Source organism: Notolepis coatsorum (assembly GCF_963971535.1).
Source record: "Notolepis coatsorum genome assembly, chromosome: 2".
Lineage (NCBI taxonomy): Eukaryota > Metazoa > Chordata > Actinopteri > Aulopiformes > Paralepididae > Notolepis > Notolepis coatsorum.
The window spans coordinates 223697767-223769855 of record NC_140166.1 but is presented as its reverse complement, the minus strand read 5'-3'; the positions used below and the strand labels follow the sequence as shown (position 1 = coordinate 223769855).

The 72089-nt window shown below is 42.5% G+C and overlaps 1 protein-coding gene and 1 pseudogene across 2 annotated transcripts; both read right to left on the bottom strand.

Moving 5' to 3' along the window:
• Positions 1–15283: 15283 nt before the first annotated feature.
• LOC311223805 (uncharacterized protein) lies at positions 15284–66590 on the bottom strand (the record flags this gene model as incomplete). The annotated part of the gene is given in 3 exon segments (XM_084308571.1): positions 15284–16899; positions 16901–17570; positions 64922–66590. Coding segments are annotated over 3 exon segments (3369 nt in total). The 3' UTR covers positions 15284–15869.
• On the bottom strand, positions 25217–27526 carry LOC311224069 (tripartite motif-containing protein 16-like; annotated as a pseudogene). The gene has a single exon. The product of its transcript is annotated as a tripartite motif-containing protein 16-like (transcript).
• Positions 66591–72089: the final 5499 nt, after the last annotated feature.

Below are 72089 nucleotides of genomic sequence, written 5' to 3'. Positions count from 1 at the left end.
CATCGATTGTGTCTGGGAGTCGGGGCAGTTCTATGAGCCTCGCCACAGGACGGGTGTAAATGCGCCCCTGGACGAGTACTTCAGCTGCTCGGACCTTGCCATCGGCACCGGTGATCACTTTGCTTACGCGGCCAGCCGGCCACATAGCTCTGGGTAGTGACTGGTCAATAATCATGACGACTGTTCCTTCCGTCAAATTGTCTCTCTCTTTTACCCACTTCTGGCGGGTCTGTAGAGACGGTAGGTAGTGCAGTAGGAAACTGCTCCAAAACTTGTCGGCTAATACTTGGCTGTACCTCCACATTCGTCGGCTGTTCGCTTCTTCAGGCCGGTACATTGTCTGGGGTAACGCGGGATCTAGCCGCCCCATCAGGAGGGTGTTGGGGGTGACTGGGTCGACATCTGCTACATCACTGGAGACGTAACCGAGGGGCTTTGAGTTCAATACTCCCTCAATCTCCGTGAGGACTGTCATTAGGACTTCTTCCGCCACAGTCTGGGCCCCAAGTACTGCGTACAGGGCTGTCTTTATAGAACGTACTTCTCGTTCCCAAGTTCCACCGCAGTGGGGTGCGTTTGGGGGGTTGAATTGGAAGTCAATCTGGGCTGGAGCGAGGTGGGTCTTAAGTTCTGGGCCTATAGCTTGGAAGCTCTCCCTCAGCTCTCTTTCTCCGCCTTTGAAGTTTGTCCCGTGATCGGACAATAATGTAGACGGTTTTCCTTTCCGTGATGTGAATCTTCGGAAGGCCATAAGGAATGAGTCTGCGCTCATGGTCGGAAGGAGCTCGATATGTATCGCTCTGGTGGTCATGCATTTGAATACAATACCCCACCGCTTCTCGGTGCCTCTTCCTTTCTTTATGTGCAGCGGGCCAAAACAGTCCATGCCTGTTGAGTGGAATGGCTTGTCGCCGAGTCGGAGGCGACATGGAGGTAGGTCAGCCATCCGTGGTATGCTGGGCTGCGCGCGCCACTTTCGGCAGTCTAGACAGGTTCGCTGGAAGCGTCGCACCGCCTCTCTTCCTTGAAGTATCCAGTAACGACGTCTGATTTCCGCGAAGACTCTCTCTGCTCCTGCGTGGTGTACATCCTCGTCGTATTTCTTTATAATCAGCTCTGTGACCTTGTGTCGGCTGTTCAATACGATCGGGTACTTAATGTCATCCGGTAAATTGGGGGCTCTCCGCAGGCGACCACCCACTCTGATGAGGGTATGTGTGTCGCTCTCGGGGGCCAGATGAATCAATCTGCTGTCTGATGGGACGGGCTTTCCTCCCTGTAGACAGTCTAGTTCATCGGGGAACGAGTCTCTCTGGGCTCGTTGCAGTAGAAGCAGTTCTGCTTCCTCGTAGTCAGCTGCTGACATATCAGCGGGGGACTTAATCTCTGGGTGGTGCCGCAGGAATGTCCGTTGCTGCGCACTCTCTATGGTAATGCAATCGTCTATGTTGGGGTCTGCGGAGACAACAGTGCTCAATCCACAGAACATGGGTTTCTTATTCTCAGCCTCCTCGTCACTTGCTTCCCTCGGGGTGGGCGTGGGCCAATCTCCTTCCGGGAGCTTGAGGAATGCTGGTCCGTCACTGTAGATGTTATGACGGGTTAAGTCATCTAGGGACATTCCCCGGGTGATGACGTCAGCTGGGTTGTCTTTTGTATCAACATAGCGCCAGTTTGCTTCTCCGGTTAACTCTCCGGTTAACTCTTGAATCTCAGTGACTCTGACTCCCACGAAGACTTTGTATTTGCATGAATCCGATTTGATCCAGGCGAGTACTGTCGTGGAATCTGACCACAGGATTGTTCTATGCACCGGAATGGTGAGCTCACGTTGGATGAGCGTGGCTAGATGCGCTCCTGCGAGGGCTGCGCAGAGCTCTAGACGTGGGATAGACTGTTGCTTGCGTGGGGCTATTCTCGAGCGGGCGAGGATGAATGCTGTGTAGATCTCTCCCCCCTCTTCTTGGGCCCGCAAGTAGGCTACTGATCCGTAGGCCACCTCGGAGGCGTCACTGAAGACGTGTAAATCCATTTTACATGTCTCTGGCCTCACCGTGGGTGGGAAGTAGCTTCGGCGTATATTAACGCCTGGGAGTGAGTGGAGTTCCATCTCCCACTCTCTCCAGGTGGATGCAAGGTGTGCGGGAATGGGGTCGTCCCAGCCCTGGTCCTTGTCCCACAATGCTCGTACAATCATCTTTGCCCTGGTGGTGTACGGTAGTATACATCCTAACGGGTCATATTGTCGGGCGAGTGTTCTGTACACACTCCGTCTGGTGGTCGGTATTGCCGTCGACCTTCCCTGCTCCGTGGTCAGGGGTTTGTGTCTATAGTGGAGCGAATCTGTTTTGAAGCGCCACACTAGTCCTAGTGTCATCTCTTGGGCTTCTCCTGGGATTGTGGCCATCCAGGTCTCGCTGCTCGCTGCCTTGTCCGCGGAGGAGAGGCTGCGCAGTACGTGCGGATCGCTGCTGGCCCACTGCCTGAGATCAAAGCCGCCTTTGATCAGAGAGGCGCGGAGTTTAAGTAGGAGAGCCTCGGCTTCTTCCTGGGTCGAAACGCTTTGTAGACAGTTATCTACGTAGAAGCTGTTCTTCACACTGTGTCGGACCTCTTCGTCCGCTGCTGGGTCCTCTGCGACATGTCTCTGTAGTGCAAATGTAGCACAGCATGGGCTGCATGTAGTTCCGAAAGGGAGGACTTCCCATTGGTAGATGGCTGGGTGCTCATCTCCTGGCCTCTCTCTCCATAGGAACCGCAACAGGGGCTTGTCCTCCTCTACTAATCTCACCTGCAGGAACATCCCTTTGATATCCCCGCTGATAGCCACCTTGTCCTGGCGGAAGCGGAGTAGTACGCCTAGTAGGGAGGGGCCGAGTGTAGGACCGGGCAATAGCTCTTTATTCAGATTTTGGGATCCGATCTGGTAGCTGCAGTTAAACACGATGCGGTCTTTGCCGTTGTGATGAACCTTGTGGTGGGGCACGTACCACGATTCAGCCGTCTGGTCGGCCTCTTTAATGTCAATCTTTGTGACGTGTCCCGCTGTGATGAGCTTCTCAATCTCAGCGCGGTATACACTTTCTTGGGCGGGGTCCTTGGATAAGCGCCGCTCTGTGTTTAGTAGGTACCGCTCTGTGGCGTCTTTCTTTGCGTGAAAGGTAGGCATCCCTTCCCGCCGCAGGAGTGGCGTGGCGTATCTCAACACGCCGCTGACTGGGACTCTCTTTGTTCCCGTCTCGAGGAGGTTAATGGCGTAGATGTCGTCTTTAGAGCGAATGTCTTTCTTTTCGTTCTTAAAGGGCATTTGTTCTAAGGTCCATAGCCTCTCTACATGCTGCAGGAGTGCGGTGTCTCCCTCTGTGACTCGGGAGTGGAGACAGCTAGTGGCTGTGGTTCGGTTGAGTGATTTGGCGAGTGGGCCTTGGAGAGTCCATCCTAGGCGGGTCTCGACTGCTGCAGGACAGCCTCTGGGTCCGGTATGAACCCGGTCTATCGGGACAATGAGGTCTGCATGGTCGGAGCCTATCAACAGTGTCGGGGTAGCACCGTCTATGAGTGGGATCGGTAGCTTGCGTAGATGTACATATTTCTCCATCAGCTTGGCTACGGGGTATGTGTACCGCGAGAGTCCTATTTCTTGGCTGGTGAAAGCGTCTGTAATCCTGTACCGTCGCTCGGGCTGGCCGCTTGCTGCGATAGAGAATGAGACATTCTCGCCCTTTATCGTTTTCAAATCTCTTCTTATTGTCCGAATTGTCATTTGGTTTTCGCTCCCCCGCAGCCCTAGCTGGGCCGCAGCGGACGCGAGCAGAAGGGTCTTCTCTGACCCGTCATCAAGGACGGCGTAAGTGTCCATGACTTTATTCTGGTAGCTCAATGTCACACGGACTACCTTTAAGAGCACTCTGGCTCCGCTGCTGCTGGCGGGGTCGATGTACATGACGCTTGCTTTGCTGCTGGATGGTGCGGTGGAGGCCGCCGTCTGTTACTGTCGTGGAGTATGTCCAGATGGGCTCCATCGCACCGACTGCACTTTTTCTTTAAGCGGCATTCGGCTGCCATGTGTGATCGCGCACAGCGAAAACAGCGTCTGTTGGACTTTATCCATTGACTCGCTTCCTCCGCATTCATCTTGGGGAATGAGTCACATTGTGACAGCCAGTGTTCTTTCTCACAGTAGGGGCACACTATCTTCCACTTCTCCTTTCTTGAGGGGGTACTGTGGCTCCTACTGCTTGGCACTGACTCCGATTGGTGCATGACAGTCACCGATCTTCTTCCATCATTTAGTCTCCTGGTTCCTTCTCTGGAGCCAGGGGTGCTCCGTCCGAATGTATCTAGCCGTAAGCTGCTGACTTCTCTCGCCAGGAAGTCGGCTAGATCGAGGAGGTTCGGTTCGGGGCCATTAGGGTCTCGGTGGTCTCTCTGCCGCCTAAAGCGCTCCTGTCGGGCGGGCGGTAGCTTCTCCAAGATCCTCTCTACATTTGAGTTGGCGTATAGTTCATGCCTACCCTTTTCCCTCTGCGCTCCCAGCATCCCTACCAGGGACTGCACTCTGATGGACAGGTCGTCCAGTGCTCGATTGTCTATTGCTGGGGGTAGGCGGTCGATGTGCCTGATCTCCTGGATCACGTAATCCCATATACGTCCATATCTCTGGTCCAACGCTACCAGCGCTGCGGTGTATGGGGTCGTGGAAGTGGCGTAGGCGAGCGCTATGTTGTGCGCGCGGGGTACCTTTAAATGCTTCAGTAGTATTGCGTATTTATGGCGTTCATCAATGACATCCACCAACATTGTCTCCAGACACATGCGGAGCTCCGTATACTGGGCCCGGTTCTCCTGGGTGAAGTCTGGTACCATAGGTGTGCCAATGTATGACGCGGATTGTTGATACATCGGCGAGCGTTGGGGGAGAGGCCTCCTAGGCGAGTCTCCTCCTGCTCCTTGGCGTGGGCTGGTACCGGCTGTGTACCATGGCCCGCTGGTCCAGGTGCTGTTCCTCGGTGCGGGTCGTGCGTCGTGCTCACCCGTGAATAGCGTCGGGGGTCTGTAGCGCAGCTCCGCGGGGGTATAGCCTGGGCTGTACTGGACCTCCTGGTCCGGTAGAGTACTGTGCTGTCGTCGGGCGTGGTTCTCCTCCTCTTCCTCTTCGTCTTCCGTTAGGTCATCCAGGGCTTGTAGTCTCTGATTTAGCCTCTCCGCAGTGTATGCTGCTCCTTCCCGGTGGCTGGGTCTCGCTTGGACCGGTTGGGGAAGGGGGTCTGCGGGGGGTATAAACCTCGTCTGTTGGTCAAGTTCAGGGTCGCTTACTCGGCTAGGGGATGCCGCCCTGGAGTGATGTCTAGACGAGTTCCTGGAGCCTCTGGTGGAGGGAGGGGGTGTTGTCCTTCTGATCAGCTGTTCTATTAGTTGCGCTTGTGCTCTGTCGCGCTCGGCTTCGCGCTTGGTGAGATCCGATTCTCTCTGGGCACCGGTGGCGGCGCGCTGGGCGTCGGCCCGGTCTCTTGCCATATTCTCTTCCATCTGAATGCGTCTTATTTCCAGGCGTATGTGCTCTTCTTCGCTCCGTTGCTGTATCTGCAATCGATCGCGTTCACCCTGGAGTCTATCGCGTTCAGTAGAGGCTTTCAGGCTGACGAGGAATGCCTGCTGTAGTGTCCTCTCTGCCTCGCTGGGAGAAGACGGTTGTATAGGGGAGCCGTCCCTTGGGGTACTCCGTGCGGAGTCTTGGAGCTCTATCTCCACGGTGCTCTCCTCATCTTCTTCCGTGCCGAGTTCTCTCTCGGTAGTGTTGTCTTCCTCCCGGGACTCGTCGGGGACTACTTCTTCGGTATTGGCGGGGTGTAAAGTCATGTCTGGTTCCCCCTGGTCCCCACCGTGAGCTGGGTCAGTTACGTTAGAACCCATAGGGGCCTCTATGGTCGGGGTAGCCTGGTCGTTAGGGTTAGACATAATTTTACTTTCTAGTTTTACCGCGTTTACTGTTGGTAGAAGACTAGGTTGTTGACTGACAGCGTAAGCCTCTAGGTACTGAGGGAGCTGTCGTTTGCGCCGCGGGCGTTGTTGGTTAGGAGGATCGTTTCGTGGAGTGTTCATCATAGGCCATTTTAATATTAATAACACTATATTAATATTACACTGATTACCCTCCGGCTCGAAGGACCAATTGTAACTGAGGGGTACAATTCCCTGACTGTATGGTTAGATATGATACTTACTACCACTACCTCTTGTACTTTAGACTCTGGCCACCCAGTACTAGGTATGAATATGTTGAACACTCCCACCTGATAAACAGATCCAACACAAATGTACCAAATCGAAAGTTTGAGTTTTAATACATAGCAAAAGGTATGTACAACGATCACTTAATTACATTTATGATTTGAAATAGTATGCACTTTTATGGCAAATGAGTATTCGTAGGTAGATCAATATCGAATGTCCAATCTCTGATTGCGCAGGAAGCAAATATACAACCTGGAATATTTAGGGAACAATAGCAATGATACTTGAATGATTATATAGCTGGATACACTAGGGGAAGGTTCCGACTGCTTGTAGGACAGCTGGAGGGGGGGGGGTAGAGTCTGGCTGTATCCCGTCTGGCCGAGGGTATCCTGGGAGAGCCCACAGTCGTGCGACCCGGTGCCCAGCGATCCTCGATCCACAGATGAAAGCAGTTGGACTCTCTGTGGCCGGCGTCCTCCGGTCCACGATGGAGAGACGTGAGGCGACCTCGTCGTGTAGAGCGTCTTCTCACCTGTCGTCCTCTCCGGGGGGGGTATTTCCAACACACCGCAGTGTTGGCCTTTATCCATAGAATAATCAAAGTACTCAAAGCATAATCCAAGCCGGGGAAGGCTAGCCGTCGTCGGTAGAATAATCCAATATACAGGTCCACTCGCTCTTTGGCCTGGAGCTCCTCGGGTGCAGCTTCACGTGGGGTCAACCACCCTGAATAAGCGTCCAGCTGATGCCCGAAACGATGGGGGTGCTGATTACTATAGAACTCTTACCGCACGAGGCACTACATATGAATAGACTATTATTAGCTTAATAGAATACGTCCAACTCGACGATATAGTGCCAAATATGACTATTCAAATATTAATATACACGATGTCTCAATGCCGATACTGGGCCGAATTGGCCTTACTGCCCACACGTGGTTCGCGGGGAGGCTTTTGCGTCTGTCACTCTGTTGGAGGGTAAGGAACTGGACTAAAAAAAGCTCTACTTTAATAGCGCAGTATATATACGCACTATGAACAAATAGTACCATTAGTGGTGCGGTAGACATATTCCTACGCGGAACTAGGACTTGTCCATACATGTTGAGCGGTACGATTGAACCTGGTCTGAGGGGTATGGCGACCTGGCACCAAGGTCTCGTCCAATGGTAGAATGGAGACTATTATGGGATGTTCAGTAGACTAGAAGGGATATTCAATGCATATTGTACAAGGAATATACAAGGGATATCAGGGGATATACAAATACAATTAAATATATATATATAAATAAATATATATATTCGGTTTAATCTGATCCTTCAGAACAGGTACAGTACAGTACAGCTCAATACATACAATTGTTAAGAGGATGCAGACCTGAGAAAGACTTTCGTCTTGTTTCCATTTCATCATATGACACACACGACATACAGATAGACAGTACTGCTACATCTATACATTTATGACATACCAGATTTTCAAATACAGTACTGTTTGTGATACTAAAAAAATCCAGAAAAAGAGTGTATATACATTTGACATAGAAACTGTGCATTGGGGGAGGTTGGGTAGGGTGGGGTGGGGCTGTACATTGGAGGCGGGGGGGGGGGGGGGGTTGGGTAGGGGACACACACACTGTACATTGGAATACTGACCTACATTCCTAGATGTTTTACATAGTTCAGACTTTCTCTCGCCATCAACTACCTCTAATGTGTTTACTTTGTCAAGGAAACCCCACTAAAACTCATAAGCACAAAGAGAGAAAGAGGTATACATACTCAATACAAAATCTCTTTTCATTTCTCTCTCTCTCTCGCTCTATCTCTCATACACACTCTCACACATCATTTACTGTCACTCTCTCCTCTCTTGCTTTCTTTTTCTCTCACACTTTCTCCTCTCTCTCTCACACACACACACACACACACTTTCTCCCTCTCTCTCTCGCATTTACTCTCATTCTCTCCTCTCTTGCTTTCTCTTTCTCACACACTCACTATTCTCTCTTGCTCTCTCTCTCTGTCTCTCGCTCTATCACTGATTTGATTTACTGATTTGTTTGGAGGCTGGTTTCTTACCAGTTTCCTTTATGTCTCAGAAAGAACCCGACTTCATTGCTGGGCATTGGTGTCAAAGTAAATCTGCAGTAGTTCTCATTTCATGAGCAAAGTTATGTATATATATAATTATGAGACCCATGATTATAGTTGTTAAAAGGATATCTAGAGAATAACTTGATGTTACCAAATATGCATTAGTAAATAGGTACAGTAACTGTATGTAGCACACTCTCAGGGGCTCATACAGAAACAAGCATTTCATTATAAAGTATTCTGTATTTTGTTGTGACAAATAATAAACAAACTTGAACTTGAAAGAAAGTAGAGAACCCAGGGGAGGAAAGAAAGTACTTTTACTCTTGTATTTAAATACAGTTTGTAGGATACTTTACTTGAGTATTTCCAGTTTAGGGATCTCATATCAGATTACTTTATTCGCCATTTATGTAAACACAATGGAACGTGCTACGACAGTACAGTGCATAATCTTTTTTAACAAATAAGAATAATAATCACAACAATACATTTTACTATGTACACTTCAAAGGAAGTTTCCTAATTTATTTTCCTCAACCACATTTATACAAACCCTGCCAGTTACTGTACTTTCTTTTAATCCAAAATATGTGATCAGATGGAAAACATAACATTTAATGTTTAAGTCTGTCGATGTCAAAAGGAAGGAATCACAACCAGCATAACTGGATGTACAACCAGTTTGACGTCACACAGAGGTTGATGCATTGAGAATTTAGGAGCTCCCAAGCATTATAATCCTGTAGTACACCATACAGAATGTGTATTTACTTTAGTCACTTACATTCAATATTTACTTTTATGCTATTACTTTAATAGAATTTTTAATAGAGTCCTTTTACGTTTATCAGAGTACTATTCTATCAAATGGGGTAAAGTTGGTTTTGATATTGGATATTCACATAAATCCATTTCTCTCTTCAGCACCTCTGTCCCTTTGCCTGTGGGGAAGTCCACATCTTTATTTTCATACTCAACAATCAACAACCTTTTTTCATATGTATTCACCTTTTTAATTACTATTGAAATTCAACAGCGTTAGAATCAAACAAGTTAGAGTTCCAAAATAATGCTGCTTTTAGTCTAGATATATATTACCATTTAAATGAAATAGCGTTACATTTAAATTACTTAGTGTTTGAAATCCAATGCTGGTTTAAGTCTAGATATCCTCCCTCAAATAATTACTTTCTAAATTGATACCATTGAAATTCAATACCATTGAATGGTATGCTGTTTACTTACTGTTTACTACTTACTGTTTACTATTCCAATATCAATGCTGGTTTAAGTCTAGATATCATCCCTCCAATTAGCAGCAATTAGCTTGTCAAATATCTGTTCCAAATCTTTAAGGAAGAATATGAAACGGTCATGAATTACCATTGAAATTCAATAGCGTTAAATGAAAATGACGAGTTCCAAGAACAATGCTGAAGTCTGCAGGTGGGAGGAGCTCCGAGAGTCTGCAGGTGGGAGGAGCTCTGAGAGTCTGCAGGTGGGAGGAGCTCCGATAGTCTGCAGGTGGGAGGAGCTCCGAGAGTCTGCAGGTTGGAGGAGCTCCGAGACTCTCAGTTCTGAGTCCATTTATGAACCACATGAGAGGTGGGAAATCTGCGTATGGCTCGCTGATAACAAACTATCATTACACATGGGCAAAACAGAGTCCATTCTCTTCGGTTCAAATAACAAACTCAGCAAGACCGACGGCTTCTCAGTTACAGTGGGTGACAATATTGTCACAAGGAAAGAAGATATTACCTACCTGGGCTCCATCCTAGAGGCAAATCTTTCCTGTGACAAAATGGCATCCAATGTAATAAAAAAAAGTCAACCAACGAACTCGATTCTTGTACCGGATCTCCTCACTGGTAAACAAGAATACCCTGAAGACTCTGGCAGGAGCACTCATTCAAGGGTACTACGACTATGCTTGCACCTCATGGTACCAAAGCACCTCAAAGGCGCTAAAAACAAAATTACAAACATCTCAAAACAAACTGGTCAGACTACTGCTTGACCTTACTCCTAGAACCCACCTCACCCCTGCCCACTTTGACAACATAGGATGGCTTAGAGTAGACGACAGAGTACAGCAACTTGCAATGGGCCTGGTCTACAAGATACACTACACGACTAAGGTACCCATGTACATGTCAAAATACTTCCCAAAGGTCAGTGAATACCACGATCACAACACAAGAGGGAGCTCCACAAATCATGTTAAACCCAGATTCGGCTCAAACAAGGGACTAAACACGTTTCGCAATTATGCCACATCAATGTGGAACGCCCTACCCAAAGCTGTAAAGGAATGTGAATCACTACCCACTTTCAAAAACACTCTCAAAAAACACCTAAGGGAGACTGCAATTCGAAACTGGCCCCTGTAAATGTCCGAACAACCCCCTCCAATGTACAGTAAATTACCAAGTATGGTCTTGTCAATATTCCAATGTACAGTTTTGTTTGTACAGTTGTACAGTGTCCCCCACCCACCCCTCCTACCCAACCCCCCCCCCCCCCCCCCACTCCTACCCACCCCCCCCCCCCCCCAACCACCTCCAATGTACAGTCCCCCCCCACCTACCCAATCCAATGTACAGTTTCTACGTCAAATGTATATACTCTTTTTTCTGGACTCTTTTTGTATCACAAACAGTACTGTATTTGCAAATCTGGTATGTCATAAATGTATAGATGTAGCAGTACTGTCTATCTGTATGTCATGTATGTCATATATGTTACGATGAATTGAAAATGGGGGACCTTGATGTAAACAAGACGAAAGTCTTTCTCTGGTCTGCATCCCCTTAACAATTGTATGTATTGAGCTGTACTGTACTGTACCCATTCTGCAATCTGTTAATAAAGTTTTCAATCAATCAATCAATCAATCAATCAATCAGAGAAAAGCTAGAGGTCACACAGGCTTTTAGACCGCTGCCTGGTGTTTATTCTTTTGCTGGTTTCTTTCTTTTCTTCTTGATGTTTTTATTAAAAGAAGACTTGCAGAATCTATAATAAATGGTTTATAAAAAAAACATTTGAAACAATAACTTCTATGAGCAAGGCTCAATTATCATTTAATTGAGCTGTGATTAACACAACACAATTATTCAGTGTCCCCGACGACATTACTGGTTGCCATATTCAAACTAATTTACTCTCAATAGCTGTCAAACTAAATTAATATTTGCAAAACTTTGCACACGTTTTTGGATGTGTGTGAGGTTATTTGTAAAAATAAATTGCCCCTGTTTTTTGGTGAAGTGCCCCTTCAGGAGACTCAGGTCCTTCAACGTGTGCAATAGACTGCTGCAGTCATTCTATCAGTCTGTAGTGTCCAGCGTCCTCTTCTATGCTGTGGCATGCTGGGGAGGCTACATCAACTCAAGGGACACCAACAAGCTCAAGAAGGCTAGCTCCGTGGTGGGAGTCGAGCTACCTAGACTAGAGGTGATGGCAGAGAGGGGGATGAGAAGGAAGCTGGCTGCCATCCTGGAGAACCCCTCCCACCCTCTCTACGACGAGCTAGTCAAGATGAGAAGCACGTTCAGCCACAGACTCATACCCCCCCGACACTCAACTAACCGCCTCGGACAGTGCTTGTATACCAGCGGCCATCAGGCTCCACAACAGTGGGCAGCGACTGCTGCCAGACATTGACCTAGAACTAATAGGAACCCAAGGAGGACAATAACACTACTTTAGGCATACTGCACCTTATGTGGATACTGTGATACTGTGAATAATGTATATTTCAGTTAGTTAGATAGTCAATTATAACACTACCTTATGCATACTGCACCTTATGTGACACTGTGAATACTGTGAATATATATTTCAGTTAGTTAGATAGTAAATTATATTGACCTATTTGTTTACACTGCTTGTGTTGTTTTTACTACCTGTACCCCCCCCCCCCCCCCCCTCCCCCATGCTGCTATGATGCCTGAATTTCCCCAAGGGGATCAATAAAGGAATATCTTATCTTAACCTAATCAGATGGCAGCATTCCAGCTAATTTTGCAATGTAAAATATCTGCATCATGTCATTGTGCCTTTACCAGCACAGCACCAGGTGTACTGGGACCACATTGGAAATGGAAAGGTGCCTGCTAATGAAGGCAAGCTATGTCGAATGATTGTATGGTGAATAGCGCCATCTTGTGTCCATGATAATCTGCCACCAGTTTATACTGTAAATCAGTGAGAGTTGCCAAGTGTTACAAAGGCCCGTCCAGATATCTTGTCATTGTATTGACTAGAGCTAAAACCACTACACCTTGTATTCAAGATCCTTATATTTAATAGTTATCGTGTGCAGTATCACAATTAACACGACACAACAATAACACACCATTTGCCAGGCCAATATACAGATTACAGAACATACATTAAAAACTAAAAATCTATAGAAAATCTATTACATTTACAAACCAATGAGCTTCTATAGACAGTAGAACAGATATGCAGCCAGTATGAGCTTCTAGATACAGTAGAAAAGATATGCAGCCAGTATGAGCTTCTAGATACAGTAGAAAAGATATGCAGCCAGTATGAGCTTCTATAGACAGTAGAAAAGATATGCAGCCAGTATGAGCTTCTAGATAAGACGGTAGAAAATATATGCAGCCAGTATGAGATTGTTGCATACTCATGTTAGCATTAGTGCAGAATTTTACTAGAACTGTCTCATAGGGACGAATGCTGGAATGGCATTTTGAATGGCGGCCTAGTTAGACATAAGAAAGCTCTCATCGACAGACAGATTGCTAGTTATTCATAATGGCATTGAAAGACTGTCCAAATTACCTGAGCTCTGACAACAGTTTACCCCATTATGCGTCTGTCTTCTTTCCATTGACTCCATAGGTAATTCTACCCTTGCTCAGCAGACACACGATAGAGTAGAGCAGTCGTCTGGTAATCCAGAGGTTCACGGTTCGATTCCCGCTCCTCCCGGGCAACGTGTCGAAGTGTCCTTGAGCAAGACACTTAACCCCTAATTGCTCCCGATGAGCAGGTTGGCACCTTGCATGGTCGCCTCCACCGTCGGTGTGTGAATGTGTGAGTGAATGGGTAAATGTGAGGAACAAATTGTAAAGCGCTTTGGATAAAAGTGCTAGTATATAAATGCAGCCATTTACCATTTATTATTTACATGCAGCTCTATGATGGGATCCCGAGGTTGAAGAGGTGGGTTAAAATGTTAACCCTGGTGACGGCCTTTCCAAATCTGCAGTGAACCATAATGTAACATGTTTCTGTAAATGTTACTACAGGGAGTGATTAAGCAATAGAACACAAGAGTAAATAACATCACATCTAAAGTATTTCCATCATCTCAGCCGCGACTCTATTTACTAGATTTACTACAACGCACAGCCTTTAGTGTTCTGTTGCTTTTATACAACAGATTTTATGCAGTATCTGATTTCACATTGTGAATAAAACACTTAGCTATAACGTTTTGATGAAGAGTTAATTCAGCTCAGTATACAATATACACTAAACTACTCCTAGCAGTGTTGTTATATCATTTCAATTTCAAAGTGCAGCCATAATCAGCCTTTGTGTCCGTTTGAAGATTAGTTCTATAGATAATATACAAAATATTGTTTTGTTGTCCAACTGTAACAGTCCTATTTATTATGGATTATTAATTTTATATGTGGAACAAGATATGGTCCAAGGACAAAGCTGGAAGATTTTGCACAACCTTTGACCTTCACAACATGTTGTTATTTTGTCAGCAAAGATACAATATCTTCAGTGAACTGAAATAGAGTGCGGGTGTGTTGCATAACTCGTCTCTCATCACCACTGTACAAATGTTTATGTAAAGTCCTGTTGGACACTTAAATCAATATACATTTTGAATAAACTATGAACTTGTGAAAGTGTTGTTACTTTTATATATGTTTTTACACACTATACATTGCCCTTCATATTTTATGGGTAATTATTTTATACTAAATGTTTATATGAAGACATGTACAGTCACCTTATACAGTTATTATACAAAGGGGAAAGTGATCATATCCAAATGTGTGCATTTTTAATTGGCTAGATTGAATATGTTAAAGGTAATTGATCCAAACATACATGAATGTGTAGCTCCACCCAGCGTTTCCGTTAGCCGGTAATTACCGGTATTTGACTGGCAAAATCTGTTGAAGTCCGACAAATTTAATCTCTCCGCCTCCACCACCAGACATAAGAATGGAGCCCTGTTTTCATAGCCTGCTGACTGACACCAGACAACGCTGCTTGTATTTGTTCTGTGGCTGAAACTCTTTGGGTATGTTGGCAATGTTTGCAAACATTGTAGTAAAACTGATCTATATTACATTTTACAATAGGTTCAGAAAGTTCCAAATATCTTATATTCCATGTACAGATCAAGGTAGACTTAGTATGGAGTACTATATATACACAGGATATACTTATATTTATAATTATAGTTACAGCATATATATTGTACCGGGAGTAGACATAACATAGTTAGGTATATTTGTACCGGGGGTAGACTTAGCATAGTTATTTGTATATTTATAACAGGTTGGGCTGTACATGTACACACATATTTGTATTATTGATACTGTAGAGTATAGACTTATGTTTCTATGAACTCTAACTCGTTTCATTTGAACAGTATTGAATTCCAATGGTAATGTTAGATTTAGACTGAAGTTCTATATTGAGGTTCAGTCGGTGAAACGGCAAGTTTCAAGCAAATATCCACACGGGTCCTTCTGGGTTTAGATGTCCACGTTTATTTAGTAAGAATACAAGAACAAAAGACAAAATGCACAATATTCAATAAATGGTAATTCTTCCTAAACCAGCTCCTATCTAGGTCTGTCTCCCTCAAAGTCGGCCACCAGAAGAACATCTCTCTCAGCTCTTTTGATAATGCAGATGGGTCTGTTCTAAAACAAAATAGTTGCATTTACGACTGACCCATGCCCCACACATCCTGGCTGTGGGTTCAACAGAAGGCCTTGAAGATAGAGTGTCCCGTATGAAGTGTCCCGGCTGCCCAGAGACAAGAGGTGAGGGAGAAGGTTATAGGCTGAATCAACCTCCTCCATAGAGGTCCGGCCACCACATTGTTACCAACCCCCCCTGGAACAGAGAGAGAAGAGACAGACCCAAATCCCACAGTAATTCAAAATGACCAAAGGTGATCAAACACAAATACAACGGTTGCATATTGTTGTCCAGCCTACCCTGAGTATGAAAATAAAGATTTTGACTCCCCTGCATGCAAAGGGGCAGAGGTATTGAAGATGGGAATCAAATATGTGAATATGTAAATAATCCAATCAAACAAACTTTACCCCGGTAGGCTAGAAACTAGAAACAAAGCTAAACATAGTGTGTATGTCCCTCAGAACAGTGATAAGAGTGACTGTCAGTGAATGTAACGCCTAATTACCTCATCTTTCACAACTCAGCTTCTTCAAGATCAATTTAAATCCAAAACCCTGGGTAGAGGAGCTGTGAATGTCACTGATCTCTACTTCAGCTCACAGAACTCAGCCTCCCCAGATGAGTAAAACCTAAGTCCAGGATAGAGAGGCTGAGTGAATGTGGTGTTGACTCTGTGCAGGAGGGTCATGGTGTCAGAGACGCTGTAGAAGCACAGAGTACCTGCCCTGTGATCCAGGTACACTCCTATTCTGGAGGACCGGGGGCCCGGTACTGTTATGTTCTTGTTATTGTGGCTGAAGAAGTAATTACTTGGTGTGCACTCTAAAGTCCAGGATTTGGAATTGTATCCAAACACACAGTTCTCCCCGGTGACTGTTCTACTAATGTCTTTGTAGGAGGCTGCTAAAGAAACCCCTACACTCCACTCCACCTCCCAGTAACAGCGTCCAGTCAGACCTTCTCTACCCAGAACCTGCCACCTTTCAATAAATCGTTCTGGGTGATTAGGATATGACTGCTCTTGCTGCATCCATGTTGCTTTTCTGTTCCCCTCAGACAAAGACAGACGTGTGTGTGTTGTGTTTGGGTCCAGTGTGATCTGAGAGGAATGTTGTAAGAAGTCAGCTCTGGTCTTGGGCTCTGGTGGTGGCAGTAAAACATTAACTGCATTCACTGTTGTTGAGATTCTGGGCCACTGCTCTTCCAGAACGTCCTCTAGTTTGTCTCTCAGCTTAGACACGACCTCAGTCACATCTGCAAAGTACAGGAGAGGAAGGACACTGATGCTGGGTAAGTCTGTAGACTCACTGGGACCGGAGAGGGGGGGGTAACTCTGTAGAAAGTGGATGTGGTCCTCTGTGTGTGAGAGCTGCTCCAGCTCAGTGTCTCTCCTCCTCAGGTCCGCTATCTCCTGCTCCAGTCTCTTCTGCACTTCTTCAGCCTGAGTCACTGTGGTCCTCTGTCGGGCTCTGATGACCTTCTTCAGCTCAGAGCGCCTCGTCTTCAAGGAGCGTATCAGCTCAGTAAAGATTCTCTCACCGTCCTCCACTGCTTTATCAGCAGAGCGATTGAGAGAATCAACAGCCTGTTGGGCCTCTTTGAGTCGCTTCTCTCTCCTGGACTCTCTGGTGGACTTTCTGCTGACTCATGCCAAGCTCTTTCAGTCTCTCTGTCCTTTCTGCTGCAGCTGAGACTGTATCATGGCCTTTATGTTCATCCATGGAACACAAATAACAGATACACTGCTGATCAGTACGACAGAAAACATCCAGAATCCTGTCATGACGAGTGCAGGTGTTCTCCTGAAGCCGTGTGGAGGCTATGACCAGCTTATGCTTCTTAAAGGTATCAGATTGATAGTGAGGCTGGAGGTGAGTTTGACAGTAAGAAGCCAGACATACCAGGCAGGACTTGAGGGCTTTCTGCTTTCTCCCAGTGCAGACATCACAGGCCACGTCTCCAGGTCCAGCATAACAGTGATCAGGAGGAGCAGCTTGCAGTCCTGTCTTCATTAGTTCTTCTATCACTTCAGCCAGCATGTTGTTTTTCTTCAGAGCAGGCCTGGGAGTAATAGTCTCCCTGCACTGGGGACATGATGTGTAGATCCCCCTCTGATCATCTCGATCCCAGCAGTCTTTAATACAGCCCATACAGTAGCTGTGTCCACAGGGAATAGTGACCGGATCCTTCAGTAGATCCAGACAGATAGAACAGCAGAACTGGTCCCGGTATAGATCAACTCCTTGCTGCGCCATTTCAAGTTTTGTTTTCTCAGGAAGAGTGAAATCTGATCACGCGGGTGGAAGGTGCTTCCTGGTTGTAGAGTAAACTCTGATTGTGTGTGACGCGTGTTTGGTGGGAGGTGCTTCCTGGTTATAGTTGTACAGGGGAGGAGTCACTTTAAAGAGACAGTGTCTATTTTACTGTGATTCATAGATTGATATTTTTACATAGTTCAGACTTTCTCTCGCCATCAACTACCTCTAATGTGTTTACTTTGTCAAGGAAAACCCACTAAAACCCATAAGCACAAAGAGAGAAAGAGCTATACATACTCAATACAAAATCTCTTTCCATTTCTCCCTCTATCTCTCATACACACTCTCACACATCATTTACTGTCACTCTCTCCTCTCTTGCTTTCTTTTTCTCACACACTCACACTTTCTCCCTCTCTCTCTCGCATTTACTCTCATTCTCTCCTCTCTTGCTTTCTCTTTCTCTCACACTCACTATTCTCTCTTGCTCTCTCTCTCTGTCTCTCGCTCTTTCACTGATTGATTTACTGATTTGTTTGGAGGCTGGTTTCTTACCAGTTTCCTTTATGTCTCAGAAAGAACCCGACTTCATTGCTGGGCATTTGGTGTCAAAGTAAATCTGCAGTAGTTCTCATTTCATGAGCAAAGTTATGTATATATAATTGAGACCCATGATTACAGTTGTTAAAAAGATATCTAGAGAATAACTTGATGTTACCAAATATGCATTAGTAGGTACAGTAACTGTATGTAGCCCACTCTCAGGGGCTCATACAGAAACAAGCATTTCATTATAAAGTATTCTGTATTTTGTTGTGACAAATAATAAACAAACTTGAACTTGAAAGAAAGTAGAGAACCCAGGGGAGGAAAGAAAGTACTTTTACTCTTGTATTTAAATACAGTTTTTAGGATACTTTACTTGAGTATTTCCAGTTTAGGGATCTCAGATTCAGATTACTTTATTCGCCATTTATGTAAACACAATGGAACGTGCTACGACAGTACAGTGCATAATCTTTTTTAACAAATAAGAATAATAATCACAACAATACATTTTACTATGTACACTTCAAAGGAAGTTTCCTAATTTATTTTCCTCAACCACATTTATGCAAACCCTGACAGTTACTGTACTTTATTTTAATCCAAAATATGTGATCAGATGGAAAACATAACATTTAATGTTTAAGTCTGTCGATGTCAAAAGGAAGGAATCACAACCAGCATAACTGGATGAACAACCAGTTTGACGTCACACAGAGGCTGATGCATTGAGAATTTAGGAGCTCCCAAGCATTATAATCCTGTAGTACACCATACAGAATGTGTATTTACTTTAGTCACTTACATTCAATATTTACTTTTATGCTATTACTTTAGTAGAATTTTTAATAGAGTCCTTTTACGTTTATCAGAGTACTATTCTATCAAATGGGGTAAAGCTGGTTTTGATATTGGATATTCACATAATCCATTTCGCTCTTCAGCACCTCTGTCCCTTTGCCTGTGGGGAAGTCCACATCTTTATTTTCATACTCAACAATCAACAACCTTTTTTCATATGTATTCACCGTTTTAATTACTATTGAAATTCAATAGCGTTAGAATCAAACAAGTTAGAGTTCCAAAAGAATGCTGCTTTTAGTCTAGATATATATTACCATTGAAATGAAATAGTGTTACATTTAAATGACTTAGTGTTTGAAATCCAATGCTGGTTTAAATCTAGATATCATCCCTCAAATAATTACTTTCTAAATTGATACCATTGAAATTCAATACCGTTACCTATGCTGTTTACTTACTGTTTACTACTTACTGTTTACTATTCCAATATCAATGCTGGTTTAAGTATAGATATCATCCCTCCAATTAGCAGCAATTAGCTTGTCAAATATCTGTTCCAAATCTTTAAGGAAGAATATGAAACGGTCATGAATTACCATTGAAATTCAATAGCGTTAAATGAAAATGACGAGTTCCAAAAACAATGCTGAAGTCTGCAGGTGGGAGGAGCTCCGAGAGTCTCAGTTCTGAGTCCTGAACCACATGAGAGAAAAGCTAGAGGTCACACAGGCTTTTAGACAGCTGCCTGGTGTTTATTCTTTTGCTGGTTTCTTTCTTTTCTTCTTGATGTTTTTATTAAAAGAAGACTTGCAGAATCTATAATAAATTGTTTATAAAAAAAACATTTGAAACAATAACTTCTATGAGCAAGGCTCAATTATCATTTAATTGAGCTGTGATTAACACAACACAATTATTCAGTGTCCCCGACGACATTACTGGTTGCCATATTCAAACTAATTTACTCTCAATAGCTGCCAAACTAAATTAATATTTGCAAAACTTTGCACACGTTTTTGGATGTGTGTGAGGTTATTTGTAAAAATAAATTGCCCCTGTTTTTTGGTGAAGTGCCCCTTCAGGAGACTCAGGTCCTTCAACGTGTGCAATAGACTGCTGCAGTCATTCTATCAGTCTGTAGTGTCCAGCGTCCTCTTCTATGCTGTGGCATGCTGGGGAGGCTACATCAACTCAAGGGACACTAACAAGCTCAAGAAGGCTAGCTCCGTGGTGGGAGTCGAGCTACCTAGACTAGAGGTGATGGCAGAGAGGGGGATGAGAAGGAAGCTGGCTGCCATCCTGGAGAACCCCTCCCACCCTCTCTACGACGAGCTAGTCAAGATGAGAAGCACGTTCAGCCACAGACTCATACCCCCCCGACACTCAACTAACCGCCTCGGACAGTGCTTGTATACCAGCGGCCATCAGGCTCCACAACAGTGGGCAGCGACTGCTGCCAGACATTGACCTAGAACTAATAGGAACCCAAGGAGGACAATAACACTACCTTATGCATACTGCACCTTATGTGGATACTGTGATACTGTGAATAATGTATATTTCAGTTAGTTAGATAGTCAATTATAACACTACCTTATGCATACTGCACCTTATGTGACACTGTGAATACTGTGAATATATATTTCAGTTAGTTAGATAGTAAATTATATTGACCTATTTGTTTACACTGCTTGTGTTGTTCTTACTACGCTGTACCCCCCCCCCCCTCCCCCATGCTGCTATGATGCCTGAATTTCCCCAAGGGGATCAATAAAGGAATATCTTATCTTAACCTAATCAGATGGCAGCATTCCAGCTAATTTTGCAATGTAAAATACCTGCATCATGTCATTATGTCTTTACCAGCACAGCACCAGGTGTACTGGGACCACATTGGAAAGGTGCAAATGAAGGCAAGCTAGAGTCTAATGATTGTATGGTGAATAGCGCCATCTTGTGTCCATGATAATCTGCCACCAGTTTATACTGTAAATCAGTGAGAGTTGCCAAGTGTTACAAAGGCCCGTCCAGATATCTTGTCATTGTATTGACTATAGAGCTAAAACCACTACACCTTGTATTCAAGATCCTTATATTTAATAGTTATCGTGTGCAGTATCACAATTAACACGACACAACAATAACACACCATTTGCCAGGCCAATATACAGATTACAGAACATACATTAAAAACTAAAAATCTATAGAAAATCTATTACATTTACAAACCAATGAGCTTCTATAGACAGTAGAACAGATATGCAGCCAGTATGAGCTTCTAGATACAGTAGAAAAGATATGCAGCCAGTATGAGCTTCTAGATACAGTAGAAAACATATGCAGCCAGTATGAGCTTCTATAGACAGTAGAAAAGATATGCAGCCAGTATGAGCTTCTAGATACAGTAGAAAAGATATGCAGCCAGTATGAGCTTCTAGATACAGTAGAAAACATATGCAGCCAGTATGAGCTTCTAGATACAGTAGAAAAGATATGCAGCCAGTATGAGCTTCTAGATAGACAGTAGAAGAGATATGCAGCCAGTATGAGCTTCTAGATAAGACGGTAGAAAATATATGCAGCCAGTATGAGATTGTTGCATACTCATGTTAGCATTAGTGCAGAATTTGACTAGAACTGTCTCATAGGGACGAATGCTGGAATGGCATTTTGAATGGCGGGCTATAGTTAGACATAAATGAAAGCTCTCATCGACAGACAGATTGCTAGTTATTCATAATGGCATTGAAAGACTGTCCAAATTAGCTGAGTTCTGACAACGGTTTACCCCATTATGCGTCTGTCTTCTTTCCATTGACTCCATAGGTAATTCTACCCTTGCTCAGCAGACACACGACAGAGTAGAACAAATTGTAAAGCGCTTTGGATAAAAGTGCTAGTATATAAATGCAGCCATTTACCATTTACCATTTACATGCAGCTCTATGATGGGATCCCGAGGTTGAAGAGGTGGGTTGAATGAATGAATGAATGAAAACTTTATTTAACAGATTGCAGAATGGGTACAATACAGTACGGCTCAAATACATACAATTGTTAAGGGGATGCAGACCTGAGAAAGACGTTTGTCTTGTTTCCATCAGGGTCCCCCATTTTCAATTCATATAGACATTTATGACATACACAACATACATGACATTTATTGCATAGGGACATATAGGTATTTAGTACTGATACATTTGTGACATAACGGTATTCAAATATACAGTACTGTTAGTGTTACCCCTAGATCCTGACAGAGTATATATATATGATGGGGAGGGGACTGTACATTAGGAGGGGGTGGGTGGGTGGGAGGGAGGGAAATATACATACGGCGGGGAGGGAATATATACATGCGGTGGTGAGGAGACTGGTGTAGTGGTTGTGGTATTCACTGACCTTTGGGAAGTATTTTGACATGTACATGGGCACCCCGGTCGTATAGTGTATCTTGTAGACCAGGCCCATTGCAAGTTGCTGTACTCTGTCGTCTACTCTAAGCCATCCTAGGTTGGCAAAGTGGGCAGGGGTGAGGTGGGTTCTGGGGTTCAGGTCAAGTAGTAGTCTGACCAGTTTGTTTTGTGATGTTTGTAATTTTGTTTTAAGCGCCTTTGAGGTGCTTTGGTACCATGAGGTGCACGCATAGTCATAGTACCCTTGAATGAGTGCTCCTGCCAGAGTCTTCAGGGTATTCTTGTTTACCAGAGAGGAGATCCGGTACAAGAATCTAGTTCGTTGGTTGACTTTTTTTATTACATTGGATGCCATTTTGTCACAGGAAAGATTTGCCTCTAGGATGGAACCCAGGTAGGTAATTTCGTCTTTCCTTGTGACAATATTGTCACCCACTGTAACTGAGAATCCGTCGGTCTTGCTGAGTTTGTTATTTGAACCGAAGAGAATGGACTCTGTTTTGCCCATGTGTAATGATAGTTTGTTATCAGCGAGCCATATGCAGATTTTGCCTAGTTCCGTGCTGAGGGTTTTTTCAACCTGCAATTTGTTCTTGTCAGAGATCAGCAGGGCTGAGTCGTCCGCAAACAGGAACAAGTTGCAGTCACAGGCTGACGACATGTCATTTAGACAGGTTAGAATGTTAACCCTGGTGACGGCCTTTCCAAATCTGCAGTGAACCATAATGTAACATGTTTCTGTAAATGTTACTACAGGAAGTGATTAAGCAATAGAACACAAGAGTAAATAACATCACATCTAAAGTATTTCCATCATCTCAGCCGCGACTCTATTTACTAGATTTACTACAACGCACAGCCTTTAGTGTTCTGTTGCTTTTATACAACAGATTTTATGCAGTATCTGATTTCACATTGTGAATAAAACACTTAGCTATAACATTTTGATGAAGAGTTAATTCAGCTCAGTATACAATATACACTAAACTACTCCTAGCAGTGTTGTTATATCATTTCAATTTCAAAGTGCAGCCATAATCAGCCTTTGTGTCCGTTTGAAGATTAGTTCTATAGATAATATACAAAATATTGTTTTGTTGTCCATCTGTAACAGTCCTATTTATTATGAATTATTAATTTTATATGTGGAACAAGATATGGTCCAAGGACATATGAAGACATGTACAGTCACCTTATACAGTTATTATACAAAGGGAAAAGTGATCATATCCAAATGTGTGCATTTTTTAATTGGCTAGATTGAATATGTTAAAGGTAATTGATCCAAACATACATGAATGTGTAGCTCCACCACCAGACATAAGAATGGAGCCCTGTTTTCATAGCCTGCTGACTGACACCAGACAACGCTGCTTGTATTTGTTCTGTGGCTGAAACACTTTGGGTATGTTGGCAATGTTTGCAAACATTGTAGTAAAACTGATCTATATTAGATTTTACAATAGGTTCAGAAAGTTCCAAATATCTTATATTCCATGTACAGATCAAGGTAGACTTAGTATGGAGTAGTTGGAGTACTATATATATATTGCACAGGATATACTTATATTTTATAATTATAGTTACAGTATATATATTGTACCGGGAGTAGACATAACATAGTTAGTTATATTTGTACCAGGGGTAGACTTAGCATAGTTATTTGTATATTTATAAACAGGTTGGGCTGTACATGTACACACATATTTGTATTATTGATACTGTAGAGCAGGGGTCGGCAACCTGCGGCCTCGAGGCCGCATGCGGCTCTTTAGCCAATCAGCTGTGGCTCCCTGGCCCAAAAAAAAAAAAAAAAATGTCATTATTATTATGGAGATCGATGTCATACTGTGACACTGAAATGAAAAAATATTTCATCAACTAAGATATTTAGTCAACAAAAGGCTTACCTGTATGCCTGATATGTGGTGCGAAATTTACGAACAATGAAAAATGTACTTTTTATTTTATAGATTTTCCACAAATAAGGGAAGGACTCTAATAGAGCTGCATAGTTCAGGGTTTTATTTCAAAGTAGGTCTACAGATGCCAGTGTTTTTTCTCCTTTTCTGTGTTTTATTTCAAAGTAGGTCTACACATGGTATTCTTTTTTCAAAGTGGACTACTTTCTATTTTATAAATGTTCCACAAATAAGGGAAGGACTCAAATATACCTGAATAGTTCAGGGTTTTATTTCAAAGTCGGTCTACAGACACCAGTGTTTTGTCTCCTCTTCTGTGTTTTATTAAAAAATAGGTCTACACAGCCAGTATTTTTTCTCCTCTTCATAAGAGTGAGGTTTTCCTTTGTTATAACAGGTAAAACTAAAAACAGTAATTAAAAAGTCAATTTTTTTCTTTTTGTTGCTTTATAATCCCATTAATGCAACAAACTGTGTGCTATAAGTATAAAGTATAATAAATCGCAAATTACTTTGGGTATGCAATTGTCAGGCGTTTTATGCTAAATGTGGGGTATGCTTGGGGATATATAAAACGTTATACACTGTGTTATCTTCATTTTAAGGGTAAATAGGTTGTGCGGCGCCGGCTCCCTGAGCATTTTATTTTGTGGGACGGGGGAAAAGTGGCTCTTTTGATAGTAAAGGTTGCTGACCCCTGCTGTAGAGTATAGACTTATGTTTCTTCTATGAACTCTAACTCGTTTCATTTGAACAGTATTGAATTTCAATGGTAATGTTAGATTTAGACTGAAGTTCTATATTGAGGTTCAGTCGGTGAAACGGCAAGTTTCAAGCAAATATCCACACGGGTCCTTCTGGGTTTAGATGTCCACGTTTATTTAGTAAGAACAAAAGAACAAAAGACAAAATGCACAATATTCAATAAATGGTCATTCTTCCTAAACCAGCTCCTATCTAGGTCTGTCTCCCTCAAAGTCGGCCACCAGAAGAACATCTCTCTCTCTCAGCTCTTTTGATAACGCAGATGGGTCTGTTCTAAAACAAAACAGTTGCATTTACGACTGACCCATGCCCCACACATCCTGGCTGTGGGTTCAACAGAAGGCCTTGAAGATAGAGTGTCCCGTATGAAGTGTCCCGGCTGCCCAGAGACAAGAGGTGAGGGAGAAGGTTATAGGCTGAATCAACCTCCCCCATGGAGGTCCGGCCCCCACATTGTTACCAACCCCCCCTGGAACAGAGAGAGGAGAGACGGACCCAAATCCCACAGTAATTCAAAATGACCAAAGGTGATCAAACACAAATACAACAGTTGCATATTGTTGTCCAGCCTACCCAGAGTATGAAAATACAGATTTCGACTCCCCTGCATGCAAAGGGGCAGAGGTATTGAAGATGGGAATCAAATATGTGAATATGTAAATATCCAATCAAACAAACTTTAGCCGGGTAGGCTAGAAACTAGAAACAAAGCTAAACATCATTGTGTCCTTCAGAACAATGATAGAGTGACTGAGTGAATGTAACGCCTAATTACCTCATATTTCACAACTCAGCTTCTTCAAGATCAATTTAAATCCAAAACCCTGCGTAGAGGAGCTGTGAATGTCACTGATCTCTACTTCAGCTCACAGAACTCAGCCTTCGCAGGGTATGAGTGAAGCCAAAGTCCAGGATAGAGAGGCTGAGTGAATGTGGTGTTGACTCTGTGCAGGAGGGTCATGGTGTTAGAGACGCTGTAGAAGCACAGAGTCCCTGCCCTGTGATCCAGGTACACTCCTATTCTGGAGGACCGGGGGCCCCATATTCTTATTCTCTCGTTATCGTGGCAGAAGAAGTAATGACTTGGTGTGCACTCTAAAGCCCAGGATTTGGAATTGTATCCAAATCCACAGTTCTCCACCCCGGTGCCTGTTCTACTAATGTCTTTGTAGGAGGCTGCTACAGAAACCACTCCAGGTCCACTCCACCTCCCAGTAACAGCGTCCAGTCAGACCTTCTCTACCCAGAACCTGCCACCTTTCAATAAATCGTTCTGGGTGATTAGGATATGACTGCTCTTGATGCTGCATCAGTGTTGCTTTGTTGTTCCCCTCAGACAAAGACAGACGTGTGTGTGTTGTGTTTGGGTCCAGTGTGATCTGAGAGGAATATTGTAAGAAGTCAGCTCTGGTCTTGGGCTCTGGTGGCAGTAAAACATTAACTGCATTCACTGTTGTTGAGATTCTGGGCCACTGCTCTTTCAGAACGTCCTCTAGTTTCACTCTCAGCTCAGACACGACCTCAGTCACATCTGCAAAGTACAGGAGAGGAAGGACACTGATGCTGGGTAAGTCTGTAGACTCACTGGGACCGGAGAGGGGGGGGTAACTCTGTAGAAAGTGGATGTGGTCCTCTGTGTGTGAGAGCTGCTCCAGCTCAGTGGCTCTCCTCCTCAGGTCCGCTATCTCCTGCTCCAGTCTCTTCTGCACTTCTTCAGCCTGAGTCACTGTGGTCCTCTGTTGGGCTCTGATGACCTTCTTCAGCTCAGAGCGCCTCGTCTCCAAGGAGCGTATCAGCTCAGTAAAGATTCTCTCACCGTCCTCCACTGCTTTATCAGCAGAGCGATTGAGAGAATCAACAGCCGGGCCTCTTTGAGTCGCTTCTCCCTCTCCTGGACTCTCTGGTGGACTTTCTGCTGACTCATGCCAAGCTCTTTCTGTCTCTCCGTCCTTTCTGCTGCAGCTGAGACTGTATCATGGCCTTTATGTTCATCCATGGAACACAAATAACAGATACACTGCTGATCAGTACAACAGAAAACATCCAGAATCCTGTCGTGACGAGTGCAGGTGTTCTCCTGAAGCCGTGTGGAGGCTATGACCAGCTTATGCTTCTTAAAGGTATCAGATTGATAGTGAGGCTGGAGGTGAGTTTCACAGTAAGAAGCCAGACATACCAGGCAGGACTTGAGGGCTTTCTGCTTTCTCCCAGTGCAGACATCACAGGCCACGTCTCCAGGTCCAGCATAACAGTGATCAGGAGGAGCAGCTTGGAGTCCTGTCTTCATTAGTTGTTCCATCACTTCAGCCAGCATGTTGTTTTTCTTCAGAGCAAGCCTCGGAGTAATAGTCTCCCTGCACTGGGGACATGTGTAGATCCCCCTCTGATCATCTCGATCCCAGCAGTCTTTAATACAGCCCATACAGTAGCTGTGTCCACAGGGAATAGTTACCGGATCCTTCAGTAGATCCAGACAGATAGAACAGCAGAACTGGTCCCGGTACAGATCAACTCCTTGCTGCGCCATTTCAAGTTTTGTTTTCTCAGGAAGATCGTGTGGGTGGAAGGTGCTTCCTGGTTGTAGAGTAAACTCGGATTGTGTGTGACGCGTTTTGGTGGGAGGTGCTTCCTGGTTATAGTTGTCCAGGGGAGGAGTCACTTTAAAGAGACAGTGTCTATTTTACTGTGATTCATAGATAGATGTTTTTACATAGTTCAGACTTTCTCTCGCCATCAACTACCTCTAATGTGTTTACTTTGTCAAGGAAACCCCACTAAAACTCATAAGCACAAAGAGAGAAAGAGGTATACATACTCAATAAAATTGATTGATTGATTGAAAAGTTTATTAACAGATTGCAGAATGGGTACAGTATAGTACAGCTCAATATATACAATTGTTAAGAGGATGCAGGCCGAGTCCCAAGAGGAGTATCACGCAGGACTGAAGAGCTCACAGCGCGCATGTAATGACTGAATCTGCGTTTTGATGACATCATCACAACAACACGCGTTAGGTTACAGGTTCTTTCTGTTTCGGTGCGGAGGAGAGAGATGAAGGGAAGATTGAGGGAGATGGGGGTTAGGGAGCTGGGGATATCGGAAATACTGAGTGGGGGAGGGGGAGATAAGGCAAGGGTGGTGATGGGGTTTTTGAGAGATGTGGGGGTGTATGATAGGGTTTGAGGGAAAGTGTTAGAGTTGGAAGGTAGATAGAAAGTTGAAATATACGTGAGTCAGAGAGTGGTATATGTAGTATAATGTAGATGGGGGTTGATAGGGATGGTGAACAGTGTGGTTGTAGGAAGGTGTTTGTAGGTTAGGTAGTTAGGTAGACTAGTGGTTAGAGTGAGGGACTCATAGATTAGGTTTGGATATGGTGGTGATGTTAGGGATGGGTTTTGTTTTTGTTAAACCATTGAAGAAGAAAAGAAGAGGGGAGAATGGAAGACTGGCCCGATTTCCGGGTCGGTAGGTGGCGGTAAATGCCCCATTTATGGTGGCCGTCCGCCGTAAAACACCAAAAAGAAGAAGAGAAGAAGAAGAAATATTGACTGACGTTTCTTAGGCGACTCTTTCGAAGTTTGCAATCAAAGTTAGGGGGCTAATAACCCTTGCCATAATTTCAGTGCGCCCCCTAACTTTTGATTGCAAGGTCTGACATTGACCCCCTTTTCAGGAGTTGACCTAGAGCCCACCAAGGTCATGCATATCAAGTTTGGTCAATGTCAGACCTTGCAATACACTGTAAGGCACTGTAAGGCTACTGTCCTCCCCCACTTCCAGTGATGAAGCTAAGCTATGCTAACGGAGCGTCTATTCCCAAAGCTAAAATGCACGCACAGAGACAAAAAAGGTATGCATCTTCTTGTCTAACTCCAGGGAAGATGTTAAATAAGCTAATTTCCAAAAAAAGTGGAGTCGTCCTTTAAGGTTAGAGTATGGAATCAGGGCTGGTGTTCTATCGCCCTGCTCTAAGACAAACTCTAACCTTAACCAACTTCGAAAGAGTGCCTAAGCTTAACCGGTGAAAGAAAGAGGCGTCACACGATTGGCGCTACCAGCATCACGATGGTTTCAACCAGAAAAAAGGTGCCGGAAGGTATGGGTTCTTACTTATCTCGATGTGATTTATCTAGACATTTCTACAGCAAGAATTTTAGGTGTCAGTGTCAACATTGCAATCTGGTTAAAAGTGGTGGAGAGAATAAAAGCTAGCATATGAATTGTAGTTCCTGGTTAGAAACGAATGAAAATGGATGGATTATCCAAGTGGGGGTCCGGGGGGGGGGGTGAGCGAGCAAGAGCATGTATGTAGGGTATTAGATAGCAAGTATTAGGTATATATCTCGTAAACTACATTTATAATGATTCAAATGGTGATTTCATTGGATGTTTACTGTTAATGCTTGTGTGTCTAATTTGATGTTATGTTTAAAAAAATAAAAAAATATATATATATAAAAATAAAAATCACTAGAATGCAGGATTTGAAAAAATGAATGACATCTTTTTTCGTCCAAATCCTGCATTCTAGTGAATTTTCATAGTAACAAACTGCACTTCAGACAACCTACAACTGGTGATGGTGTCGGTGTTAGTTCAAGTTCAAGTTCTTTAATAGTTGTCATACAGAAGTACAGAATACTTTCATACAAAATGCTTCTTACTGTTACGCTCCAGAGACTGTGCTAGACAAGATAGTATCAAATAACATAATAACATAATATAGCATGAATTTAGAAGAAGAAAATGAGGTCACAGTGTTCGGTATAGACATATGTACAATGTTCTGAGTTACCATATAATATACAATACACAATACTATGCAGTGTACTAATGTACAGTACTATCTAGTGCAAAGCAGAAATGGGATGAGGTACAATTTTTGGTACAATTTACAGTAAGGTGTACGAGTTGTAGTGCAATCCTTCATCCATAAATATAAAGTGTGGGGAGTGGGTGCTACAGTGTGTTTGTTTAAAGTGGGTGTGTGCTATAAAGTGTGTGGAGTGGGTGCTACAGTGTGTTTGTTTAAAGTGGGTGTGTGCGTGTGGATGTGTGTGCTATGTGCGTTTGGTGGTTGTTGTTGTGTAGTGTTCATTCATTGTTCGTTTAGCAGCCTGATGGCCTGGGGATAGAAGCTACTTCTGAGTCTTTCTGTGCTCGCCTTGAGACTCCTGTATCGCTTGCCTGACCGCAGCAGTTCGAAGAGGCAGTTGTTCGGGTGACTGGAGTCTTTAATGATTCTCTTAGCCTTGCCCTTGCAACGCTTGTAGTAAATGTTCTGGAGGGTGGGGAGCCCCCCTCCAATTGTGCGTTCGGCTGAACGTGTCACTCTTTGTAGTCTGCTTTGGTCTTTTGCAGTGCTATTCCCAAACCAGGAGGTGATGTTGCCGGTCAAGATGCTCTCTATTGTACATGAGTAGAAGTTCTTAAGGATCTTCTGGCTGACTTGGAACTTCCTTAGGCGCCTGAGGAAGTAGAGGCGTTGTCGTGCCTTCTTCACCACACTGTTAATGTGTGTGGTCCATGTCAAGTCCTCGGATATGTGGGCTCCGAGGTACTTGAAGCTGTTGACTCTCTCAACCGGTGCCCCGTCGATGCTGAGGGGGCTGTAGTCCTTGACCCCCGACCTCCTGAAGTCCACAATCATCTCCTTTGTTTTGCTGACGTTCAGGGAGAGGCTGTTTTCCTGGCACCATCCCGCCAGGACCTTGACCTCTTCCAGGTAGGCCCTCTCGTCGTTGGCAGAGATCAGGCCCACCACCACTGTGTCGTCAGCAAATTTGACGATTGTATTGCTACTCCGCTGAGCCACACAGTCGTGTGTGTACAGGGAGTAGAGGAGGGGACTCAGAACACAGCCCTGGGGGGCCCCTATGTTGAGGGTGATGGATGAGGAGGTGCAGTTGCCTGCTCTCACCACCTGGGGTCTGCCAGTCAGGAAGTCCAAGACCCACTGGCAGAGGTCATAGCCCAAGCCCAGGTCCCTGAGCTTGGCTATGAGTATGGAGGGGACTATGGTATTGAATGCCGAGCTGTAGTCGATGAATAGCATTCTCACATAGTTCCCCTGCCTCTTGTCCAGGTGTGATGCTGCTGTGTGCAGCACATGGGATATGGCGTCCTCCGTGGACCTGTTGGGGCGGTATGCAAATTGCAGGGGGTCCATGTTGATGGGGAGGGAGGAGCAGATGTAGCCCTTTACTAGCTTCTCAAAGCACTTCATGGCTATGGAGGTGAGAGCTACAGGGCGGTAGTCGTTGAGGCAAGCAGGCTTGGATTTTTTGGGTACAGGGATAATAGTGGACTTCTTCAGGCAGGTGGGGATGACAGCCTGTTCTAAGGACAGGTTAAATATGTCAGTGAATACTGGGGCCAGTTGGTCGGCACAGACTTTTAGGACGCGGCCGGGGATGCCGTCCGGACCTGCTGCCTTCCTGATTTTCACTTTTTTAAAGGTCCGCCTCACCTCATGCTCTGTTACCCTGAACACTGCGCCTCCATCAGCAGCCGACCCCCCCCCCCCCCCCATTGCCGAGGCTTGTGAGCTGGTGTTGTTATTACCAGCATCAAACCTCGCATAGAAGGTATTGAGGTCATTTGCTAAGGAGATGTCACTGTTCAGTTTGAGGGAGGCGCCTTTGTAGTCTGTCATCGTTTTGAGCCCCTGCCACATAGCTCTAGAGTCAGCTTGTTCAAACTGGAGTTCAATTTTATCACTGTAGCGCCGTTTGGCCTCTGACACTGTCCTCCTTACGTTGTGTCGCGCCACCTTGTGGTCATTCATGTTGCCTGCCACTAGGCCGTCATTGTATGCTTTGGTGCGCTCTCTCAGAGCTTCACGGACGGATTTGTCTACCCAGGGTTTTTGATTTGGGTAAACTTTCATTTTGGTAGTGGGGATTGTTTCTTTCACCCTAGTACAGACATAGTCCAGCACTGTCTCCGTGTAGGCATTAATGTTATCTGTGTCGCGGAACACAATCCAGTCTGTGTGGTGAAACACTGCCCGGATCGTCTCTTCTGACGTCAGATCCCATTTCTGCACCTCTCGCGAGACTACGTGAGTACTTTTAATTCTCTGTCTGTACTTTGGTGAAAGGAAAATGGATGCGTGATCTGACTTGCCAAAGCCACTATCAGAATGAGCCTTGTAGCCACCTTTAAATTGCGTGTAACAGTGATCTAGGATGTTACCGCCTCTGGTGTTGCAAGTCACATGCTGATAGAAGTCGGGCAATACCTTTCTCAGATTGGCGCTATTGAAATCTCCCAGTACTAAAATGGCGGCGTTAACGTTAGCCACTTGTATTCTATTTACCTCGTCGTGTAGTCTGGAGAGCGCAACCTTGTTGCTGGCTTGCGGTGGAATATACACTCCGACCAGGACGATCGCCGTTAACTCCCTCGGGAGGAAGAAAGGACGACACTTGATGGTTATATATTCCAGTTCTGGGGAGCAGTGGTTGGATAATTCCTTCACGTTCGTTGGATCACTCCAATTTTTGTTAAACATGAAGGCAATACCTCCTCCACGTTGTTTACCGGACTCTGATGATGTCCGATCCTTTCTATGGATAAAGAAGTGATCCGCTGGTTGAATTGCGTGATCTGGAACCTCCGGTGTGAGCCATGTTTCGGTGAAGCAAAGGACATTGCAGTCCCTAACGTCTCTTTGATATTGAATCCTTGCTCGGATGTCATCCAGTTTATTGTCTATTGATTGTACATTGGCTAGCAATATACTGGGAAGTGGTGTACGGTGGCGTCTGGATCTCAGCCTGTTTCGGATCCCAGCCCTCTTTCCTCGTCGTCTTTTCCTGGGCTCTGGGAACAAAGGGTCTGGTCCTAGTCTCCGGAGAATTTCTTCAGGCCATTGGTGTGGTTCGGAAAGCTGATCCAGCGAGTAATCCAGTTGGTAAGTTTCCCGTAATCCAATGTCTATGAGTGACTGACGGTCATATACATTAAATGCACCAACAGTTGGTACGCACAAAACTCTAAAAACTATAAATATTAACAAAAGTAAACACAGTCTCGACGGAGCGAACAGAGAGGCAGCCGGTCGGGGCGGCGCCATCATCACCATGTTAAATGTGTTAAACAGCCGAGAGCAGTCACTGCTGTTTTTTGTAGTCTTCTTTCATACACACATCTTACCAAGTGTTAGCACGTAGGGCTGCATTTTAAATTTCGTTGTACCATTCTTGTGACAATGACAATAAAGATAATTCATGCATTAATCTGTACTATTGATACATTTATGGAGTGATAAGAATCTCGGCCATCATGTACCTGGCCCGTCGGGCTTAAAGGAATCACACACACCGTGATTTAATTTGTTATGGTGACATTTATTTTAGACAGAGTTGGGGGGGTGCACCGTTCCTGGAGGTACTGCAATACCAGGTCGATGCGTGGAGTGGACGGAGCAAGCCCCTTTTCCATCTCCCTGCTCCAAAAATCAATTTAATATATGGTCCCCGGGTAGGGGACGTATCAGATATTAAACTGATAAGAACAGATTTTTCATTTGAAAAAGTTTATTGTCACATGGTTACAAAGTTACATGTACACAATGTATTACTACACTTGATCTTAGCCAAAAGGCCGAGAAGCGATGCCGACCCGCCTTCCGAGGAGGCGACCCCATTCGCGGAGAGCTCATCGTCGGTCGTGGGTTTATGCAGAGATGATTCATAATATCTCTTAACGTGTAAGATAAATACTATCAGGCAACATGTGTAGCGTCCGATATATGGATATGTCTACTTTTATACAAAATGTAACCGTAGAGGAATTATTTAAGAACAATGTAACGCTATTCAAGTATACTTCCCAACACATCCGCGTCACGTGGCAGCCACCCTCCAATAGGACACGAGCTAAATATCAAAACTCAAAAACACCTAAGAGGAAGAGTTGCATATATTTGCATATATTTTCTACTCATCTGAATCATATAGACAAAGGAAATTAATAACCTCAACCGAACGCTCAGCGGGTGACATCAAGTTGACTTTACGATCCAATCTCTGTTTTTGTGTTCTGTTCGCTCACGTTGCAGATACACACGGAGCTCTGGCTCCATCTGCTGGACAATCAAGCGAACTGCACTTAGCGTAGGCGAGGTAACTCCACCACGACCAATGTCCTCAAACTGAAAACATGTCATTTCATTACAGTCCCCTCGTGTTCATACGGAGGGAATGGGGTTTATATACTGTGAAAATAAACAGACAATGAAATACAATTGATGAAACTTTGAACCATTGCTCATTTGAAGGTGTGAATATCTGGTGTGTCTGCGGAGGACCAGGCCTCCCTCCGACCCTCCTCGAGTCCACCATTTGAAAACGCGCTTGCGAGGCCGTATTTTAACTACATGATTTCAACTTCAGATCTAATTGTATTGCTTATATTATTATCTATGTATTTCTACTATTACTCTGCCATACGTGTACCTCCCCTCCCCCATGCTGCTATTGATCGGAAACTTTATTAACAGATTGCAGAATGAGTACAGTAGGGCTCAATATACACACAATTGTTAAGGGGATGCAGACCAGATAAATACTTTCGTCTTGTTTACATCAGGGTCCCCCATTTTCAATTCATAGTGACGCCCGAATCCCCCCAAGATGGTCAATAAAGGAATATCTTACTTTAAAACTATGCAACGTTACTCCAGAGGCAGTGAGTTGAGCTTTTAAACGTCTGGCTCAACCCGTTAGAAATACTTGAACCTCTTGCCTCAACTGCTGGTGACGTTAATCGTCTCTGAAGAAGCTCCAGCTTTTCCATCCCTGCATCTGATCAAAACACTCGACGACAGAACAGAACTTAGACTGAAGTGGACATGCATTTTATTTTACATTTAACGCTAGACTAGGGAACTAAAAACAAATGGTTTTGACCCAAAAAAAAATCCATGAAAACTAATTGTTGACAACTAGTAATAAAGAAAACAAATGCACATAAATACTTACTAGAGTTGCATGTCTTACGTTTTCAAAACATCCGCCAACGTATTTCCCCATGAAAACCGAACGTCCCAGACGGTTTGGTCCTCTAACGTTGGTTTATGTCTCTTTCCATGTCCAACTTGTCTTCTTAATAATAAACAGCGCGGTGTAAAATACTCAAAAGGTACAGGTTATAAAATACTCAAAAGGTACAGGTTATATTCCAGTATGCCATGGTGGTGGTATTCATTTGTTCCTAACGCAGCAGGATACTTTGCCGAATTGCACAAACAATTGACTATGGGGGAGGGGGGGGGGTTGTCCCAGGTGTCCATGCTGTGCAGTCCTGCGCATTGCAACTCATGGAGGTGTTAAGTGGTGGACCTGGGGGGGGGGGGGGGGGGGGGGAGTGTCCCACTACATAACATGAGTCTTTCCTCTTAGGCTATGGTTAGACTAGTGTATTCCTGGCGTTTTTTTATACGTTTTTGACGACGTATGATGTCCTATCTACACAGAAACGCGTTTTTTGGCGTTTTTTTGTGGATACGGCTGAAACGCAAAATTGTGTTTGCGTTTGGAGATACGCAAAAAAAACGAGTCGACAACAGCGTGTAGTCAGCACGCTAGCCGTTGTTGCGAAAACGCCCATGCGCAGTAGATACCATCTGCGTGCCCTTCCGGTGACAATGACAACAGTGTGTGTGTTTGGGACAGAGCTCCGTGTCCAAAATAGCTTCAGCTACCATGTGTTGTCAAGTTATTGTTATAAGGACCCCAGTCCAAGCTACAACAGTCTGCATTCCCTTAACAATTGTTTGTATTGAGCCGTATTGTATTGTACCCATATGCAATATGTTAAATAAAGTTTACATCCATTCATTCTGCTAGCATTACCGATCGCATGAGCAGCTGGCTAACGTGAGCTATTAGGATTCAGACCCTGTTAGCTCAGAGTTCCTCTTTCAACTTAACAAGCATTAAACAAAATGGCCCAGTCATCTATTCACCTTTGTTTAATACACACAGCGTTGTCTCTAATGTTATCTAACTACTGATAGCTCGCGATATCATCAGTTTTGTTGCTGGCTAAGTAGCGTGAGCTAACGTTAGCTTCTAGCCACAATGCTATATTGTTATAATGGCATACTCCATTGACGTTAGCATGCAGCTAACAATGCTACCGAGCGTTTTTTAGACTAAAACGATCCGCTCTTGGTGGTCACTTGTGTTGATGTTAGTTTTGTTTCATCAACAAATGACAAGCAGAACACACAGTGAATGTATCCGTTTTGTTTATTGCACTTTTATTAGGCTTTGCTGGAAAATTATTGCTGCATTGAGTAAACAAGATGGTGGCGCGGCATAGGCTGCCTTATTGACATTTTCTTTGGTGGAGCTTCCACCAGGAAGTGTATTGGCACATTCGTTCTGATTGGTTGAAATTGCCTTCATGGTTGCCACCTACTGCCACCTACTGCTTTGGCAGTGTACTACATCAGTGTGCTTGGCTGACAAAAACGAAAAAAAAACGAAAGTGTGACTCGAGGCGCATGACGTCGCGGCGATACGCGGCGATGCGTATAAGAAAACGATACGAAGATGATACGAAAGGTGTAACCTCAGCCTTAATCGTTGTATCTTCTGTACCCTCCATATATGCGAATCTAAACCAGTCTTTCTAAAAGCAAATATCCTAATTACTAATTTACTTCCAATGGAATTTGTAATTATGGCCTACAGAGGGGGGGGGGCGCCGCCTGAAAACTTTGGGAACCCCTGGCTTATAGAAGAAATCTGGATATTGGGCCACTGCAAATTCGCCCCCTACTGGCCATGGCAGGCATCAACGTTATTAGATCACTTTTAGGGGGGCTGTGCCCTTTTTTTTTAAACTTTATTTTTTAGCATTTATCGCTTTTCTGGTCAAGCATGACCGACAGTTGTAGGGTGAAACGGGAGAGAGAGCAGGGGGAGACATTCGGCAAATGACGGCGAGTCCGGGAAGCCTATAACTGTTCCGCAACAGTAAGTTACTTCCGGGGTAGGCCTGATTGGCCCCGACAGGCACGTGACGCGCAACTTTCTCTGCCGCGCGGCACGCTCCGCGGAGCGGAGCGGCAGAGCTTGCGGAATTATGTAACCGTCCTAATCCGCCATGATTTTCATTCGGCGCTTCAGCTCACCTGGCAGAGCAGGGCCAGCCGTGTATAGGTGTAACAGACTGACAGCCAATGAAATGGGGTGCATTTGTCACGCTGTCCAAGGAGCTGAACTCCTTGCACGGTGGTGTAGTGGTTAACACTGTCGCCTCACAGCAAGAAGGTCCAGGGTTCGAATCCCGCTTGGGGACCAGGTTTCCATGATGCCAGTTACCCAGGTGGGGTATCTCCCAGGCCTTTCTGTGTGGAGTTTGCATGTTCTCCCCGTGCTCGCAAGGGTTTCCCCCCCCGATAAGATAAACCCAATGGAAAAACATGCACAACAACAAGATCGCTAACGCTGTGGCGTCCTTGACGAAGACGGACAGGAGCACTTGGATTGGTCCCCTGGCGCGGCTCACGTGGCGCCTGTCTGCTCCCGGCTGCCCTTGGGGGGGAAGGACGACGGGATGGGTTAATCGCAGATACGCATTGTATGCATGGTTCGCATGTGTGCCAAATGGTGACCTCGGAGCAGGTCCTAAATTATTATTATTATTATTATTATTTTTAACTGCTCTCGTGCAGCCGTGTTCGAATCCCGGTCAGGGCAAAAGCCTGTCATACATTATCAAAGATAAACAGCTATGTTGAATCAATAAACATGAATATCACTAAATAAACATGAATATTGCACAGATTTAGATTATAATAGTAAAGCTATTATAATAGTTCAATGGTTGTGATGGCAAAGTTCGTGTCAGGTTCCTTACTGTATATTTGCATATCGTATGTCACAAATGTAACAGTACTATATACCTGTATGTCATGTATGTCCCTGTCATAAATGTCATGTATGTCATAAATGTCACTATGAATTGAAAATGGGGGACCCTGATGTAAACAAGACAAACGTCTTTCTCTGCATCCCCTTAAACATTTTGTGTGTATTGAGCCGTACTGTACCCATTCTGCAATCAGTTAAATAAAGTTTTCATTCATTCATTCTGTCCATCTGTCTCTCTCACTTGTTTAATCTTTGACTCCAACACTGGTTCTCTCGCAAAACCCCAAACATTACAATGCCCGCTACGATTGTGCAATAAAACAATAGTTTCGTTTGAGTTTACTCAGTTTATTTGATCAGGGACAGTGCATATCAATCAACAGTTTATACATTTATAAATTAATACAAATTACAGAAGAAAAAACATTATTATCAAACCAGATTGGAGGAGTGTAAAGGGGATAGTAAGAGACTATGGAAAACATTGAATGAAGCTGGGTATAAATAAAATGGGCAAAACGCCATCATTTATTGAGTCAGATGGTATATTCACCACTAAACCATTTGACATTGCAACTCATTTCAACAATTACTTTGTTTCCAAGGTAAACACAATTATAAATCAAATGTTGCCAATGAGTGGTAAGCGGTCAGACTCTGTAATTAAAAAACATATAATGTATGACAAGAAATGCCGATTTAAATTTAAATGCACAAGTCCAAATGATATTGAAAAGCTCCTCCTAGCCCTTAAACCAGATAAACCTTGCTGTGTTGATAATCTGAATGGAACACTGCTACAAATCTCTGCAAAATGTGTGGCTAAGCCACTATCACATATATTTAATTTATGTTTTGAAGAGAGGGTCTTTCCTCAGCCTTGGAAAATAGCCAAAGTAACTCCACTACCAAAGAACTGTAAATAGCCATTTACAGGTTCAAACAGTAGGCCCATTAGTATTTTACCAGTAATAGGTAAGTTATTGGAAGGAATTGTGTTCAAGTAGATTCAAAAGTATTTCAACGAAAACAACATTAATTCTGATTTCCAGCATGCATACAAAGTAGGATACTCTACAGGAACTGCTTTAACATCTCTTACAGATAGCTGGCTACAACTGATCGATAGGAAGTTAGTTGTGGGTACAGTGCTCTTGAATTTCAGTGCGGCTTTTCGACATCATAGATCATGGCCTATTATTATTGAAATTACACACATATGGGCTTGAAGACACTGCCATGGAATGGATGAGAAGCTACTTGTCTAATAGACAACAATGTGTTGTATTTAATGGTTCCATGTCAAATATGGTAACACTCCAGTGTGCTATTCCCCAAGGAAGTTGTAAAGGAACCCCTCCTTTACTCTATATTTGTAAATAATAATAATAATCTTCATTTATATAGCAATGTATAGAGCCATAACATACTGGAATAGGATCCCATTACATATTATACGGACGGAAAACTGACTGAGACTGAGTCGTGACGCTACCTCATATCGCAAATCTGATTGGTCAAAAAAAAAAAAAAAACATTACAAGCGAACTAGTTCAAGATGGAAAGCAGTAAAAAGAAACGGACCTGCAGTTACAACCAAGACTGGCAAACGACACATGACTGGGTGAGGCAGATGGCAGGCAATCCGCAGCAGGCTTTCTGTGTTTTGCGTCATAGTTCGTTTTCAATTGCGCATGGAGGAGAATACAACTTGAAGCGCCACAGTGGACGTGAGTCTCACTTGAAAGTGGCTCACCAAAAAGAAACATCCAGATCTATGGAAACGTTTCTTTTTAAACCAAACAATGATAGCCAGACGGACAAGGTCACTGCAGCTGAGATAACAAGTGTCTATCACACAGTACAACACTCCCATTCATACAGGTCAGCCGACTGTGGTAACCTTTAACCTTTGATTTAAATCTATTCGGTGAAGACCATGGCAGTTATTCTAATATAGAAACACAATTAATTTGTATTATTATTTTTGTATTATACTACACTGTTTTCCCTAGTTCTGTGTTAACAGGGAATATCAAACACAAGACATTCCTGTCAAGTGATGACGTTTGAATATTTAAAACAGATGTTAGGTGGTATTTAATTTGTATTTATTTTGATTTAACCTTTAACCTTTGATTTAAATCTATTCAGTGAAGACCATGGCAGTTATTCTAATACAAAAAATTACATTATCTATCTGTCCCACTTTGTCCCACTTTGTCCCACCAAAATCGTACTGTTGTCCCACTTTGTCCCACCAAAATCGTACTGTTGTCCCACTTTGTCCCACCAAAATCTTACTGTTGTCCCACTTTTGGACTTTTTGCATCTGGTCACCCTACCCGAGTCCCAAGAGGAGTATCACGCAGGACTGAAGAGCTCACAGCGCGCATGTAATGACTGAATCTGCGTTTTGATGACATCATCACAACAACACGCGTTAGGTTACAGGTTCTTTCTGTTTCGGTGCGGAGGAGAGAGATGAAGGGAAGATTGAGGGAGATGGGGGTTAGGGAGCTGGGGATATCGGAAATACTGAGTGGGGGAGGGGGAGATAAGGCAAGGGTGGTGATGGGGTTTTTGAGAGATGTGGGGGTGTATGATAGGGTTTGAGGGAAAGTGTTAGAGTTGGAAGGTAGATAGAAAGTTGAAATATACGTGAGTCAGAGAGTGGTATATGTAGTATAATGTAGATGGGGGTTGATAGGGATGGTGAACAGTGTGGTTGTAGGAAGGTGTTTGTAGGTTAGGTAGTTAGGTAGACTAGTGGTTAGAGTGAGGGACTCATAGATTAGGTTTGGATATGGTGGTGATGTTAGGGATGGGTTTTGTTTTTGTTAAACCATTGAAGAAGAAAAGAAGAGGGGAGAATGGAAGACTGGCCCGATTTCCGGGTCGGTAGGTGGCGGTAAATGCCCCATTTATGGTGGCCGTCCGCCGTAAAACACCAAAAAGAAGAAGAGAAGAAGAAGAAATATTGACTGACGTTTCTTAGGCGACTCTTTCGAAGTTTGCAATCAAAGTTAGGGGGCTAATAACCCTTGCCATAATTTCAGTGCGCCCCCTAACTTTTGATTGCAAGGTCTGACATTGACCCCCTTTTCAGGAGTTGACCTAGAGCCCACCAAGGTCATGCATATCAAGTTTGGTCAATGTCAGACCTTGCAATACACTGTAAGGCACTGTAAGGCTACTGTCCTCCCCCACTTCCAGTGATGAAGCTAAGCTATGCTAACGGAGCGTCTATTCCCAAAGCTAAAATGCACGCACAGAGACAAAAAAGGTATGCATCTTCTTGTCTAACTCCAGGGAAGATGTTAAATAAGCTAATTTCCAAAAAAAGTGGAGTCGTCCTTTAAGGTTAGAGTATGGAATCAGGGCTGGTGTTCTATCGCCCTGCTCTAAGACAAACTCTAACCTTAACCAACTTCGAAAGAGTGCCTAAGCTTAACCGGTGAAAGAAAGAGGCGTCACACGATTGGCGCTACCAGCATCACGATGGTTTCAACCAGAAAAAAGGTGCCGGAAGGTATGGGTTCTTACTTATCTCGATGTGATTTATCTAGAAATTTCTACAGCAAGAATTTTAGGTGTCAGTGTCAACATTGCAATCTGGTTAAAAGTGGTGGAGAGAATAAAAGCTAGCATATGAATTGTAGTTCCTGGTTAGAAACGAATGAAAATGGATGGATTATCCAAGTGGGGGTCCGGGGGGGGTGAGCGAGCAAGAGCATGTATGTAGGGTATTAGATAGCAAGTATTAGGTATATATCTCGTAAACTACATTTATAATGATTCAAATGGTGATTTCATTGGATGTTTACTGTTAATGCTTGTGTGTCTAATTTGATGTTATGTTTAAAAAAATAAAAATATATATATATATAAAAATAAAAATCACTAGAATGCAGGATTTGAAAAAATGAATGACATCTTTTTTCGTCCAAATCCTGCATTCTAGTGAATTTTCATAGTAACAAACTGCACTTCAGACAACCTACAACTGGTGATGGTGTCGGTGTTAAATGTGTTAAACAGCCGAGAGCAGTCACTGCTGTTTTTTGTAGTCTTCTTTCATACACACATCTTACCAAGTGTTAGCACGTAGGGCTGCATTTTAAATTTCGTTGTACCATTCTTGTGACAATGACAATAAAGATAATTCATGCATTAATCTGTACTATTGATACATTTATGGAGTGATAAGAATCTCGGCCATCATGTACCTGGCCCGTCGGGCTTAAAGGAATCACACACACCGTGATTTAATTTGTTATGGTGACATTTATTTTAGACAGAGTTGGGGGGGTGCACCGTTCCTGGAGGTACTGCAATACCAGGTCGATGCGTGGAGTGGACGGAGCAAGCCCCTTTTCCATCTCCCTGCTCCAAAAATCAATTTAATATATGGTCCCCGGGTAGGGGACGTATCAGATATTAAACTGATAAGAACAGATACTACACTTGATCTTAGCCAAAAGGCCGAGAAGCGATGCCGACCCGCCTTCCGAGGAGGCGACCCCATTCGCGGAGAGCTCATCGTCGGTCGTGGGTTTATGCAGAGATGATTCATAATATCTCTTAACGTGTAAGATAAATACTATCAGGCAACATGTGTAGCGTCCGATATATGGATATGTCTACTTTTATACAAAATGTAACCGTAGAGGAATTATTTAAGAACAATGTAACGCTATTCAAGTATACTTCCCAACACATCCGCGTCACGTGGCAGCCACCCTCCAATAGGACACGAGCTAAATATCAAAACTCAAAAACACCTAAGAGGAAGAGTTGCATATATTTTCTACTCATCTGAATCATATAGACCAGGGGTGGCCAACCCGCGGCTCGCGAGCCGCATGCGGCTCTTTGCCCGTCAATGTGCGGCTCTTCCATCCATAAAAAAAAAAAAAAAAAAAATTTAAATTTTTTTTTACTTTTTTTTTTTTTTTACTTTTTTTTTTTTTTTTATGTCACTCATTCCATAAGGACGTAGAATAAACATTTACAATTTTTTTTTAAATGGTCCATTTGCATGTTCTTGGTATCTGAATCTACATGTAGGGACATATATGGATCAGTGTCAGAAATAGTGTGTCTGTTACTAGGCTTGAGTAAATTGTAATGAACCAAAGGAGAATATCAATTCTATTTAAAAAAAAAATGATCTTTGACTGTAAATAACACCATGCTAAAATTGACCAGACCTGAAAAATCTAAGCAAATGAATAAAGGGAAGATGATTAAACAGAAGGTTTTGTAGATACAGTACTGAATTCTGCCATCTTTTTTATAATGTAAATTTCTCCACCATTCTTCATCATATTGCAACACCGTTTTTTGCAAGACGTTCACAGAAAGGTAGAGAAACTAACTGCGTTCTGTTTTATGGCAATAACGTTCAGGTTTGTGGGAGATAATCCCAAAAAATAAGAGAAATTAAAAAGTAAATCCAGAAGTCAGATGATTGACAGGGGCTGGTGTGAGCTGGGTAGGGTAGTTTTTCGAAATTTGAAAGCCCTGAGTCTCTTCCTTCAAAAGACTACACTCACTTTTGGCTGTGCCACTTCCTCCTGTCAATATGCGCCGGTTTCCGACTCAATGCCCTGAGATTTCTATAATCTTATATTTCACTAATAACAGTTAAAATAATTGGTAAACAAACATAATGCTGAAAATATACACTTTTACTGTATATCTCGGGCTTAAGAGGTTAACCCTGTGAGGCCCAAATTAAAAAGAAATTAGCAACTTCAGAGGCCAGAGGGTGGGACATATAAACACATTTACTATCAAATAGCATTGTGAGGCTGAACAACAGGACCAATTGACTATACATGTGCTTAAAGGGGAACTATCTTATAAATGGCTTTTTTCAGTGTTTACCATTGTTTCTTAGCTATGTGGACTTATATTAATAGGATATATGTCTCTAATTCTCATATTGGCGAATTCTTCCAATTCTCCTCTCACAATATTCACCCTCACTGAACTGAGTCATCTGAAAATGTGCATATCTGTGATGTCAGAGATTTCTCAGCTGCATAATAATGTGGCAGTTGATGTGGCAGTTGGCACCAGGCCACACAGTGGTTGGAGCCCAGCCTCAAAACGGCTTAAGATCTTGAGGTAAAAAAATGCGGTTTTTAGTACTTGATTAGAAATACAAAACAATGCATTTTTTTTGAAAAAAACCTAGGTGTTCCATAGACTCACAGGAATTGTGTAAAAGTGCCCAAATAGTGAAAGAAATAGTAAAATAGTTCCCCTTTAACATTTTTTAAATAAACATTATTTTTTTAAATGGCTAAAAGTGATTTAGTAATTTTGCAACCGTGGGTCTCACAGGGTACTTTTAACCCTGTGAGGCCCAAATAAAAAAGACATTAGCAACTTCAGAGGCCAGAGGGTGAGACCTATAAACACATGAAGGGTGTCGTGACTGAAAAAAAAGGTTGAGAAACGCTGGTATATGGTGTGGCTCTTTGTGGTACCACAGTCATTTTTTTGTGGCTCTTAGTCTCTGACTGGTTGGCCACCCCTGATATAGACAAAGGAAATTAATAACCTCAACCGAACGCTCAGCGGGTGACATCAAGTTGACTTTACGATCCAATCTCTGTTTTTGTGTTCTGTTCGCTCACGTTGCAGATACACACGGAGCTCTGGCTCCATCTGCTGGACAATCAAGCGAACTGCACTTAGCGTAGGCGAGGTAACTCCACCACGACCAATGTCCTCAAACTGAAAACATGTCATTTCATTACAGTCCCCTCGTGTTCATACTGAGGGAATGGGGTTTATATACTGTGAAAATAAACAGACAATGAAATACAATTGATGAAACTTTGAACCATTGCTCATTTGAAGGTGTGAATATCTGGTGTGTCTGCGGAGGACCAGGCCTCCCTCCGACCCTCCTCGAGTCCACCATTTGAAAACGCGCTTGCGAGGCCGTATTTTAACTACATGATTTCAACTTCAGATCTAATTGTATTGCTTATATTATTATCTATGTATTTCTACTATTACTCTGCCATACGTGTACCTCCCCTCCCCCATGCTGCTATTGATCGGAAACTTTATTAACAGATTGCAGAATGAGTACAGTAGGGCTCAATATACACACAATTGTTAAGGGGATGCAGACCAGATAAATACTTTCGTCTTGTTTAACTTTACATCAGGGTCCCCCATTTTCAATTCATAGTGACGCCCGAATCCCCCCAAGATGGTCAATAAAGGAATATCTTACTTTAAAACTATGCAACGTTACTCCAGAGGCAGTGAGTTGAGCTTTTAAACGTCTGGCTCAACCCGTTAGAAATACTTGAACCTCTTGCCTCAACTGCTGGTGACGTTAATCGTCTCTGAAGAAGCTCCAGCTTTTCCATCCCTGCATCTGATCAAAACACTCGACGACAGAACAGAACTTAGACTGAAGTGGACATGCATTTTATTTTACATTTAACGCTAGACTAGGGAACTAAAAACAAATGGTTTTGACCCAAAAAAAAATCCATGAAAACTAATTGTTGACAACTAGTAATAAAGAAAACAAATGCACATAAATACTTACTAGAGTTGCATGTCTTACGTTTTCAAAACATCCGCCAACGTATTTCCCCATGAAAACCGAACGTCCCAGACGGTTTGGTCCTCTAACGTTGGTTTATGTCTCTTTCCATGTCCAACTTGTCTTCTTAATAATAAACAGCGCGGTGTAAAATACTCAAAAGGTACAGGTTATAAAATACTCAAAAGGTACAGGTTATATTCCAGTATGCCATGGTGGTGGTATTCATTTGTTCCTAACGCAGCAGGATACTTTGCCGAATTGCACAAACAATTGACTATGGGGGAGGGGGGGGGGTTGTCCCAGGTGTCCATGCTGTGCAGTCCTGCGCATTGCAACTCATGGAGGTGTTAAGTGGTGGACCTGGGGGGGGGGGGGGGGGGGAGTGTCCCACTACATAACATGAGTCTTTCCTCTTAGGCTATGGTTAGACTAGTGTATTCCTGGCGTTTTTTTATACGTTTTTGACGACGTATGATGTCCTATCTAGTAGATAGGACATCATACACATAGTATCTACACAGAAACGCGTTTTTTGGCGTTTTTTTGTGGATACGGCTGAAACGCAAAATTGTGTTTGCGTTTGGAGATACGCAAAAAAAACGAGTCGACAACAGCGTGTAGTCAGCACGCTAGCCGTTGTTGCAAAAACGCCCATGCGCAGTAGATACCATCTGCGTGCCCTTCCGGTGACAATGACAACAGTGTGTGTGTTTGGGACAGAGCTCCGTGTCCAAAATAGCTTCAGCTACCATGTGTTGTCAAGTTATTGTTATAAGGACCCCAGTCCAAGCTACAACAGTCTGCATTCCCTTAACAATTGTTTGTATTGAGCCGTATTGTATTGTACCCATATGCAATATGTTAAATAAAGTTTACATCCATTCATTCTGCTAGCATTACCGATCGCATGAGCAGCTGGCTAACGTGAGCTATTAGGATTCAGACCCTGTTAGCTCAGAGTTCCTCTTTCAACTTAACAAGCATTAAACAAAATGGCCCAGTCATCTATTCACCTTTGTTTAATACACACAGCGTTGTCTCTAATGTTATCTAACTACTGATAGCTCGCGATATCATCAGTTTTGTTGCTGGCTAAGTAGCGTGAGCTAACGTTAGCTTCTAGCCACAATGCTATATTGTTATAATGGCATACTCCATTGACGTTAGCATGCAGCTAACAATGCTACCGAGCGTTTTTTAGACTAAAACTATCCGCTCTTGGTGGTCACTTGTGTTGATGTTAGTTTTGTTTCATCAACAAATGACAAGCAGAACACACAGTGAATGTATCCGTTTTGTTTATTGCACTTTTATTAGGCTTTGCTGGAAAATTATTGCTGCATTGAGTAAACAAGATGGTGGCGCGGCATAGGCTGCCTTATTGACATTTTCTTTGGTGGAGCTTCCACCAGGAAGTGTATTGGCACATTCGTTCTGATTGGTTGAAATTGCCTTCATGGTTGCCACCTACTGCCACCTACTGCTTCGGCAGTGTACTACATCAGTGTGCTTGGCTGACAAAAACGAAAAAAAAACGAAAGTGTGACTCGAGGCGCATGACGTCGCGGCGATACGCGGCGATGCGTATAAGAAAACGATACGAAGATGATACGAAAGGTGTAACCTCAGCCTTAATCGTTGTATCTTCTGTACCCTCCATATATGCGAATCTAAACCAGTCTTTCTAAAAGCAAATATCCTAATTACTAATTTACTTCCAATGGAATTTGTAATTATGGCCTACAGAGGGGGGGGGGGCGCCGCCTGAAAACTTTGGGAACCCCTGGCTTATAGAAGAAATCTGGATATTGGGCCACTGCAAATTCGCCCCCTACTGGCCATGGCAGGCATCAACGTTATTAGATCACTTTTAGGGGGGCTGTGCCCTTTTTTTTTAAACTTTATTTTTTAGCATTTATCGCTTTTCTGGTCAAGCATGACCGACAGTTGTAGGGTGAAACGGGAGAGAGAGCAGGGGGAGACATTCGGCAAATGACGGCGAGTCCGGGAAGCCTATAACTGTTCCGCAACAGTAAGTTACTTCCGGGGTAGGCCTGATTGGCCCCGACAGGCACGTGACGCGCAACTTTCTCTGCCGCGCGGCACGCTCCGCGGAGCGGAGCGGCAGAGCTTGCGGAATTATGTAACCGTCCTAATCCGCCATGATTTTCATTCGGCGCTTCAGCTCACCTGGCAGAGCAGGGCCAGCCGTGTATAGGTGTAACAGACTGACAGCCAATGAAATGGGGTGCATTTGTCACGCTGTCCAAGGAGCTGAACTGCTCTCGTGCAGCCGTGTTCGAATCCCGGTCAGGGCAAAAGCCTGTCATACATTATCAAAGATAAACAGCTATGTTGAATCAATAAACATGAATATCACTAAATAAACATGAATATTGCACAGATTTAGATTATAATAGTAAAGCTATTATAATAGTTCAATGGTTGTGATGGCAAAGTTCGTGTCAGGTTCCTTACTGTATATTTGCATATCGTATGTCACAAATGTAACAGTACTATATACCTGTATGTCATGTATGTCCCTGTCATAAATGTCATGTATGTCATAAATGTCACTATGAATTGAAAATGGGGGACCCTGATGTAAACAAGACAAACGTCTTTCTCTGCATCCCCTTAAACATTTTGTGTGTATTGAGCCGTACTGTATTGTACCCATTCTGCAATCAGTTAAATAAAGTTCTCATTCATTCATTCTGTCCATCTGTCTCTCTCACTTGTTTAATCTTTGACTCCAACACTGGTTCTCTCGCAAAACCCCAAACATTACAATGCCCGCTACGATTGTGCAATAAAACAATAGTTTCGTTTGAGTTTACTCAGTTTATTTGATCAGGGACAGTGCATATCAATCAACAGTTTATACATTTATAAATTAATACAAATTACAGAAGAAAAAACATTATTATCAAACCAGATTGGAGGAGTGTAAAGGGGATAGTAAGAGACTATGGAAAACATTGAATGAAGCTGGGTATAAATAAAATGGGCAAAACACCATCATTTATTGAGTCAGATGGTATATTCACCACTAAACCATTTGACATTGCAACTCATTTCAACAATTACTTTGTTTCCAAGGTAAACACAATTATAAATCAAATGTTGCCAATGAGTGGTAAGCGGTCAGACTCTGTAATTAAAAAACATATAATGTATGACAAGAAATGCTGATTTAAATTTAAATGCACAAGTCCAAATGATATTGAAAAGCTCCTCCTAGCCCTTAAACCAGATAAACCTTGCTGTGTTGATAATCTGAATGGAACACTGCTACAAATCTCTGCAAAATGTGTGGCTAAGCCACTATCACATATATTTAATTTATGTTTTGAAGAGAGGGTCTTTCCTCAGCCTTGGAAAATAGCCAAAGTAACTCCACTACCAAAGAACTGTAAATAGCCATTTACAGGTTCAAACAGTAGGCCCATTAGTATTTTACCAGTAATAGGTAAGTTATTGGAAGGAATTGTGTTCAAGTAGATTCAAAAGTATTTCAACGAAAACAACATTAATTCTGATTTCCAGCATGCATACAAAGTAGGATACTCTACAGGAACTGCTTTAACATCTCTTACAGATAGCTGGCTACAACTGATCGATAGGAAGTTAGTTGTGGGTACAGTGCTCTTGAATTTCAGTGCGGCTTTTCGACATCATAGATCATGGCCTATTATTATTGAAATTACACACATATGGGCTTGAAGACACTGCCATGGAATGGATGAGAAGCTACTTGTCTAATAGACAACAATGTGTTGTATTTAATGGTTCCATGTCAAATATGGTAACACTCCAGTGTGCTATTCCCCAAGGAAGTTGTAAAGGAACCCCTCCTTTACTCTATATTTGTAAATAATAATAATAATCTTCATTTATATAGCAATGTATAGAGCCATAACATACTGGAATAGGATCCCATTACATATTATACGGACGGAAAACTGACTGAGACTGAGTCGTGACGCTACCTCATATCGCAAATCTGATTGGTAAAAAAAAAAAAAAAAAACATTACAAGCGAACTAGTTCAAGATGGAAAGCAGTAAAAAGAAACGGACCTGCAGTTACAACCAAGACTGGCAAACGACACATGACTGGGTGAGGCAGATGGCAGGCAATCCGCAGCAGGCTTTCTGTGTTTTGCGTCATAGTTCGTTTTCAATTGCGCATGGAGGAGAATACAACTTGAAGCGCCACAGTGGACGTGAGTCTCACTTGAAAGTGGCTCACCAAAAAGAAACATCCAGATCTATGGAAACGTTTCTTTTTAAACCAAACAATGATAGCCAGACGGACAAGGTCACTGCAGCTGAGATAACAAGTGTCTATCACACAGTACAACACTCCCATTCATACAGGTCAGCCGACTGTGGTAACCTTTAACCTTTGATTTAAATCTATTCGGTGAAGACCATGGCAGTTATTCTAATATAGAAACACAATTAATTTGTATTATTATTTTTGTATTATACTACACTGTTTTCCCTAGTTCTGTGTTAACAGGGAATATCAAACACAAGACATTCCTGTCAAGTGATGACGTTTGAATATTTAAAACAGATGTTAGGTGGTATTTAATTTGTATTTATTTTGATTTAACCTTTAACCTTTGATTTAAATCTATTCAGTGAAGACCATGGCAGTTATTCTAATACAAAAAATTACATTATCTATCTGTCCCACTTTGTCCCACCAAAATCGTACTGTTGTCCCACTTTGTCCCACCAAAATCTTACTGTTGTCCCACTTTTGGACTTTTTGCATCTGGTCACCCTACCCGAGTCCCAAGAGGAGTATCACGCAGGACTGAAGAGCTCACAGCGCGCATGTAATGACTGAATCTGCGTTTTGATGACATCATCACAACAACACGCGTTAGGTTACAGGTTCTTTCTGTTTCGGTGCGGAGGAGAGAGATGAAGGGAAGATTGAGGGAGATGGGGGTTAGGGAGCTGGGGATATCGGAAATACTGAGTGGGGGAGGGGGAGATAAGGCAAGGGTGGTGATGGGGTTTTTGAGAGATGTGGGGGTGTATGATAGGGTTTGAGGGAAAGTGTTAAGAGTTGGAAGGTAGATAGAAAGTTGAAATATACGTGAGTCAGAGAGTGGCATATGTAGTATAATGTAGATGGGGGTTGATAGGGATGGTGAACAGTGTGGTTGTAGGAAGGTGTTTGTAGGTTAGGTAGTTAGGTAGACTAGTGGTTAGAGTGAGGGACTCATAGATTAGGTTTGGATATGGTGGTGATGTTAGGGATGGGTTTTGTTTTTGTTAAACCATTGAAGAAGAAAAGAAGAGGGGAGAATGGAAGACTGGCCCGATTTCCGGGTCGGTAGGTGGCGGTAAATGCCCCATTTATGGTGGCCGTCCGCCGTAAAACACCAAAAAGAAGAAGAGAAGAAGAAGAAATATTGACTGACGTTTCTTAGGCGACTCTTTCGAAGTTTGCAATCAAAGTTAGGGGGCTAATAACCCTTGCCATAATTTCAGTGCGCCCCCTAACTTTTGATTGCAAGGTCTGACATTGACCCCCTTTTCAGGAGTTGACCTAGAGCCCACCAAGGTCATGCATATCAAGTTTGGTCAATGTCAGACCTTGCAATACACTGTAAGGCACTGTAAGGCTACTGTCCTCCCCCACTTCCAGTGATGAAGCTAAGCTATGCTAACGGAGCGTCTATTCCCAAAGCTAAAATGCACGCACAGAGACAAAAAAGGTATGCATCTTCTTGTCTAACTCCAGGGAAGATGTTAAATAAGCTAATTTCCAAAAAAAGTGGAGTCGTCCTTTAAGGTTAGAGTATGGAATCAGGGCTGGTGTTCTATCGCCCTGCTCTAAGACAAACTCTAACCTTAACCAACTTCGAAAGAGTGCCTAAGCTTAACCGGTGAAAGAAAGAGGCGTCACACGATTGGCGCTACCAGCATCACGATGGTTTCAACCAGAAAAAAGGTGCCGGAAGGTATGGGTTCTTACTTATCTCGATGTGATTTATCTAGAAATTTCTACAGCAAGAATTTTAGGTGTCAGTGTCAACATTGCAATCTGGTTAAAAGTGGTGGAGAGAATAAAAGCTAGCATATGAATTGTAGTTCCTGGTTAGAAACGAATGAAAATGGATGGATTATCCAAGTGGGGGTCCGGGGGGGGGTGAGCGAGCAAGAGCATGTATGTAGGGTATTAGATAGCAAGTATTAGGTATATATCTCGTAAACTACATTTATAATGATTCAAATGGTGATTTCATTGGATGTTTACTGTTAATGCTTGTGTGTCTAATTTGATGTTATGTTTAAAAAAATAAAAATATATATATATATAAAAATAAAAATCACTAGAATGCAGGATTTGAAAAAATGAATGACATCTTTTTTCGTCCAAATCCTGCATTCTAGTGAATTTTCATAGTAACAAACTGCACTTCAGACAACCTACAACTGGTGATGGTGTCGGTGTTAAATGTGTTAAACAGCCGAGAGCAGTCACTGCTGTTTTTTGTAGTCTTCTTTCATACACACATCTTACCAAGTGTTAGCACGTAGGGCTGCATTTTAAATTTCGTTGTACCATTCTTGTGACAATGACAATAAAGATAATTCATGCATTAATCTGTACTATTGATACATTTATGGAGTGATAAGAATCTCGGCCATCATGTACCTGGCCCGTCGGGCTTAAAGGAATCACACACACACCGTGATTTAATTTGTTATGGTGACATTTATTTTAGACAGAGTTGGGGGGGTGCACCGTTCCTGGAGGTACTGCAATACCAGGTCGATGCGTGGAGTGGACGGAGCAAGCCCCTTTTCCATCTCCCTGCTCCAAAAATCAATTTAATATATGGTCCCCGGGTAGGGGACGTATCAGATATTAAACTGATAAGAACAGATTTTTCATTTGAAAAAGTTTATTGTCACATGGTTACAAAGTTACATGTACACAATGTATTTGAACAGATTTTTTCGTTTGAAAAAGTTTTTGTCGTTTTTTGTCACATGGTTACCAAGTTACATGTACACAATGTATTTGATTTAAAATGTCCACATTTTCTTATAGCACATTTCAGAGGTGAGATAAACATGTATACCAATTAAAAACATCTGTAAAAACCTAAGAACACAACATTTCAACAATGTAAAAACAGTTATGTTAAAAGGCCTACAGCTAGATTAAAAACACCTGTAAAACCTAAAAACACAACATTTCACCAACGTAAAACAGTTATGCTAAACGGCCTACAGATAAAATAAAGGTGGGTAAAACATGTTAAACAGTGCTTGTGGTAATAAAAAGTCCATTGTATCAGTATCAGTGTAGATGATAAGTCCAGTACATATGTCTTTTAAAAGGTGTTTTTTCTTTTTTTTTAAACAGGAAGTAGGACGTTCTATTTAAAGGCCATCTTCAATCCTCTGTGCAGTAGCGGGGTGAGTCCCTACCAAGGGTAACTCATCCCCCTCTCCCACACGGACCGCCAGGGTCACTACACTTGATCTTAGCCAAAAGGCCGAGAAGCGATGCCGACCCGCCTTCCGAGGAGGCGACCCCATTCGCGGAGAGCTCATCGTCGGTCGTGGGTTTATGCAGAGATGATTCATAATATCTCTTAACGTGTAAGATAAATACTATCAGGCAACATGTGTAGCGTCCGATATATGGATATGTCTACTTTTATACAAAATGTAACCGTAGAGGAATTATTTAAGAACAATGTAACGCTATTCAAGTATACTTCCCAACACATCCGCGTCACGTGGCAGCCACCCTCCAATAGGACACGAGCTAAATATCAAAACTCAAAAACACCTAAGAGGAAGAGTTGCATATATTTTCTACTCATCTGAATCATATAGACAAAGGAAATTAATAACCTCAACCGAACGCTCAGCGGGTGACATCAAGTTGACTTTACGATCCAATCTCTGTTTTTGTGTTCTGTTCGCTCACGTTGCAGATACACACGGAGCTCTGGCTCCATCTGCTGGACAATCAAGCGAACTGCACTTAGCGTAGGCGAGGTAACTCCACCACGACCAATGTCCTCAAACTGAAAACATGTCATTTCATTACAGTCCCCTCGTGTTCATACTGAGGGAATGGGGTTTATATACTGTGAAAATAAACAGACAATGAAATACAATTGATGAAACTTTGAACCATTGCTCATTTGAAGGTGTGAATATCTGGTGTGTCTGCGGAGGACCAGGCCTCCCTCCGACCCTCCTCGAGTCCACCATTTGAAAACGCGCTTGCGAGGCCGTATTTTAACTACATGATTTCAACTTCAGATCTAATTGTATTGCTTATATTATTATCTATGTATTTCTACTATTACTCTGCCATACGTGTACCTCCCCTCCCCCATGCTGCTATTGATCGGAAACTTTATTAACAGATTGCAGAATGAGTACAGTAGGGCTCAATATACACACAATTGTTAAGGGGATGCAGACCAGATAAATACTTTCGTCTTGTTTACATCAGGGTCCCCCATTTTCAATTCATAGTGACGCCCGAATCCCCCCAAGATGGTCAATAAAGGAATATCTTACTTTAAAACTATGCAACGTTACTCCAGAGGCAGTGAGTTGAGCTTTTAAACGTCTGGCTCAACCCGTTAGAAATACTTGAACCTCTTGCCTCAACTGCTGGTGACGTTAATCGTCTCTGAAGAAGCTCCAGCTTTTCCATCCCTGCATCTGATCAAAACACTCGACGACAGAACAGAACTTAGACTGAAGTGGACATGCATTTTATTTTACATTTAACGCTAGACTAGGGAACTAAAAACAAATGGTTTTGACCCAAAAAAAAATCCATGAAAACTAATTGTTGACAACTAGTAATAAAGTAAACAAATGCACATAAATACTTACTAGAGTTGCATGTCTTACGTTTTCAAAACATCCGCCAACGTATTTCCCCATGAAAACCGAACGTCCCAGACGGTTTGGTCCTCTAACGTTGGTTTATGTCTCTTTCCATGTCCAACTTGTCTTCTTAATAATAAACAGCGCGGTGTAAAATACTCAAAAGGTACAGGTTATAAAATACTCAAAAGGTACAGGTTATATTCCAGTATGCCATGGTGGTGGTATTCATTTGTTCCTAACGCAGCAGGATACTTTGCCGAATTGCACAAACAATTGACTATGGGGGAGGGGGGGGGAGTTGTCCCAGGTGTCCATGCTGTGCAGTCCTGCGCATTGCAACTCATGGAGGTGTTAAGTGGTGGACCTGGGGGGGGGGGGGGGGGGGAGTGTCCCACTACATGACATGAGTCTTTCCTCTTAATCGTTGTATCTTCTGTACCCTCCATATATGCGAATCTAAACCAGTCTTTCTAAAAGCAAATATCCTAATTACTAATTTACTTCCAATGGAATTTGTAATTATGGCCTACAGAGGGGGGGGGGGCGCCGCCTGAAAACTTTGGGAACCCCTGGCTTATAGAAGAAATCTGGATATTGGGCCACTGCAAATTCGCCCCCTACTGGCCATGGCAGGCATCAACGTTATTAGATCACTTTTAGGGGGGCTGTGCCCTTTTTTTTTAAACTTTATTTTTTAGCATTTATCGCTTTTCTGGTCAAGCATGACCGACAGTTGTAGGGTGAAACGGGAGAGAGAGCAGGGGGAGACATTCGGCAAATGACGGCGAGTCCGGGAAGCCTATAACTGTTCCGCAACAGTAAGTTACTTCCGGGGTAGGCCTGATTGGCCCCGACAGGCACGTGACGCGCAACTTTCTCTGCCGCGCGGCACGCTCCGCGGAGCGGAGCGGCAGAGCTTGCGGAATTATGTAACCGTCCTAATCCGCCATGATTTTCATTCGGCGCTTCAGCTCACCTGGCAGAGCAGGGCCAGCCGTGTATAGGTGTAACAGACTGACAGCCAATGAAATGGGGTGCATTTGTCACGCTGTCCAAGGAGCTGAACTGCTCTCGTGCAGCCGTGTTCGAATCCCGGTCGGGGCAAAAGCCTGTCATACATTATCAAAGATAAACAGCTATGTTGAATCAATAAACATGAATATCACTAAATAAACATGAATATTGCACAGATTTAGATTATAATAGTAAAGCTATTATAATAGTTCAATGGTTGTGATGGCAAAGTTCGTGTCAGGTTCCTTACTGTATATTTGCATATCGTATGTCACAAATGTAACAGTACTATATACCTGTATGTCATGTATGTCCCTGTCATAAATGTCATGTATGTCATAAATGTCACTATGAATTGAAAATGGGGGACCCTGATGTAAACAAGACAAACGTCTTTCTCTGCATCCCCTTAAACATTTTGTGTGTATTGAGCCGTACTGTATTGTACCCATTCTGCAATCAGTTAAATAAAGTTTTCATTCATTCATTCTGTCCATCTGTCTCTCTCACTTGTTTAATCTTTGACTCCAACACTGGTTCTCTCGCAAAACCCCAAACATTACAATGCCCGCTACGATTGTGCAATAAAACAATAGTTTCGTTTGAGTTTACTCAGTTTATTTGATCAGGGACAGTGCATATCAATCAACAGTTTATACATTTATAAATTAATACAAATTACAGAAGAAAAAACATTATTATCAAACCAGATTGGAGGAGTGTAAAGGGGATAGTAAGAGACTATGGAAAACATTGAATGAAGCTGGGTATAAATAAAATGGGCAAAACGCCATCATTTATTGAGTCAGATGGTATATTCACCACTAAACCATTTGACATTGCAACTCATTTCAACAATTACTTTGTTTCCAAGGTAAACACAATTATAAATCAAATGTTGCCAATGAGTGGTAAGCGGTCAGACTCTGTAATTAAAAAACATATAATGTATGACAAGAAATGCCGATTTAAATTTAAATGCACAAGTCCAAATGATATTGAAAAGCTCCTCCTAGCCCTTAAACCAGATAAACCTTGCTGTGTTGATAATCTGAATGGAACACTGCTACAAATCTCTGCAAAATGTGTGGCTAAGCCACTATCACATATATTTAATTTATGTTTTGAAGAGAGGGTCTTTCCTCAGCCTTGGAAAATAGCCAAAGTAACTCCACTACCAAAGAACTGTAAATAGCCATTTACAGGTTCAAACAGTAGGCCCATTAGTATTTTACCAGTAATAGGTAAGTTATTGGAAGGAATTGTGTTCAAGTAGATTCAAAAGTATTTCAACGAAAACAACATTAATTCTGATTTCCAGCATGCATACAAAGTAGGATACTCTACAGGAACTGCTTTAACATCTCTTACAGATAGCTGGCTACAACTGATCGATAGGAAGTTAGTTGTGGGTACAGTGCTCTTGAATTTCAGTGCGGCTTTTCGACATCATAGATCATGGCCTATTATTATTGAAATTACACACATATGGGCTTGAAGACACTGCCATGGAATGGATGAGAAGCTACTTGTCTAATAGACAACAATGTGTTGTATTTAATGGTTCCATGTCAAATATGGTAACACTCCAGTGTGCTATTCCCCAAGGAAGTTGTAAAGGAACCCCTCCTTTACTCTATATTTGTAAATAATAATAATAATCTTCATTTATATAGCAATGTATAGAGCCATAACATACTGGAATAGGATCCCATTACATATTATACGGACGGAAAACTGACTGAGACTGAGTCGTGACGCTACCTCATATCGCAAATCTGATTGGTCAAAAAAAAAAAAAAAAACATTACAAGCGAACTAGTTCAAGATGGAAAGCAGTAAAAAGAAACGGACCTGCAGTTACAACCAAGACTGGCAAACGACACATGACTGGGTGAGGCAGATGGCAGGCAATCCGCAGCAGGCTTTCTGTGTTTTGCGTCATAGTTCGTTTTCAATTGCGCATGGAGGAGAATACAACTTGAAGCGCCACAGTGGACGTGAGTCTCACTTGAAAGTGGCTCACCAAAAAGAAACATCCAGATCTATGGAAACGTTTCTTTTTAAACCAAACAATGATAGCCAGACGGACAAGGTCACTGCAGCTGAGATAACAAGTGTCTATCACACAGTACAACACTCCCATTCATACAGGTCAGCCGACTGTGGTAACCTTTAACCTTTGATTTAAATCTATTCGGTGAAGACCATGGCAGTTATTCTAATATAGAAACACAATTTATTTGTATTATTATTTTTGTATTATACTACACTGTTTTCCCTAGTTCTGTGTTAACAGGGAATATCAAACACAAGACATTCCTGTCAAGTGATGACGTTTGAATATTTAAAACAGATGTTAGGTGGTATTTAATTTGTATTTATTTTGATTTAACCTTTAACCTTTGATTTAAATCTATTCAGTGAAGACCATGGCAGTTATTCTAATACAAAAAATTACATTATCTATCTGTCCCACTTTGTCCCACTTTGTCCCACCAAAATCGTACTGTTGTCCCACTTTGTCCCACCAAAATCTTACTGTTGTCCCACTTTTGGACTTTTTGCATCTGGTCACCCTAGATGCAGACCTGAGAAAGACTTTCGTCTTGTTTCCATCAGGGTCCTCCATTTCAATTCATCATATGACACACACGACATACAGATAGACAGTACTGCTACATTTATGACATTTATGACATACCAGATTTTCAAATACAGTACTGTTTGTGATACTAAAAAAATCCAGAAAAAGAGTGTATATACATTTGACATAGAAACTGTGCATTGGGGGAGGTTGGGTAGGTGGGGTGGCCGGTGGGGCTGTACATTGGAGGTGGGGGGGGGGGGGGGTTGGGTAGGGGGGGGGGGGGACACTGTACATTGGAATACTACTGACCTACATTTGACATAGAAACTGTACATTGGAGGAGGTTGGGTAGGTGGGGTGGGGTTGGGCTGTACATTGGAGGTGGGGGGGGGGGGGGGGTACAATACAAAATCTCTTTCCATTTCTCTCTCTCTCTATCTCTCATACACACTCTCACACATCATTTAATGTCTTACTGTCATTCTCTCCTCTCTTGCTTTCTTTTTCTCTCACACTTTCTCCTCTCTCTCTCTCACACACACACACACACACACACACACACACACACACACACACACTTTCTCCCTCTCTCTCTCGCGCATTTACTCTCATTCTCTCCTCTCTTGCTTTCTCTTTCTCTCACACTCACTATTCTCTCTTGCTCTCTCTCTCTGTCTCTCGCTCTATCACTGATTTGATTTACTGATTTGTTTGGAGGCTGGTTTCTTACCAGTTTCCTTTATGTCTCAGAAAGAACCCGACTTCATTGCTGGGCATTGGTGTCAAAGTAAATCTGCAGTAGTTCTCATTTCATGAGCAAAGTTATGTATATATATAATTATGACTTTATGAGACCCATGATTACAGTTGTTAAAAGCATATCTAGAGAATAACTTGATGTTACCAAATATGCACTAGTAGGTACAGTAACTGTATGTAGCACACTCTCAGGGGCTCATACAGAAACAAACATTTCATTATAAAGTATTCTGTATTTTGTTGTGACAAATAATAAACAAACTTGAACTTGAAAGAAAGTAGAGAACCCAGGGGAGGAAAGAAAGTACTTTTACTCTTGTATTTAAATACAGTTTTTAGGATACTTTACTTGAGTATTTCCAGTTTAGGGATCTCATATCAGATTACTTTATTCGCCATTTATGTAAACACAATGGAACGTGCTACGACAGTACAGTGCATAATCTTTTTTAACAAATAAGAATAATAATCACAACAATACATTTTACTATGTACACTTCAAAGGAAGTTTCCTAATTTATTTTCCTCAACCACATTTATACAAACCCTGCCAGGTACTGTACTTTCTTTTAATCCGAAATATGTGATCAGATGGAAAACATAACATTTAATGTTTAAGTCTGTCAATGTCAAAAGGAAGGAATCACAACCAGCATAACTGGATGTACAACCAGTTTGACGTCACACAGAGGTTGATGCATTGAGAATTTAGGAGCTCCCAAGCATTATAATCCTGTAGTACACCATACAGAATGTGTATTTACTTTAGTCACTTACATTCAATATTTACTTTTATGCTATTACTTTAATAGAATTTTTAATAGAGTCCTTTTACGTTTATCAGAGTACTATTCTATCAAATGGGGTAAAGTTGGTTTTGATATTGGATATTCACATAAATCCATTTCTCTCTTCAGCACCTCTGTCCCTTTGCCTGTGGGGAAGTCCACATCTTTATTTTCATAATCAACAATCAACAACCTTTTTTCATATGTATTCACCTTTTTAATTACTATTGAAATTCAATAGCGTTAGAATCAAACAAGTTAGAGTTCCAAAAGAATGCTGCTTTTAGTCTAGATATATATTACCATTGAAATGAAATAGCGTTACATTTAAATGACTTAGTGTTTGAAATCCAATGCTGGTTTAAATCTAGATATCCTCCCTCAAATAATTACTTTCTAAATTGATACCATTGAAATTCAATACTGTTACCTATGGCTGTTTACTTACTGTTTACTACTTACTGTTTACTATTCCAATATCAATGCTGGTTTAAGTATAGATATCATCCCTCCAATTAGCAGCAATTAGCTTGTCAAATATCTGTTCCAAATCTTTAAGGAAGAATATGAAACGGTCATGAATTACCATTGAAATTCAATAGCGTTAAATGAAAATGACGAGTTCCAAAAACAATGCTGGACTATGGGGGTACATTTCTATCAAAAATTCTACTTTACGATTGTGGATTCTACTTTTGCGTTTGTTTATTTTTGATAGAAATCTACCCCCATAGTAGTCTGCAGGTGGGAGGAGCTCCGAGAGTCTCAGTTCTGAGTCCTGAACCACATGAGAGAAAAGCTAGAGGTCACACAGGCTTTTAGACAGCTGCCTGGTGTTTATTCTTTTGCTAGTGTCTTTCTTTTCTTCTTGATGTTTTTATTAAAAGAAGACTTGCAGAATCTATAATAAATGGTTTATAAAAAAAAAAAATTAAACAATAACTTCTATGAGCAAGGCTCAATTATCATTTAATTGAGCTGTGATTAACACAACACAAGGATTCAGTGTCCCCGACGACATTACTGGTTGCCATATTCAAACTAATTTATTCTCAATAGCTGTCAAACTAAATTAATATTTGCAAAACTGTTTGTTTTTGGATGTGTGTGAGATTATTTGTAAAATAAATTGCCACTGTTGTTTTGGTGAAGTGCCCCTTTAACCTAATCAGATGGCAGCATTCCAGCTCATTTTGCAATGTAAAAACCATACCTGCATCATGTCATTGTGTCTTTACCACCACAGCGCCAGGTGTACTGGGACCACATTGGAAAGGTGCAAATGAAGGCAAGCCAAAGGTCAGTGAATACCACGATCACAACACCAGAGGGAGCTCCACAAATCATGTTAAACCCAGATTCGGCTCAAACAAGGGACTAAACACGTTTCGCAATTATGCCACATCAATGTGGAACGCCCTACCCACAGCTGTAAAGGAATGTGAATCACTACCCACTTTCAAAAACACTCTCAAAAAACACCTACGGGAGACTGCAATTCGAAACTGGCTCCTACAAATGTCCTAACCCAGTTGCACAGTAAATGACCAAGTATGGCTTTGTCAGTATTCCAATGTACAGTGTACAGTGTCGTCGTCCCCCCCTACCCGACCCCCCCCCCACCTCCAATGTACAGCCCCCACCCACCCACCCAACCCCACCCCACCCACCCAACCTCCTCCAATGTACAGTTTCTACGTCAAATGTATATACACTCTTTTTCTTGACTCTTTTTGTATCACAAACAGTACTGTATTTGCAAATCTGATATGTCATAAATGTATAGATGTAGCAGTACTGTCTATCTGTATGTCATGTATGTCATATATGTTATGATGAATTGAAAATGGGGGACCCTGATGTAAACAAGACTGGTCTGCATCCCCTTAACAATTGTATGTATTGAGCTGTACTGTACTGTACCCATTCTGCAATCTGTTAATAAACTTTTCAATCAATCAATCAATCAATCAATCAATCAAGCTATGTCGAATGATTGTATGGTGAATAGCGCCATCTTGTGTCCATGATAATCTGCCACCAGTTTATACTGTAAATCAGTGAGAGTTGCCCAGTGTTACAATGGCCCGTCCAGATCTCTTGTCATTGTATTGACTATAGGGCTTAAACCACTACACCTTGTATTCAAGATCCTTATATTTAATGGTTATCGTGATCGTGTGCAGTATCACAATTAATACAACAATAACACACCATTTTCCAGGCCAATATACAGATTACAGAACATACATTAAAAACTAAAAATCTATAGAAAATCTATTACATTTACAAACCAATGAGCTTCTATAGACAGTAGAACAGATATGCAGCCAGTATGAGCTTCTAGATACAGTAGAAAATATATGCAGCCAGTATGAGCTTCTAGACAGTAGAAAATATATGCAGCCAGTATGAGCTTCTAGATACAGTAGAAAAGATATGCAGCCAGTATGAGCTTCTAGATAAGACAGTAGAAAATATATTCAGCCAGTATGAGATTGTTGCATATACTCATGTTAGCATTAGTGCAGAATTTGACTAGAACTGTCTCATAGGGACGAATGCTGGAATGGCATTTTGAATGGCAGGCATAGTTAGACATAAGAAAGCTCTCATCGACAGACAGATTGCTAGTTATTCATAATGGCTGTCCAAATTACCTGAGTTCTACGGTTTACCCCATTATGCGTCTGTCTTCTTTCCATTGACTCCATAGGTAATTCTACCCTTGCTCAGCAGACACACGACAGAGTAGAGCAGTCGTCTGGTAATCCAGAGGTTCATGGTTCGATTCCCGCTCCTCCCGGGCAACGTGTCGAAGTGTCCTTGAGCAAGACACTTAACCCCTAATTGCTCCCGATGAGCAGGTTGGCATTCATTCGGTGTGTGAATGTGTGAGTGAATGGGTATAATGTGAGGAACAAATTGTAAAGCGCTTTGGATAAAAGTGCTAGTATATAAATGCAGCCATTTACCATTTATTATTTACATGCAGCTCTATGATGGGATCCCGAGGTTGAAGAGGTGGGTTAAAATGTTAACCCTGGTGACGGCCTTTCCAAATCTGCAGTGAACCATAATGTAACATGTTTCTGTAAATGTTACTACAGGAAGTGATTAAGCAATAGAACACAAGAGTAAATAACATCACATCTAAAGTATTTCAATCATCTCAGCCGCGACTCTATTTACTAGATTTACTACAACGCACAGCCTTTAGTGTTCTGTTGCTTTTATACAACAGATTTTATGCAATATCTGATTTCCCATTGTGAATAAAACACTTAGCTATAACGTTTTGATGAAGAGTTAATTCAGCGCAGTATACAATACACTAAACTACTCCTAGCAGTGTTGCTATAGCAAACAACATACAGTGACATGTTATATCATTTCAATTTCAAAGTGCAGCCATAATCAGCCTTTGTGTCCGTTTGAAGATTAGTTCTATAGATAATATACAAAATATTGTTTTGTTGTCCAACTGTAACAGTCCTATTTATTATGGATTATTAATTTCATATGTGGAACAAGATATGGTCCAAGGACAAAGCTGGAAGATTTTGCACAACCTTTGACCTTCATAACATGCTGTTATTTTGTCAGCAAAGATACGATATCTCCAGTGAACTGAAATAGAGTGCAGGTGTGTTGCATAACTTGTCTCTCATCATCACCACTGTACAAATGTTTATGTAAAGTCCTGTTGGACACTTAAATCAATATATATTTTGAATAAACTATGAACTTGTGAAAGTGTTGTTATTTTTATATATGTTTTTACACACTATACATTGCCCTTTATATTTTATGGGTAATTATTTTATACTAAATGTTTATATGAAGACAATTGTACAGTCACCTTATACAGTTATTATACAAAGGGAAACGTGATCATATCCAAATGTGTGCATTTTTTATTGGCTAGATTGAATATGTTAAAGGTAATTGATCCAAACATACATGAATGTGTAGCTCCACCACCAGACATAAGAATGGAGCCCTGTTTTCATAGCCTGCTGACTGACACCAGACAACGCTGCTTGTATTTGTTCTGTGGCTGAAACTCTTTGGGTATGTTGGCAATGTTTGCAAACATTGTAGTAAAACTGATCTATATTACATTTTACAATAGGTTCAGAAAGTTCCAAATATCTTATATTCCATGTACAGATCAAGGTAGACTTAGTATGGAGTACTATATTGCACAGGATATACTTATATTTATAATTATAGTTACAGTATATATATTGTACCGGGAGTAGACATAAGATAGAGTTAGCTATATTTGTACCAGGGGTAGACTTAGCATAGTTATTTGTATATTTATAACAGGTTGGGCTGTACATGTACACACATATTTGTATTATTGATACTGTAGAGTATAGACTTATGTTTCTATGAACTCTAACTCATTTCATTTGAACAGTATTGAATTTCAATGGTAATGTTAGATTTAGACTGAAGTTCTCATGTAGCACATCATGGAAATAGTGAGTTCAAGTGAATTCCTTCGCGTTGTGTTCAAAGTTCTATATTGAGGTTCAGTCGGTGAAACGGCAAGTTTCAAGCAAATATCCACTCGGGTCCTTCTGGGTTTAGATATGTCCACGTTTATTTAGTAAGAATACAAGAACAAAAGACAAAATGCACAATATTCAATAAATGGTCATTCTTCCTAAACCAGCTCCTATCTAGGTCTATCTCCCTCAAAGTCGGCCACCAGAAGAACAACTCTCTCTCTCTCTCCTTGAGCTCTTTTGATAATGCAGATGAGTCTGTTCTAAAACTAAACAGTTGCATTTACGACTGACCCATGCCCCACACATCCTGGCTGTGGGTTCAACAGAAGGCCTTGAAGATAGAGTGTCGCGTATGAAGTGTCCCGGCTGCCCAGAGACAAGAGGTGAGGGAGAAGGTTATAGGCTGAATCAACCTCCTCCATGGAGGTCCGGCCACCACATTGTTACCAACCCCCCCTGGAACAGAGAGAGGAGAGACGGACCCAAATCCCACAGTAATTCAAAATGACCAAAGGTGATCAAACACAAATACAACGGTTGCATATTGTTGTCCAGCCTACCCAGAGTATGGAAATAAAGATTTTGACTCCCCTGCATGCAAAGGGACAGAGGTATTGAAGATGGGAATCAAATATGTGAATATGTAAATATCCAATCAAACAAACTTTACCCCGGTAGGCTAGAAACTAGAAACAAAGCTAAACATAGAGTGTGTGTGTGTGTCCCTCAGAACAATGATAGAGTGACTGAGTGAATGTAACGCCTAATTACCTAATCTTTCACAACTCAGCTTCTTCAAGATCAATTTAAATCCAAAACCCTGGGTAGAGGAGCTGTGAATGTCACTGATCTCTACTTCAGCTCACAGAACTCGGCCTCCCCACCAGCCAGGTATGAGTAAAACCTAAGTCCAGGATAGAGAGGCTGAGTGAATGTGGTGTTGACTCTGTGCAGGAGGGTCATGGTGTCAGAGACGCTGTAGAAGCACAGAGTCCCTGCCCTGTGATCCAGGTACACTCCTATTCTGGAGGACCGTACTCTTGTACCCTGTACTCTTATTCTCTTGTTATCGTGTCTGAAGTGGTAATGACTTGGTGTGCACTCTAAAGCCCAGGATTTGGAATTTAATCCAAACACACTGTCCTCCCCGATGCCTGTTCTACTAATGTCTTTGTAGGAGGCTGCTACAGAAACCTCTCCAGTCCACTCCACCTCCCAGTAACAGCGTCCAGTCAGACCTTCTCTACCCAGAACCTGAGGCCACCATCCAATAAATCGTTCTGGGTGATCAGGATATGACTGCTCATGCTGCATACGTGTTGCTTTTCTGTTCCCCTCAGACAAAAACAGACGTGTGTATGTTGTGTTTGGGTTCAGTGTGATCGGAGAGGAATATTGTAAGAAGTCAGCTCTGGTCTTGGGCTCCGGTGGCAGTAAAATATTAACTGCATTCACTGTTGTTGAGATTCTGGGCCACTGCTCTTCCAGAACGTCCTCTAGTTTGTCTCTCAGCTTAGACACGACCTCAGTCACATCTGCAAAGTACAGGAGAGGAAGGACACTGATGCTGGGTAAGTCTGTAGACTCACTGGGACCGGAGAGGGGGGGGTAACTCTGTAGAAAGTGGATGTGGTCCTCTGTGTGTGAGAGCTGCTCCAGCTCAGTGTCTCTCCTCCTCAGGTCCGCTATCTCCTGCTCCAGTCTCTTCTGCACTTCTTCAGCCTGAGTCACTGTGGTCCTCTGTTGGGCTCTGATGACCTTCTTCAGCTCAGAGCGCCTCGTCTCCAAGGAGCGTATCAGCTCAGTAAAGATTCTCTCACCGTCCTCCACTGCTTTATCAGCAGAGCGATTGAGAGAATAAACAGCCTGTTGGGCCTCTTTGAGTCGCTTCTCTCTCTCCCAGACTCTCTGGTGGATTTTCTGCTGACTCATGCCAAGCTCTTTCTGTCTCTCCGTCCTTTCTGCTGCAGCTGAGACTGTATCATGGCCTTTATGTTCATCCATGGAACACAAATAACAGATACACTGCTGATCAGTACGACAGAAAACATCCAGAATCCTGTCATGACGAGTGCAGGTGTTCTCCTGAAGCCGTGTGGAGGCTATGACCAGCTTATGCTTCTTAAAGGTATCAGATTGATAGTGAGGCTGGAGGTGAGTTTCACAGTAAGAAGCCAGACATACCAGGCAGGACTTGAGGGCTTTCTGCTTTCTCCCAGTGCAGACATCACAGGCCACGTCTCCAGGTCCAGCATAACAGTGATCAGGAGGAGCAGCTTGGAGTCCTGTCTTCATTAGTTCTTCTATCACTTCAGCCAGCATGTTGTTTTTCTTCAGAGCAGGCCTCGGAGTAATAGTCTCCCTGCACTGGGGACATGTGTAGATCCCCCTCTGATCATCGCGATCCCAGCAGTCTTTAATACAGCCCATACAGTAGCTGTGTCCACAGGGAATAGTTACCGGATCCTTCAGTAGATCCAGACAGATAGAACAGCAGAACTGGTCCCGGTACAGATCAACTCCTTGCTGCGCCATTTCAAGTTTTGTTTTCTCAGGAAGAGTAAATTCTGATCGTGTGGGTGGAAGGTGCTTCCTGGTTGTAGAGTAAACTCTGATTGTGTGTGACGTGTGTTTGGTGGGAGGTGCTTCCTGGTTATAGTTGTACAGGGGAGGAGTCACTTTAAAGAGACAGTGTCTATTTTACTGTGATTCATAGATAGATGTTTTTACATAGTTCAGACTTTCTCTCGCCATCAACTACCTCTAATGTGTTTGCTTTGTCAAGGAAACCCCACTAAAACTCATAAGCACAAAGAGAGAAAGAGGTATACATGTAACGGTTGTGACAACGTCACCTTAAACTTCGATGCCTCGAGTGGGAGTTGAACCCCGGTCTCCTGCACGGGGGCCGACATCACAAACCGCTGCGCCAAGAAAGGATATGATAATACAACACAATACAATATCTCTTTCTCCTATCTCTCTCTCACACACACACTTTCTCCCTCTCTCTCTCGCATTTACTCTCATTCTCTCCTTTCTTGCTTTCTCTCACACTCACTATTCTCTCTTGCTCTCTCTCTGTCTCTCGCTCTATCACTGATTTGATTTACTGATTTGCACATAGGGCTGACCCACCCCCCCTCCCCCACAACGGAGGGCCTCCAGACACATCTGAGGACAGCAACCAGCCCCCCCCCCCCCCACGTCGCGGGCTTTCACACCGACCAAAGACACCAGCAGAGGACAAAGGATCATCCCCACCCCCCCTCCAGACACATCTGAGGACAGCAACCAGCCCCCCCCCCCCCCCCCCCCCCCCCACATCGCGGGCTTTCACACCGACCAAAGACACCAGCAGAGGACAAAGGATCATCCCCACCCCCCCTCCTAACATCAATGAACACAGGACCCCATCCCCCCCTCCCCACCTACCGCCACAATATCAACCACACACCACAGTGGAAAATCACTTCGAACTAGAAGACATTAATGAAATAACAAACTCAAATGGACTTCACATATTTCTGGCTCGAAAGTCATGGAAAAAATAGTATACGAACAGGTCGAAAAGTACCTTGCGGATAAAAATCTAATCTACGAATTCCAATCTGGCTTCAGAACATCCCACTCCACTGACACATGCCTTCTCTATTTGAACGACCACATCAAGCAAGAGGTGGACGCGGGCAAATACTGCGGCATGGTCATGCTAGACCTACAAAAGGCCTTCGACACTGTCAATCACACCATTCTGATTGACAAGCTAAAAGCAATTGGTTTTGATAGTTTATCAGTGAGCTGGATACAATCCTACCTGGAGGGGAGAGAACAGATGGTGGAGGTAAACGGTACCCTATCCCCCCCCTCACAGTGAACTGTGGTGTTCCACAAGGAAGCATACTAGGACCACTACTGTTCCTAATTTATGCAAATGACATGTCGTCAGCTTGTGACTGCAACTTGTTCCTGTTTGCGGACGACTCAGCCCTGCTGGTCTCTGACAAGAACAAGTTACAGGTTGAAAAAACCCTCAGCTCGGAACTAGGCAAAATCTGCATATGGCTTGCCGACAACAAACTATCATTACACATGGGCAAAACAGAGTCCATTCTCTTCGGTTCAAATAACAAACTCAGCAAGACCGACGGCTTCTCAGTTACAGTGGGTGACTGACAATATTGTCACAAGGAAAGATGAAATTACCTACCTGGGTTCCATCCTAGAGGCTAATCTTTCCTGTGACAAAATGGCATCCAATGTAATAAAAAAAAGTCAATCAACAAACTCGATTCTTGTACCGGATCTCCTCCCTGGTAAACAAGAATACCCTGAAGACTCTGGCAGGAGCACTCATTCAAGGGTACTATGACTATGCTTGCACCTCATGGTACCAAAGCACCTCAAAGGCACTAAAAACCAAATTACAAACATCTCAAAACAAACTAGTCAGACTACTGCTTGACCTGACTCCTAGAACCCACGTACCTCACCCCTGCACACTTTGCCAACCTAGGATGGCTTAGAGTAGACGACAGAGTACAGCAACTTGCAATGGGCCTGGTCTACAAGATACACTACACGACCAAGGTACCCATGTACATGTCAAAATACTTCCCAAAGGTCAGTGAATACCACGATCACAACACCAGAGGGAGCTCCACAAATCATGTAAAACCCAGATTCGGCTCAAACAAGGGACTAAACACGTTTCGCAATTATGCCACAACAATGTGGAACGCCCTACCCAAAGCTGTAAAGGAATGTGAATCACTACCCACCTTCAAAAACACTCTCAAAGAACACCTACGGGAGACTGCAATTCAAAACTGGCCCCTACAAATGTCCTAACCCAGTTGTACAATAAAGACCAAGCATGGCTTTGTCAGTATTCCAATGTACAGCCCCACCCAACCCCACCCCACCTACCCAACCTCCTCCAATGTACAGTTTCTATGTCAAATGTATGTCAGTATTCCAATGTACAGTCCCCCCCCCCCTTACCCAACCCCCCCCCCCCCCACACCTCCAATATACAGCCCCACCCCACCTACCCAACCTCCCCCAATGCACAGTTTCTATGTCAAATGTATATACACTCTTTTTCTGGATTTTTTTAGTATCACAAACAGTACTGTATTTGAAAATCTGGTACGTCATAAATGTATAGATGTAGCAGTACTGTCTATCTGTATGTCGTGTGTGTCATATGATGAATTGAAAATGGGGGACCCTGATGGAAACAAGACGAAAGTCTTTCTCAGGTCTGCATCCTCTTAACAATTGTATGTATTGAGCTGTACTGTACTGTACCCATTCTGCAATCTGTTAATAAACTTTTCAATCAATCAATTCAATCAATTCAATTCAATCAATGGTTTCTTACCAGTTTCCTTTATGTCTCAGAAAGAACTCGACTTCATTGCTGGGCATTTGGTGTCAAAGTAAATCTGCAGTAGTTCTCATTTCATGAGCAAAGTTATGTATATATATATAATTATGAGACCCATGATTACAGTTGTTAAAAGGATATCTAGATTCTAGAGAATAACTTGATGTTACCAAATATGCATTAGTAAATAGGTACAGTAACTGTATGTAGCACACTCAGGGGCTCATACAGAAACAAGCATTTCATTATAAAGTGTTCTGTATTTTGTTGTGACAAATAATAAACAAACTTGAACTTGAAAGAAAGTAGAGAACCCAGGGGAGGAAAGAAAGTACTTTTACTCTTGTATTTAAATACAGTTTGTAGGATACTTTACTTGAGTATTTCCAGTTTAGGGATCTCAGATTCAGATTACTTTATTCACCATTTATGTAAACACAATGGAACGTGCTACGACAGTACAGTGCATAATCTTTTTTAACAAATAAGAATAATAATCACAACAATACATTTTACTATGTACACTTCAAAGGAAGTTTCCTAATTTATTTTCCTCGACCACATTTATACAAACCCTGCCAGTTACTGTACTTTCTTTTAATCCAAAATATGTGATCAGATGGAAAACATAACATTTAATGTTTAAGTCTGTCGATGTCAAAAGGAAGGAATCACAACCAGCATATACAACCAGTTTGACGTCACACAGAGGTTGATGCATTGAGAATTTAGGAGCTCCCAAGCATTATAATCCTGTAGTACACCATACAGAATGTGTATTTACTTTAGTCACTTACATTCAATATTTACTTTTATGCTATTACTTTAGTAGAATTTTTAATAGAGTCCTTTTACGTTTATCAGAGTACTATTCTATCAAATGGGGTAAAGTTGGTTTGATATTGGACATTCACATAATCCATTTCTCTCTTCAGCACCTCTGTCCCTTTGCCTGTGGGGAAGTCCACATCTTTATTTTCATACTCAACAATCAACAACCTTTTTTCATATGTATTCACCTTTTTAATTACTATTGAAATTCAATAGCGTTAGAATCAAACAAGTTAGAGTTCCAAAAGAATGCTGCTTTTAGTCTAGATATATATTACCATTGAAATGAAATAGCGTTACATTTATTTTATTTATTTATTTTATTAACATTTATTAGGTTCGCTGAGAGGATGCTCTTTTTCAGGAACGCCCTGCTTCACATTCACACAGTTCCATTCACACCTGGGAGCTGCCCAATACAACCACAGTCTGACACCGTTGGCCACTGAGCAACTCCACTGGAGCAGTTGGGGGTTAAGTGCCTTGCTCAAGGACACTTCAGCGGTTGGTGTTAAGGGGATAGGAGAGTTATTTAAATGACTTAGTGTTTGAAATCCAATGCTGGTTTAAATCTAGATATCATCCCTCAAATAATTACTTTCTAAATTGATACCATTGAAATTCAATACCGTTACCTATGCTGTTTACTTACTGTTTACTACTTACTGTTTACTATTCCAATATCAATGCTGGTTTAAGTATAGATATCATCCCTCCAATCAGCAGCAATTAGCTTGTCAAATATCTGTTCCAAATCTTTAAGGAAGAATATGAAACGGTCATGAATTACCATTGAAATTCAATAGCGTTAAATGAAAATGACGAGTTCCAAAAACAATGCTGAAGTCTGCAGGTGGGAGGAGCTCCGAGAGTCATCACACACATAATAAACCTCTCCATAAAACAGGGACACGTCCCCAAGGACTTCAAAATTGCGAGAGTAACACCCCTGCACAAAAAGGGCAGCAAATTAGACCCGGGTAACTACCGCCCTGTTTCTATCCTTACATCCATCTCGAAAGTCATGGAAAAAATAGTATACGAACAGATCGAAAAGTACCTCGCGGAAAAAAATCTAATCTACGAATTCCAATCTGGCTTCAGAACATCCCACTCCACTGACACATGCCTTCTCTACTTGAACGACCACATCAAACAAGAGGTGGACGCGGGCAAATACTGCGGCATGGTCATGCTGGACCTACAAAAGGCCTTCGACACTGTCAATCACACCATTCTGATTGACAAGCTAAAAGCAATTGGTTTTGATAGTTTATCAGTGAGCTGGATACAATCCTACCTGGAGGGGAGGGAACAGATGGTGGAAGTAAACGGTACACTATCCCCCCCCCTCACAGTGAGCTGTGGTGTTCCACAAGGAAGCATACTAGGACCGCTACTATTCCTAATTTATGCAAATGACATGTCGTCAGCTTGTGACTGCAACTTGTTCCTGTTTGCGGACGACTCAGCCCTGCTGGTCTCTGACAAGAACAAGTTACAGGTTGAAAAAGCCCTCAGCTCGGAACTAGGCAAAATCTGCATATGGCTCGCCGACAACAAACTATCATTACACATGGGCAAAACAGAGTCCATTCTCTTCGGTTCAAATAACAAACTCAGCAAGACCGACGGCTTCTCGGTTATAGTGGGTGACAATATTATCACAAGGAAAGATGAAATTACCTACCTGGGTTCCATCCTAGAGGCTAATCTTTCCTGTGACAAAATGGCATCCAATGTAATAAAAAAAGTCAACCAACGAACGCGATTCTTGTACCGGATCTCCTCTCTGGTAAACAAGAATACCC